This window comes from Alosa alosa, chromosome 17 (assembly GCF_017589495.1).
Source record: "Alosa alosa isolate M-15738 ecotype Scorff River chromosome 17, AALO_Geno_1.1, whole genome shotgun sequence".
Classification (NCBI taxonomy): Eukaryota; Metazoa; Chordata; class Actinopteri; order Clupeiformes; family Clupeidae; genus Alosa; species Alosa alosa.
Genome location: NC_063205.1, coordinates 24031117 through 24101895, shown reverse-complemented (window position 1 = coordinate 24101895; position 70779 = coordinate 24031117). Strand labels below are relative to the sequence as shown.

General features: G+C 42.2%; 5 protein-coding genes across 7 annotated transcripts in view; 3 read left to right on the top strand and 2 right to left on the bottom strand.

The window, feature by feature from the left end:
- The first annotated feature begins 11652 nt into the window (after nucleotides 1–11652).
- On the top strand, nucleotides 11653–27262 carry cd9b (CD9 molecule b). 2 transcript variants are annotated; one of them, XM_048268057.1, is made up of 8 exons: nucleotides 11653–11882; nucleotides 20845–20947; nucleotides 23935–24032; nucleotides 24872–24946; nucleotides 25402–25503; nucleotides 25726–25821; nucleotides 26090–26173; nucleotides 26597–27262. In XM_048268057.1, exons 1-8 carry the CDS (start codon nucleotides 11814–11816, stop codon nucleotides 26660–26662), a joined length of 693 nt encoding a protein of 230 aa, XP_048124014.1. In that variant the 5' UTR covers nucleotides 11653–11813; the 3' UTR covers nucleotides 26663–27262. The 2 variants fall into 2 exon arrangements, with proteins under 2 accessions (XP_048124014.1, XP_048124015.1); XM_048268058.1 differs by lacking the exon at nucleotides 11653–11882 and adding an exon at nucleotides 17163–17370.
- Nucleotides 27263–29149: 1887 nt separating this feature from the next.
- cwf19l1 (CWF19 like cell cycle control factor 1) lies at nucleotides 29150–38557 on the bottom strand. Of its 2 annotated transcripts, XM_048268246.1 has the most exons (17): nucleotides 38281–38557; nucleotides 37923–38007; nucleotides 37729–37813; nucleotides 37482–37583; nucleotides 37157–37371; nucleotides 36487–36602; nucleotides 36126–36210; nucleotides 35890–36024; nucleotides 35588–35631; nucleotides 35526–35535; nucleotides 35383–35482; nucleotides 35192–35271; nucleotides 33290–33499; nucleotides 31847–31966; nucleotides 31244–31341; nucleotides 31041–31140; nucleotides 29150–30747 (listed from the first exon to the last, which is right to left on the bottom strand). In XM_048268246.1, exons 1-17 carry the CDS (start codon nucleotides 38301–38303, stop codon nucleotides 30703–30705), a joined length of 1653 nt encoding a protein of 550 aa, XP_048124203.1. In that variant the 5' UTR covers nucleotides 38304–38557; the 3' UTR covers nucleotides 29150–30702. The 2 variants fall into 2 exon arrangements, with proteins under 2 accessions (XP_048124203.1, XP_048124202.1); XM_048268245.1 differs by lacking the exon at nucleotides 35526–35535 and having other exon boundaries at nucleotides 35383–35462; nucleotides 35591–35634.
- Nucleotides 38558–38859: 302 nt separating this feature from the next.
- washc3 (WASH complex subunit 3) lies at nucleotides 38860–45404 on the top strand. Its single transcript, XM_048268244.1, has 7 exons — nucleotides 38860–39067; nucleotides 39336–39434; nucleotides 39587–39652; nucleotides 39859–40008; nucleotides 41389–41505; nucleotides 43200–43264; nucleotides 44079–45404. The coding sequence occupies exons 1-7, from the start codon at nucleotides 39017–39019 to the stop codon at nucleotides 44173–44175; spliced, it is 645 nt and encodes a 214-aa protein (XP_048124201.1). The 5' UTR covers nucleotides 38860–39016; the 3' UTR covers nucleotides 44176–45404.
- A 3313-nt stretch (nucleotides 45405–48717) lies between these two features.
- Nucleotides 48718–58070, bottom strand: dram1 (DNA-damage regulated autophagy modulator 1). The gene is made up of 7 exons (XM_048267257.1): nucleotides 57733–58070; nucleotides 55360–55427; nucleotides 54421–54563; nucleotides 54142–54319; nucleotides 51986–52044; nucleotides 49980–50072; nucleotides 48718–49502 (listed from the first exon to the last, which is right to left on the bottom strand). The coding sequence occupies exons 1-7, from the start codon at nucleotides 57852–57854 to the stop codon at nucleotides 49458–49460; spliced, it is 708 nt and encodes a 235-aa protein (XP_048123214.1). The 5' UTR covers nucleotides 57855–58070; the 3' UTR covers nucleotides 48718–49457.
- Nucleotides 58071–59745: 1675 nt separating this feature from the next.
- Nucleotides 59746–70779, top strand: part of itfg2 (integrin alpha FG-GAP repeat containing 2) — a 23870-nt gene continuing 12836 nt past the window's right edge. The window contains exons 1-8 of the mRNA XM_048268686.1: nucleotides 59746–60136; nucleotides 60592–60687; nucleotides 64777–64818; nucleotides 65510–65687; nucleotides 66343–66482; nucleotides 67955–68106; nucleotides 68347–68441; nucleotides 70594–70647. Of these exons, the coding sequence (XP_048124643.1) occupies nucleotides 59921–60136; nucleotides 60592–60687; nucleotides 64777–64818; nucleotides 65510–65687; nucleotides 66343–66482; nucleotides 67955–68106; nucleotides 68347–68441; nucleotides 70594–70647 (973 nt within the window). The 5' untranslated portion in view covers nucleotides 59746–59920. The remainder of the gene's footprint in view (nucleotides 60137–60591; nucleotides 60688–64776; nucleotides 64819–65509; nucleotides 65688–66342; nucleotides 66483–67954; nucleotides 68107–68346; nucleotides 68442–70593; nucleotides 70648–70779) is intronic.

Below are 70779 nucleotides of genomic sequence, written 5' to 3'. Positions count from 1 at the left end.
AGTTTCGAATGAAAGTACACCTCTTCGGAGCTGCATCCTCACCTGGGTGTGCAAATTACGGGATGAAACATCTTGCAAGTCAGCATGAAAGAGATTACCCTGCAGCGGCCGAGTTCATCAAGAAGAACTTCTATGTCGACGATGGCCTAGCCAGCGTGGAATCAGAGGGTGCAGCCATCCAGTTAGTGAAAGAAGCACAAAGCCTGTGTGAAAAAGGAAAACTGCATCTCCATAAGTTCACTTCAAACAGCAGAGAAGTCTTGGAGTCAATCCCCGAAAGTGAACGGGCAGGTGGAGTTTGTGATGTAGATCTCAGTCATGGCGAGACCCCCATTCAGACTGTCTTAGGAGTAAGGTGGAGCATAAGCAATGACAATTTCTCTTTTAAAGTCAACCTGGATGAAAAACCAGCAACACGTCGGGGAATCCTTTCCACTGTAGCCTCCGTTTTTGACCCCCTGGGCTTTCTAGCTCCCTTTCTGTTGCTGGGGAAGAAAATACTGCAGGAGATGTGCCAGAAAGGAGTGGGATGGGATGAACCACTGCCGAGAGAATTAGTGCCACGATGGGATAACTGGCTGAAGGATCTGGAAAAACTGCCAAGTCTTCAGATACCAAGATGCTTCACTCCTATTGATGTTGGAAAGATCCAGAGAACCGAACTGCATCATTTTTCAGATGCGAGCTGCAATGGCTATGGTCAGGCTTCGTATATCAGAGTTGTAGGTGAGAGCAAAGTGCACTGCTCTTTAGTAATAGGTAAGGCTAGAGTCTCACCCATTAAAATTATAACCATACCTAGGCTAGAATTGACAGCTGCAGTGGTCTCCTCAGTAGTCAGCAGCATGTTAAAAGAAGAGCTAGAGCTTCATGTTGACAAAGAATATTTCTGGACTGATTCCCAAGTGGTCTTGGGCTACATTAACAACGAAGCCCGTAGGTTCCATGTTTTTGTCGCAAATAGGGTACAGAGAATCAGGGAAATAACTGATCATTCCCAGTGGTACTACGTCAGCACTGATCAAAATCCAGCTGACCACGCCTCCAGAGGCCTCAGTGTGACTGAGCTGATTAATTCAAACTGGCTTACTGGTCCAGAGTTCCTGTGGAAAAGGGAGATAGTTACACCAAAGTTAACCCCAGAGCTCATGGTGGGAGACCCTGAAGTAAGGACTACGCAAGTTTTACACACACAAGTAGAGAATGAGGAATGGTTTCTAGACCGGTTTAAGCGCTTTTCAAATTGGCATACTGCCTTAAACGCTGTAGCTCGGATCCAGCGGCTAGCAAAAGGAACAAAACAGATAGACCCCATTAGTGTTGAAGAGAGAAAAAGGGCCGGTCTAACACTTGTGAAACTGGCACAAAATCAGGCTTTCAAAGAGGAAATACAATTACTGAACAATGGCAAACTGCCATGCAGCCATCCGTTATATCAGCTCGACCCAGTGTTGCAAGATGGGGTTCTAAGGATAGGTGGGAGATTAAAAAATGCTTCACTACCCCTCGAACTGAAACATCCAGTAATTTTGCCTAGAGATGGAGTGATTACACGCCTTATTTTGGATTACTGTCATGGAAACACACAACACCAGGGCAGAGGAATAACTCTAAATGAAGTCAGGGCAAATGGATATTGGATTGTCAGTGGCAGCAAAGTTGTGGCAAGCCACATTAAACAGTGTGTGTCGTGTAGGAAAGCTCGCAGGCCAACAGAAACGCAAAAGATGGCAGATCTACCTGATCATCGCGTCGACCCGTCTCCGCCATTCTCTTACTGTGGAATGGACTGTTTTGGACCTTTTCATGTTAAGCAAGGTCGTAAAGAGCATAAGAGATATGGCCTCATTTTCACTTGTCTGTCATCAAGAGCAATACATTTAGAGATGCTAGAGGACCTAACCACAGATTCCTTCATAAATGCCCTGCGATGTTTTATTGGTATTCGTGGAGCAGTAAGACAAATTTTATCTGATCAGGGGACAAATTTTGCTGGCGCAAAAAATGAACTGACAAAGGCTCTGATGGAATTAGACAAAGACCGACTAGCCACTTACCTAGCTCAAAAGCAGTGTGAGTTCATAATGAATGTGCCCAATGCCAGTCACATGGGAGGAGTATGGGAACGGCAAATTAGGACCGTAAGAAGCGTCTTAAGCTGTGTTTTTTCACAGAGTAGTGGGCGTTTGAATGACTTTTCTTTGAGAACATTTCTTTACGAAGCGATGTCAATCATAAATAGCCGCCCACTCACCATTGATAGCATTAACGATCCCAATGCTTTACAACCACTTACTCCGAACAACTTACTTACCATGAAGGCCACTATTCCACTTCCTCCTCCAGGAAAATTTGTAGCAGAGGACCTGTACGCCAAGAAAAGATGGCGCACAGTCCAGTACCTGGCTGAGCAGTTTTGGGGAAGGTGGAGAAATGAATATTTGGCTAACATCGCACTCAGACAGCGCTGGCATTCTCCCAGGCGAAATGTAAAAACTGGAGATGTAGTCATAGTGAAAGAGGAAGGAATTCCTCGCAGCGAGTGGAGACTCGGAAGAGTAACAGATGTATGCAAAGACAAAGATGGCCTGGTAAGGAAGGCTTCAGTGCAAATAGGAAATAGGAGTCTAGACAAAAGGGGTCAAAGGTTTACTAATCCATCAATACTTGCGCGTCCCATTCATAAATTAGTTGTACTCATAGAAAGCAAATTAAATTATTATTTTCTATAGTTCATTTAAAACCCACATGTGCTGGTAAAATGGGGGGATTGGCTATGAGTTAAAGGTCTCACAGTTGTTCATAATGGATTGAGGAATTACTAGATTTATTTGTGATGTATCATAAATCTTAGTAACTGGTGGGAGTGTAACTGTCTCAGACAGTGTGATCATATAAATATATAAATAGATAAATATACAGTATCTTGTTATCAATGTTTGAATTCATGTTTTATTTTTTGTTTAAAAATGTTTTAAGTTTTTGCTTTAAAAATGAGATGTCATGTGTCATGTAACATTTAAAAAATATTCCTTTTTTCTGTATTAAGAGTTTGTTTGTATACGGGGTCTTAACCAGGGAATTATGGGAAAAGCGCCAAGAGAGATGCAAACCAGTCACAGACGTTTCAATGAAAGATGGACTCTGCATTCGGTTTATGGCTTAACGCTTGTCACGGTGTTTTATGACTTAACGTTTACAGTTTATAAGAAACAGAGAAAATAAAGCTACAAAAAGGCATCAGTATGAAGCGTGGACGTTTATTAAACCAATGCAGCTACAGCACACATGTAGCCTCTACTTCCTCTTTTAAACACAAATTATAAAACATAATTTATAAACACAAATCAACTGCTCATGTATTTCTGCACAGAACCACTCATATAAAGGGAAAAAAATAGGCGTTCATTTTATCCTCTAGCTGGGTCACGGTTGGTTGTGCTAAAAGGCAATAACCCCTTAAATTAGGACTTCTGGCAAGTTTTGTTCAAATAAATGACAGATTGAGACTTACAAATATAACCATCAACACATTTAAGGCATCTTGCTGTGAAAAAAGCGTAACCTATCACATAACATAACCTATGTTATTTGGCTGAGGGGCCCTATTCCGATATCAGGGCTGGAGAACATTAGCCTCGTGAGACCATCCTGATCTCGCAAGCTTCAGGTTTCCACTCGCAGATCAGTCTGGCATCTTTCCGATAGAGAAAATTTGGAGCAATTCACCAAACGAACGGCCAATCAGCATTGGTTTTGAGGCGGGTTTAGGTGTGACGCAACGAACAACATGACAGCATCCACAGATGAGATGATAGCTATCGCGCAAGTTTTATTCAAATTAAAAAAGTATTCCTGGGGAAGCTGTGAAGCTATGAGTGTCAGCCATGCAGCTGGGAGGAATGAACGACACAGACATCATTGACATCCTCCACGGCCGATTCCAGTTCATAATGGAGGAATATACTTTCTTCAGAAGTGTAGGGCCTACCTATGAAAACTTGGTGGGAATTGTCGTTGATTAGGTTCATGTCACATACAAATGGTAAGTTAAAAATGTTAACGTTTGTCAGGAGCGGAGTGGCAATCGGGACGATCGGGAGTTTTCCCGGTGGGCCAGCCGATAAGTCTGCGCGGTGCGGGCCGGCCCATAGCTTTTATCGCGGCTGTGAGTCGTACGCGGCCATCGACCTGATAGATGCATTAAGAATTTTCCGCGAAAATCTCCGAGATCTACACTTTAATGTTTGGGAAGTTCAACTATCTATCAAGTCTATTTACAGTAATGTAGGGGGATAAATGGCATGACCCTACAAACGATCAAGTTTGAGGAAAACTACAGGAGTTTTGACAGTCGACTGATTTGTGTGGTTGCTTGCTGTTTTACATATGGATGGAAGGCAGAGAGAAAGGTTAGCGGAGCTAAAGCATTGACGTTATTGAAACTAGCACAAGCTAGTCTTATGTTGATATGTAGCCTAGGCCTAGCCTAATGACTAATTAGTGGGCCACTCAGGCTGATAAATGGTTTGTGGAACTCGTTGAAACTGTCTATGTAAGCCTATATAGGCCTACTTTAATCGTTCTCGTACAAACCTATTCAAAGTGCCTGTTTTTTTACAATTATTTAATTACCTGTGTTATTAGGTTGACATTGCCGGTAGGCTAGGCCTTTTTTAAATTTATACAGGCAACTATTGGAGTGCTATGATCATCAGAATGCCGTCAGAGTGCCGTCAGAATTTTCACCAGAATCCGGTGGATTTTAGTGCCCCACTACCCCCCTAACGTTAGTTACGTTACCTAACTTAATTGTATGTTAAACAAAGGCATTAGAAGAACACTTCGTTCATCTAACTGTTGCTGATTTACAAAGTGATTTACAAAGTGATTCCATGCCCCCTTGTAAAAAGTATTTTGAGTATTTTCAAAATACAAAAATACAGTAGGCTATTTTGTAGTTCATAATGATAAACTAAAAAGAGGGTATTTGATATTTTATTTTAAAATAGGCTACTTCCTGATGTATTTTTGCCCATTACTGTATGTACTGAAACACATAAACAAAATGTAATCAAGTAATCTTCCACAATGTAATTATAATCTGATTACACATTTTTTATGTAATCTGGTCTGATTATAGTTACTTATTTTTTGTAATCTGTTACTACTACTGTAATCAGTTACTACCCTACCCTGAGTATAGTAAAGTGTAGTGTAGTATAGTATATTGTAGTGTAGTGTAGTGCAGTGTAGTATATGCACATATTGCACACTGCCCTCTCCCCACATACACAGCACACTATCCCATCTCCCTTGTCATCCCCCCAACACACACACCAAGACCCCTGGCAGCTGGGTTAGCCCCTTGAGCCGTGGATCTGCCCAAGGTTTCTTCCTTGGTAAGGGAGTTTTTCCTTGCCCCTGTTGCTCTTGGGTGCTCCTTGTTGGTGCCCCCCCCCCAATCCCAATCCTCCCCCACCTTTCTTATGCAGCCCTTGCCGCTTAATCTACTAAACGGCTCTAAAAGGCTCTTTCATGTGACACATGATGAGTAGCCTACTTCTCGAGGAGTTTAACAGAGAAGAATGGGTGAATTTGGACGCAATTCATATGCCTTGTAGTGCGCCATGCTGCGCAAGAGAATGCTCACTGGTAGTTATTAGGTAACTTCAAATCAGCGCGATTTACCCTTATAGGCTGCACATTACAAGATCTGTACGAGATGATCTGCAGCACTAAAGTGAGAAATGATTTAACTCTTTGTGTAGCGAATGTGAGCGCTTTTTTTCCACACTTCAACCTGAATATTGGTGGGGACATTTCAGTCGTAATTTGACATTGGTGTGGACACGTCCTTCGGTCCCCACGCAAATCTACGCCCCTGTTTGCACTAGCATCATATTTGATTAATGTGTAGTGTAGTATAGTATAGTATAATGTCCTTTGCACTAGCGTCATATTTGATTAATGTGTTGCTTCACGCCCAGTCTGGTATTTGCATAGTTTTCACTTCATGCTGATACCGGGGCGTCACGCAGCTGGAAGAAAGGAGAGGAACAATTGTATCTGCTAATGCATACAGTGTTGCTAACGACAGTTTGCAGTCAAAAAGGACTCGACAACAAGAGCACAGGCATGAGGAATATGATGCTTATTGTCTACAGACATGGGTAGTATTTTAATTATATGTATTTTAAAAATGTATTTAATTACTTTAGCGTATTTTGTCATTTGTATTTTGCAGGATTGGAACAAATCGAATGTAGTTTGTAACAAAATACTTTGAGGGATTGTATTTAGAGTATTTCAAACTTACTTAAATACTTAAGAAAAATCTGTAATTTTTTCTCTAATAAGCCAACATTTCATCACTCAGTTAAATATACTAACCATTACAATAGCATATCATAGTCTGGGAGCCAAAGGCCAGAATCTTGGTGAACCTGTTTTTGTTGATTTAAAGTTTTTTTTTTCTTTGCTGTTTCTTGTTGCCTAGGGGTTACTCTATAAGAATAGGGTGGGTGCCCGATGATATCCCTTGGGCAATTCCCTATATTCAGCTCTAAGGTAAGTAGTGATTTGTCCATAAAAATACGAATTTCATTACCCTTTTGGAAGGACAGCGTAAAATGTAAACCCATTTTTCCTTTTTCTTGCAGTAGTTTGCCACATTTTGACCAACGATCCCCTCTGGACATGTCTGAAGTTGGAAAAAATGAAAAGAAAAGTCAACTGAGGGAGCCTGAAGACAACTTAAAAGCATTATATCTGTCTTTTCTGTTTCATCATCCCCTTAGAACATTGAAAATTGAGAAATTTTCTAACTAACTTCCAGAGCTTGAATTGTCAGGTGTGTCAAGTCAAGACTAAAATGTGAAAACAGATAGGATACTGAGGGAGAACATTAGGACATGGGCCCCATATAATGACCTTTGACCCCATGGCCTTATTACCTAATAGCTGGTGTTCATTCTCACTACAGGACAGTAATAAATCCACTTAATGGATTTGACATGAGGATGTATGCCAGGGATAACATCCGCCGAGGTATGCAGAAATAATGGAGGAGATGGACGCAAAGACCTCCCCGATGCAGAAAGAGTTTTCTCCACCAAGTTCATTAGTTCTGTATATCGGGACACCTTACAGGATGTTATTCTGTTTGTCCCCATGTTGCCAGTCATGTATGTAGGCAATAGGCATGCATTTATAGCACAAAAAGGGAACTGCAGATCAGTTTAAAAAGAGGCGGACCTGTTAAATTTGTTCTAAATTCATTGGTTACGGAAATGATAGTGGGTAGTTGCTATGTTACAGTTGATTCCAGTGTTGAGAAGTCTGCTTCTTGGCAGTTCAATCATCGTTACATTGATATGGGACACTGATTTGTTTTACCAGATCTACTTCATAGGAGTTTCAATGTACAGAATGAATAGCCCTCTACCAGCCAATCAGAAAATAGTATTTCTTGTCTCATTTTCAATAATATGCCTTGTAGTTTCTTTTAAAAGTTGGTATACCATGATTATTGTGTGGGTATTTTTGTATTTCCAAATTACAAATTACTTGTATTTTAATTAAATCATTTTTTCACATCAGTATTTTGTATTTTATTTTATTACATTTTATGAGCCAGCATTTGTAGTTTAAAACAAAATAGTTTTTGCATTTGTGCCCACCTCTGTGTGTGTGTGTGTGTGTGTGTGTGTGTGTGTGTGCATGCGTGCATACGTGCAGGCAGGGGGGCCGCTGGGGTGATTCTACGGGCCCAGCACTGACAGGGGGCCCCCCCGAGAGCCCCCTCAATAATACTATATATTATATATATTATATATATCAAGGGCGGGGGGGGGCAGAATTATTGTCTGTCATAGGGCCCAACTTATCTAGCAGCACCCCTGCGTGTAGGTGTTATTCTTGCTCCCATACGAGTAAAAATAGCCTGAGTGCACTTCACAGATTTACAGTGAGTCAGCATGTTTTTAGTGTTAACCAACCTACACTCCAACACTAATTGTGAACCCTAAAGACCAGTGTGGTGAGGTGTATGACGTTATTTGGCATAACACAGACCATGCTTTTGTATGCATAATGAGTTAATGAGTACCTATAAGCACAATACCCAAACTCAACCCTAAATTTAGACCAGGGGTGCCGTGAACACTTATGTATTATATTATATTATTACACGGCTCTTCACAAGGCAAGTAGAACGCGCCATTGACTTGAATGGGATTTCCCAAAGTTCTAGCGGTCATTATTTCTTGGGAAAGGACCTCTGAAAAAAATAATGACCGCTGTCAATGGCAACGGAATTTGTGCTTCTAATTCAGGTATTTCATATCACTACGCAAGGGCTGGAACTTCATTCAAAAGTGAAAGCAGAGAGGGTTAAAGCGGAGCGAGAGGCGCAAACGTTCGACAATTTCCGCGTTCGATTATTGCAAGGGGGAGGGGGGTAAATCCCCCTTTATGCAGACCAGAGTAAAACCTCGCTGCACTAATGTCAATGGAGACTTGTGGAATTTTACCAATAAATTGGTCATTATGTCTTTCTGGATTTGTTGAGGGTTTTTTCGAACATTTTGTCATAATCTGTAAGTGTTTGGGATTATTTCAAGCCTAAAAGTGTAATTTTTTAGTGTTCGGATTTGTAATAAAATAACTTAATATCAGACCATGCTGCTGCCAGTTACTGTCCAGTTGTTAGCATGCTAGCTAGCCTCTTAGCTAAGGTAACATTTTAAACGGAGAAGTGTAATTTCTTTGAAATGACAACTAGCTGAATAACATTACTGACATTAGTTAAAGTGGATAGTTTATACTCAAAGCTTAATTTGGAACAGTATATTAAGTTTAAGCCAAGTCCTTCAACTACTAGTCACTTGTTAAGCGATATCTGTATTGCCATAGCTACTCCCATCCACTTGTATAGTGTTTTAAGCTAGCGTTAGCTAGCTAGCTAGCTCGGTACACATGACTAATTCAATTATTTATATCATGTCCTAAAGAATGATTCATTGGTATCATACATAATTATAGACAATGATACTGTGAACACAATTATGTTTATCTGTTCTTATTGCTTATTAAGAGTGAAAGTTTATTTAGTGACGTAAGGTGACACTCCCACTTATGCAGACCGGAACTGTCCCGTTTTGCTCCCATAGTAACGAATTACGTTGCTCTATCTTGCTAGTAATCAAGGATCTTTGGTGAAAGCAGACGGTTGATCAGCTGTGTTCTAAAGAATGATTCAAGTTCAGCGTGTGTTGTTGCGAACTATTTGTTTCAGCAAATGTCACGATGAACGGTAACAAATAGGCGTGGGGAGTTATTTCGTTTTGGCAAGTAGCCATGTAATAAGCGGGATAATGTATAGAAGGCCGGTCATTATTGGGAAAATAAGTTCCGACAAGGAGAAACCGGACCCCGACGCGCAGCGGATTATCCCTTACTTATAGCGGAGTATCCCTTAGTTATAGAAGTGAAGTGAATACAATAATCTGTGTAGGTTTTCGTCAGACCTAATAGGCTGTATATTAATATGCTATTATTTATTAGATATACTGTCTCTCAATTTATTGCAATTAGTTTCCACAAAAATCACCAGAAGTCTAACCTGACAAGCCAGACCCACATCAAGATGTAGGGTCTGGAGACTCACCATTTACAGTGCTCAGTCCGAGGGCCGGGATAATCGGTTGTCTTTCAAATTCCCTCTGCACACAATAGGATAGCGCTACAACTCATGAGTCCCGTGCGTTTTCCCACCAGCGGAGCTAGTTGGCTAGTTCAAAGTTTTGCCAACTTAAAAAAAAGCTTAACTCGTGTCATGCTGTTCGCCAAAAGCAATGTCCATCTTCTTTGTTTTCAAGTAGCAGGGAATTCACGCCGAACTGTTGCAACTATGCCATCAATCATTATGTTAAGCCCACCTACCGACTCTATACACAATGTGATTGGCCTTATCTAAGTTTCATTTTTCCAGCTCGCAAGCCAACAGAGAGTTGCTAGACTACCCTGGCATCAAATTACATTTGCTGCGCTAGGGTGCGTCTAGATTTCTAGGCTACCAGAAGTCATCATTTAAGGGGTTATTTTTCACATTTTCTTCCGGGGGAGCCCCCAGACCCACCTAGCATTTGGGAGGGGCCCAACATGATTTTCTTTCATAGGGCCCAAAATATCTAGCGACGCCCCTGATTTAGAATATAGCTACAGCTCAATGAATGTCATAGCTAGCTAGACAAAAACATTACAATCTGATTAGGACAGCAACAGTTAGCTACATACATCAGTGAGAACACCTTGACCTTTTGCTTTCAACCCTTCACAATAAAGTCTTAGGACTGAGTTTAATTTATGTAATGAGGCTGTTGCCACATGGCTCCCTAGTGTGAGAGTTTTCAAAGGGCCTATTGCCTGATTGGATTCATTATTCATATCCTGACTAAACTTGATTTGTTATTATAATTGAAACAAGCTTTTCATCAGATGTCATCATGAAGACTGTAATAAATCTTAAGGAATCTGATACTCAATGACAGGTATCAATGTTTTTCTTGAGACAACTCAGACATCGGAGGTCGAAATTCAATTCCGAGTCAGGGTAGATTGACTTGCCCCGAGTTTAGAAGTGGGAACTCTGACGTTGAGTGGCACTCCATTGTACTTGTTCCCAGTAGGAATTCTTCGACTCCAAATTTGTCTGCAATAACATTAGGAGATTCCAACTAGGACATATCCGACTTCTGAGGTTTCTCATATGGAATGCAACATGAGTCACTCACACCTCTTGAGAGGCCCTTGTGGATTGCCAGAGGTCACAGGGCATTGCCCACTTCTGACTTCATCACCAGCACTACGAAATCCACTGTTCCTGTGTGTTTGTTTCTAGCATGCCATTGCTGAGAACGCGAGTGGAGATTGCCACGGCTATTCCTCTGACTTGACTTGGCGATGGGGATGAGGTCGTTGTCTTACACTCATGCACTTCTGAACTGAAGGCTGTTTACAAAAAATGTGGAAATATGTATAATTTAGAAAACTGCTGCTTTCATAGTCCTCTTTGTGTTTTTAAAAATACATTGACCACCGTGTTGTCAGCCCCAGACGGTCAGGGACAGACGTTGCAGGGATGAGGTTACAGTTATGGTGGCCTGAGTCACAGTCTGCCCGAGTATACGGCAAGAAGTACCATGCTGAGAGAGGATTAGCGAGACGTCTCATCCCCGCACCAGTCAAAGGGGCTTCTGTGCGGGTACCCCTCCGCCGAGTGTACCCCTCCCCTCTCCGTTCCTGTTCTGGCACATGTCCAGGGGCCCATATGACTGGTCTTTCAAAGAACTGATGCCAGACATGAGTAGAGAAAACTCTAGAGGCATGACTGAGGCTTAATAACTACAGTGTGCACTTCTGAGATGCATGCATAGTGAAAGCAGACTTGAGTAGGCTACTGGATAATTTACAGAGAGGGCATTGCAAGTTTTTAAAAGTAAAAAAGGAGATAATTTACCGTTTTAGAGCATAGGCCTACAAAGGAGAACTACAAGAGCAGAAAACAACGAGAAGGGGAAAGTAATGACTCAGAGCTATTTGGTTCCTGGAAGTGGGAGTGCGCACCGCACGTATAAAAAGCTCTTCGCAAACAAGCAGCGTTATCCATCTCATCTCAATCACCAAGCCACTCTTCACTCTCTCCTACGCTGACCCGAGGCGAACGGAGTGTCAACAGCAGAGGCTATTTTTATAACTCCCTGGACTGCAACAGATTTGGTTGATTTATTTGGGCATCGTTGGAAGACATCATGGGTGCACTTTCAGGCGCAGAGCTCTGCATAAAGTATCTTCTATTCACCTTTAATTTCGTGTTCTGGGTGAGTTTTTAAAAACTTTAATCCCCCACACCTGGACTGAATATGTTGAATAGTTAATAGTTTGATGGCGTAAAACAAAACCAGCATTTTGTAACAGAATAATTCCAAACGTATATTTGGAGGCAATTGATTTATCACAGGCGTTCGCTTGCCTTGGTTTAGTTCCAGAGCAATTTAGTTTGGTCATAAAGTTCGGTTAACAGATCGCCTACAGTTGATTTGGTTGCCTATCTCATCTGGCTTCAGTATTAATGGTTGTAATTCCTGTATGAATGACATTTTGGGTGTCACAGCAAATTTTTGGTATGTTAGACTTCGCTTCTTTTACCAGCGATATCAGGCGGACTTCTGCGAGTGGGGAGGTTAATAAGAAGGCAGACGCTGGACACACTGCAAAATTCCTTCTAATCTCTAGAAACAGAGTTGGTTAATCTCCCCGGTAAATTAAGATTATCGACCGTTTTCCCGCTGGCTGTCTGGCATGATAGCATGGCATATGGCCAGACTATTACACCAGCTGGAGCATGGAGCCTGTTGCGTTGTTGAAATGTGCATCTTTACTGTAAAGTCTCAGTCTACTTGAATGTCAGAACGCTTTCCGTCTATTCTCAGCATCTCTCTCTCTTACACACACGCACCCACCCTCCCTTCTCTCCCCCTGAACATCTGATTTGATTCTGAGTAGCCTAGGATATCATGGGCAATGTTCAACGTTGTATTGATTTCACATGGAAGACTCGTGACCGAGGCTAAAAACCCAATACACAAAATCGGACTTCTTAATCCTTCGAAAAATTCCGTTCGAAGTTCAAAACAAATGTAACAGCCGTCGGCACACGAGCTCCAGTTAACTGTAGACTGACCTCGAAGCACATACATCATTATTCGTCAGTCTGAAATACATCATTATTGTACGTATTTCCCACAGCCACCTTACACTTTGTTTTTTGACTATGTCATAACAAAAACATGTTGTTAAACCCATTCTTTGCATGTCTTTCTGGACACAAAGCACATTAGACATGTCTTGATGGATTAAGGCTTTTGTGCACCCATGACTGAGTTCTGAAGACCTTTAATTTCCCCCTGGTGTCCCCTACAAGCCTGCCTACATCCGTCTGTTTGCTGTGCAGTAGCTAGTGGCTAATTGAATTAGCCTGCAGAGTCTGTTGGGTCGGACCAGAGTCTTATAGATAGGGCTCTAGGGCTCTGGGTGGGACAATAGGGTGTGACGCAGGGGCCTATACGTCTGCCTACAGATTTACAGAAAGATTTAAGAGGGAAAGAGCAGAACCATAGACCTAGCCTACATCCTGGATTGACTGTGGTCGTTGCCTGGAGCAATGCTTTTAAACTTCTTGTGTGTTATCAGAATGCCTGCTACCTTGTTTGTTTTTTGATAACAGATGTGTGTTGTTGATAGTGTGACATAATGGTTTGGTTTTTGGTTGGGTTTTGGTCAGATTTCTTCCAGGTCAGATCTGTTCCTCTTCTGGTCCAGATCTGGCCCATTCTGGCTTGAATTTGGCTGTGACCTGCAATATGTCAGTTGTATAGATTGATCTCTGGGAGCAGACAGGTTTAAAGTAACCCCCCCTTTACTGTAAAGTGTTAGTTAGGTGACTACCAGTCTACACCCCCCCCACCCCCCCCCACACACACACACACGCACATACACATACTGCACACATACACACACATTGAATTAGTGTGTAGAGTTGGTGGCATGCAGACTCTATGTTTACACCCCGTCATGTAAACACACTCTTTCAGATGTTAGTGTTTGGGCAGTAGGCCTACCATTTATGGAGTGTAGAAACAGACTGGCCTCAGTTACTCCCGGTCATCAATCCCACATCTCCCTGCTCGCTTCTGGGAGAGTCCTTCTGTGAATTAATAACAGATAGAGACAGTATCTGAGTAAGGAGAGGGAGAATAAGAGAACAAAAAAAAACAGAGAGAGAGAAAACAAAGGGAGAGAGAACAGAGAAAGACAGTGAGTGTGTGTGTGTGTGTGTGTGACAGAGAGAGAGAGACAGAGCGAGGGAGAGTGTGAGGTAGTTGACATCCAAGACCAGAGAAAGTCTAGAGATGGAGTGAGAGAAGGAAAACAAGAAAGGGGAAACGGTTAACAGAAAAGAGCCAAAAAGCTGAAAGAGAGAGGGGAGAGGTAGAGAGAAAGGCAAAGGGAGAGAGACAAAGAAAGCCAAAGAAAGAGAGCAGGAGAGAGAGAAAGAGAGCAAGAGAGAGAGAGAAAGAAAGCCAAAGAGGGAGAGCAGGAGAGAGAAAGTGGGAGAGGGAGAGAGAGAGAGCGGGAGAGAGAGAGAGAGCCACGGTTGGCCAGGACGGGAATGCCAGTGTTGTTGGTTTCCCAGCGTCCTTAGGGAGGTGGAGGTTTGAGTTACCTATTCACACAAACAACAGACCCTGAACTCCCGCTGGCCAATGGGGCAGTCCGATTTGGCAACTACTCTTAAGACCTGCGTCTCAGACGTCTCAGAGAGAGCCACACCAAGGAGATGGAGAGATTCAACTCCTCTGAATCCTCTCACCCTGCTCCTTCTCCTCCGCTGGGCCTGTTGACCTAGTTTGGACCTTAGGAAATCACCACATCTTCCTGTATATATCCGAAAGGGAAAGAGTTCATTAAAGGAGAATTCCTGTGTGACATTGACCTAAAGTGTATTGAAACATGATACCGAGTGTGAACGTATGTCTCATAGCCCATCTCGGCTTGTCCCCTGCACTCCAAAATCTGGCGCTAGTTAGCCGATGCTACCAACAGCTTTTTTGCTGCTACTGGAAGAAACTGGAATCCATGCATTTCCACTGAATTATTTTTGGAATCTGATCCCTTATCATACCTGTTCATTCTTACTCGTTGCTCGACTTATCGTGACTAAATTCAAGATGGCTGCAAACGCTAAACTTCGTGAAGGTACTGTCTGTATAAATCGTCTTGTAAGTAAACTACCAGTGCTTTTTCAAAGTTCTCAATGTCTCGTTTTAAATGTCAGGGCCCTCGGAAGTCTACCAATGAAGTGTGGAGATACATTGAGCCTTGTAAATGGGTGTAAAACAGTGATTTATTTGCATGGCTAGCCCGATGCCGAAGCACCACTATTGAAAAAGCTGTTGGTAGCATCGGGCTAACTAGCCAGATTTTGGAGTGCAGGGGACAAGCCGAGATGGGCTATGAGACATACGTTCACACTCGGTATCATGTTTCAATACACTTTAGGTCAATATCACACCGGAATTCTCCTTTAAACTATCAACAGTGAGTCAGTGTTAGCCTATACCAAAATATCATATCCTGGAACTAAGTCATTTATAGTCGAGAGATCATTATTCTATTCATTTATTTATGTATTTATTTATTCACCTTTATTTAACCAAAGAGCTGATCAACACATATCAGCCTGTTTGGTAATGTGTATTTATATGTGGTTTAGTTACTAGACAACATTATTACATTTAGTAGACCAAACTCCTATGTGAAAGGTAATTCAATTAGATTAATGCTATATCCACACTACTCCGAATCAGTTTTGACACAGCACTTAAACAATCCTCCATATAAATGCATGGGGTTAGTTCATAACACCAATATGGCAGTTGCTTACACATATTCCACCCCTTCCTGTATTGTCAGTTAACCAACTTGTCTTTTTTAGCCATATTAATGTGTATATCGTTCAATTCAGATTTAAACGCAGATTCGCCTGATGTACTACTTTTTATACTTTTAAAAAAAAAAAAGTTGTTGGGCCTGTGATGTCAGACTTAACAACCGGATTACAGTGAATTTTATTTCTGTAATTTTATTTCTGGCCACTGCGCGTTACCAAGATGGCCGCCAAGTGGGAAGACTTGCCCATAAGGGCTTTGGTGTTTCTCAGTGTGATCATGATCGGTTATGCCATGAGTAAGAGTTTGGTATCAATGAGTGGTTAAAACCCAGACAAAGTATAACTACGTGCTAAATATATTGCTCAAAAAATAAGGGAACACTTACAGTTTTCCACAATTGTTAAAACACATTTTTTTAAAACCTTCCACCCTTTTCTCCATTCTCAAACTACATTCACAGAATGTCTGACAGTTCTTGCAAAATAAATCACTCGCCTCAAAAGTTTTACTAGTGCTCAGAACCAAACAGTGTCAGAGTGCCGATCCAGTGTATGATTGAAGTGTTCCCTTAATTTTTTTGAGCAGTATGTATCAGGCGCGCCTGCAGGTGTACGTCCGTACGCACTGTGCGTACCATCAGGCTACTCAACAGCAAGAGAACATTTCCCTTGTATGTGTGTGTATTCACACCAAATTGGCCTACCATAGCTTCCCAACTATGCACAGTATCCCATTAGCTGCATGCCATCAGGCTATTTACCATTTTCTATATTACGTAAAGTTAGTGAACACGTTATCAAAATTAACGTGCAGACATTTTGTTTGAGCAGGAGAGAGAATACGCACGCAGGCACGGCTACGTGTTGTTTTCTTTTACTCGGCTATCTATATATGGTTATCAGCACACAATGTTGAGCTAATTCACTAACTCAATACTCATCATGGATATCACAAGTTTAAACAACGAAAACAGGAAGGATGGAGGCAGCAAAGCTAGGAGTTATTCCAGATGGACAAGAACAGTGCTTGTCAGAACGTTAGACTGCACTAAAGCCAGACGTCACGTTACGCTAGAACAAAACTAAAGGCAACTTTAGCCTGTATAGGGCTGTATCAAGTTGTCCAAATGAATAGGTCATTGTAGACGTTGTCGTTGTATTATTGCATGTGGATGTTGTTATGCTATGTTGGCTACTTTTTTGCTGACTGACCAATGCACGGACCTAAAACGGACAAATATTGTTCACGAGTGAAAATTTTTTGCGGGGGCTGGGGTAGGCTATATATTCCCGTGTGGAACATTGCATTATTTGTTTGTTTTTTTAATTCATATCCATGTGGTGTTCTCCAGTGTGATCATGCCCGGCTAAGCTGTGAGAACAAGAGTAAACAGTGAGAGTCAGTTTTCCATTCACTCGTCAGTCAGTTCACACCCTCCTTTTGAGTCCTCAGTCTGTGTGTGTGTGTCAGGTCAAAACGAGTCCCTCCCCCCTTTCCTCTCCTCTCCTCTCGTCACGTCTTGGCCGTCTGGCTTGCTGGTTGAGTGGAACACAGAACAGGTGAGGCAGAGCTCTCTCTCTCTCTCTCTCTCTCTCTCTCTCTCTCTCTCTCTCTCTCTCTCTCTCGCTACTACAGGATGTGGCCTCAAAGACCCGCCCCCTGTTCTCATAGAGGGCTACAAAGACAGGTTTGGTGGAGCCAGCCACCCACACTTGGAATTTCTGCCTGTAGAGGAAGCAGTGCTACCTGTGGAAAAATACACAACAAACTAAGTTAGATTTCAGCCAACATGGGTGTCTATGGGGGAATGAAATGCGTCAAGTATCTGATGTTTGCCTTCAACTTTCTGTTCTGGGTAAGTTTCCCCACTTCCCTCGTCAAGTCTGAGTTTTGGTGTCTGTTTGGTTTTTGATAAGAGACCATGCTATCGTGTGATTGAAATTGTGTAAGACCTAGATAAAATATTATGTTTTGGTGGTTTTTTTTTTCTGTTTTCTTGGCTTGAAAATGTCCATACCTTCAACGGATCTCCTGTTTGACAGAGGAAACAAACTTAAGTACTGCTTTTTCACCATGAGATATTTTATGTAACTGGTATATCCCAAGTCGCCATCTAACTCTAAATTGCTGTTTCCCTGTAATCAGTATAGAATTGAAGTTAGTTCTAGAGATAAAAGCTATACAAATATATTCAACACTTCTCTAAAGAGCACTCTCTCACTCTTCCCTCCTTAAGTCTTCCGGTTTCTGTGGACTAACTAGCATGTGGGTGTCTGCTGTTGCAACCTTATGCACTGGTATGAATGCTAAGTTGTAGATATAAATGTGGCGTAGCCTGACACACTCTTGCCCTTGCCCAACAGCCAGTGACGCTTATTTATCCAGCTCACTTTTAGTTACATTGCCAGGTGGCATACTGACTATCAGTGCTGATTAAACCCTTTGGACTTAGAGAGAGAGAGAGAGACACACACACACACACACAGAGGGGGGGAGCTAAAGAGGGAGGGGGAGGAGAAAAGAGAGGGAGAGGGGCGAGTTTCATTCAGTCAAAAGAAAGGTGGCTCAGGTGGCATATTGAAATGCCTCTGGTGAAACTGGAAAGTCCATGTGCCACCATTGTCTCTCGCGCTCTCTCTCTCTGCTCAAAACTGGTTCTTAAGTTCAGTCTGAGAGGATTGAGTGCCTGTCTCACACACACCACATGCCACCTTCCGAGGGCAGGACCATGGAAGTGTCAAACAGGGTTCCAGCTTTCATTCTCTGCTTGTGTTAACAGGCAGGGCAGGCATGCAGGCAGGATTGTCTGTTGTGCCTTATGTTGGTCAGGTTACTCCAAGTAATGACTTTTAAATTGTATTGTTGCCACACCAGATGTCTTCAAAGTGAATTAAAGTAAAAAATACTCACTATATTTTTAAAGTCACCCACAGTATGATGCATGGAAGGGTGGAACAGTATACGTCACTTGGCTTGGTTTACACATGACATGGAGGCCAGGAAATGGTGGGCAGTGACATCTATCACAGGAAGCCCCCCTGCCCAAGTCAGACTGTGGATAAGAGGAGGGCCAGTGTAAAAGGTTTCCAAACCATGATTCTTCAGTGTAATTTGATGTAGAATTGTAATCAGAAGGGAGAGAATGTGTCGTCGTGTGGTCATGTTTGTGTCATTGCTTGGTCATGTTTGTTTGTGTTTGGGGCCAAGGTCACCAAGGGAGATGGACATACAGGCTGCTTCGGGTTTCAACTTTTTAGTTTTACTGACTCTGGATTACTGTACTGAAATGAGATGATACCGATTTTAAATGTTCAGTCTCTCTCACACACATACCTAATGCACGTGTTGCACGCGCGTACACGCGCACACACACACACACACACACACTTGAATTTCTATTTCTGACATCAGTCAAGAACTATTGAGCTCTCCTCCATGCACCGAGATATCCATCCAGATTGGAGCCAAGTATGAGCCATATCTGAGCTAGTGTACATACGCACGCACACACTGCAAACTCCTACCCAATCATTAACGCCCAGTCAGGTGTGACCAGTGTTGTGTAGGCGTGTGTGTGTGTGTGTGTGGTATGCTATGCAGTTTCACCCCCTCCCCTCCCACTGCCGAGTAGCATGGAAGACGTGACTCAGACATGACTAAGGCTGAGTGGGCATGCAGGCATTGGGACATTTTAGGGGGGAGATGTGAAAGTCTGGAATGTTGCGAGCAGGCCAGTAATCTTGTAGCATTTTTTGGAATGCTAAACTGCATTCACACCCGTGTCCTTAAAATTGGACACGCCTTCAAAGTTCCTTCCTGTGTTTTTCTGTTCAGTTTTGGAGGCTATTTGAAGGATATTTTTATTTGTGGATATTTGGAGGATATTTTTATTTGTGAATAGTTTCGTCATGGTTGAATGTGACTGTGTGAAGACGGCACACCTTGTAGTCTGTGTCTGGGAGTGTTGTGTTATTCTTATTAAGCCTTGAAAACTCTTTGCCATGTCTTGCCAAGTCTTTCTAAGTCTTATGTTGCTTGAAACCAAGGACTCTCCTGTTAGTCACAGAGCGTCGGGCATAAGCAGGGGGAATTCCTTTCTGTTTGTGATCTCTTTAAGGACAGAATACGTTTGGTACACAGAAAAGGTAAAAGATGGACAAGGTTCACAAGTTGTGAAATTTGGCTGGCTACACTAGTAAACGGTTTTTGAGAAAGCTGTTGGGCCTGTGACGTCAGACCAGATTACAGTAAATTTTATTTCTGTAATTTTATTTAGCACCTCTTATCAGTGTGATGCAAAGGATGAGGAGGACCGGATACCTTTTTCGGGTCACTTCCTGTACTATTTTCATGGTGCAGTGTTTATCCAAAGCACATCCCTCACAAGAGGAGCTTGTTGTCTTGTTTACCTACACTAAAGCCAGGTTGGAGCGTGTGTGGTGTGTGTGCGCCCTCGCCCTCAATTATTTGTGCCGTTGCCGAACCATAGAGAACAATAGGAAACCTGCCGCTTGCTGCTGGCCTATGCGATCCCCGCCTAAAGCTTTTAACCCGGAGTTGCTCCGAGGAGACTGACCCCAGCTATTGGTATCTGTAAGTCACTTTGACTTTTCATCATTTATTGATTTATGCATTGAGCTGATGCCTTTATTCAAATTCACATTGGCAGGATGTGACCCTTCATAAAATGTGTTTCCCACAAGTGGATTTCGTTGTCAGGACTTTTTTTCGAGGCCTGGATTGATTGCGAAGAAGTTTAGGCATGTTCCTTAACCAAGTCTGTCTGATGATGATGATGACCTAAGTTCCTGTTGCAAAACTTGCACTGAGGTCAGCAGTCTCACATGCTGCTATGATCTCATGGAAATCTGAGAGATGAATGTCTGGGTTAGTTTGTTTGTGTTTATCAGCTTGTATCTATGAAAGTGAAATGCTTGACCACAACCATTTGTTAGCTTCTTTAGGTGCCTTATCCTGGTGGTAACTTTTAAATAAGCAAAGGTGACTAAAGGCTTCAGGAGTACAGGTCAGGCAGGTTGGTCTAGTGTCCCTATTAGGTTGCAATGCAGTTGGTTCTCTGAAGAGGGGCTGGTTGAGCTTCATTCTCTGCCGTGTGATGTCACCTTGACTACGTGTACCTAACCCTGGGCTTCGGCTGGGGAATGTAGGGCGAGTGTTGTGTGTCAACGCTAAATGTTTCTGTTATCTCACTCTAAAGCCTTTTGTCTGCTCTTTTTTTAACGTCTGGTGAAGTGATACTCAAACAAATTTTATTTGCATTTTTGGTGCCCTTTTAATATTCTCATTCTCTCCCTCTCCCTCTCTCTAGCTTGCAGGAACAGCCGTGCTGGCCGTGGGCCTGTGGCTGCGGTTTGACAAGAGAACAGAGGGGCTGTTTGCTGATACAGAGTCTCCCTCTGTCTTTTTCACAGGTACGTAGTCATAAGATCTCCCATTTACAAAGTAAGTCGATCAGACAGATACACATGCATACACAGACTCCATAAAATGTAGTGTACTCCACTACAACGTGTATATAAAGTGTGTGTGTGTGTGTGTACACACACACACACACACACACACACACACACACCATTTAGTACCACCCACTCATGTAAATACACCCCCCATGCCCAAAGACAAACATCCTCGCTGTGCGGCACAGTGTTGATTATTGTTTTGAGGTGAACCAGGTAGCCATGGAAACGGGCCACACCCAACATTTGCCTCCATCTCAGTTTCATGAAGAGTGTGTCACTGTGTGTGTGTGTGTGTGTGTGTGTGTGTGTGTGTGTGGGGGGTTACGAGATCAGAAGATGACAGAGATGTAGTCATGGAGACTGTGTGTATACACACAGAGGTATAGTTGTAGTAAGGAATGATGAAAAATGATCCTCAAGGAGATGCAGGACACAGAGTTAGACAATGGTCAAATGACTCAATTAGTTCAGAAGATTCTCCAATGGTCAGGTGTGTGTGTGTGTGTGTGTGTGTGTATCCGTGTGTCCATCCGTCCATTGTGTGTGTGTGTGTGTCATGATGACATGCTGCCACATTCAGTGCCCAGTTCTCTATTGCCCCACCCTGGCCAAATATCAAAACACACACGCGCGCACACACACTCAAAATACACACCATTCTCCTTTGCCTTGAACGGACAGAGGGGAGTATTGTAGTCCTCTGAGTTTTGTGATTTAGTGCTGTTTATTTCTATTATTTGAGGGTAAGATACGCCTAAGGGTCCGATTCCTGTGTGTGTGTGCTGAACTGGATACGCACTGTTGCTTTTCAAACGTGAAGTTCCTAACAGAAAAATAAGGTTCTTTTGAATTTGAACTTGTACTTTGATGAGGATCTTCACTGAAAAAGAGCTAGGTTGATCTAGGACTAATCTTAACCCTTGACTGGGAAAGAACCCAGCCCTGTGGGTCGGTCGGCCGCTCTGGACTAAACTGCATTCTAAAAGCATGAATGCTGGACGGCGGTATCAGTAGGCTGCTCTCGCCGGCTTGTTGATTTGGCACAGCTCCAGTATCTGTCGCCATTGTTGGCTCCCAGGGTGCATCAGGAGAGGGCAAACGTGTTAATGACCGCCTTCGCACTAAGCACTCAGTGTAGGGGTGAGGACTGCATTCGTGCGCCGCAGCGACGCTTGCGTTGGCTACAGCTGTTGTTCAGCTCAGCCGAGGCACAGAGATGGCCATTTCGAGAGATGGTCTGATTGCTTCAGCCCAGATCCACTCGGAGACGCCTCCTGATGGGTGTGTTCAAAATGGCAAACAGAGGCAAACATTCCCCTTACAAAAGATAAAAAAACTGCAGTTGTCAAAACATGTTTTTCTTTTTTTTGGGTTTCAAAACTGCACTTTTTTTGAGGAATTACTTGCAGTTCTTATGCAGGAATGCAGCATTTTGAACATGACTAAATTGCATTGTACTGCACTTTACTGTAGTGTAGCGTTTTGAATATGAAGCTGCATCGTACTTTACAACCTTTACAAATACTTGTTTTATTTGCCTGAAGTTTACTGAACGTTTGTGTGAACACACAAACCTGCAGATCTCTCAGCGGTCTGCGGAGGTAGCCTAGCTGGACACTGGGTTAGGGATGAGGAGGTAGCCTAGGTAACCTAGCTAGACACTGTGAGGGATTGCCATTTCAACTGGAACAGTTGATGTCAATGTTTACACAAACGTTAAGAGAAAAGGCATCTTTTTTGAATGCTGGCTTTATCGAATATTGTCTGCTGTGTTTGAGGGGCAGCCGTGGCCTACTGGTTAGTGATTCGGACTTGTAACAGGAGGGTTGCCGTTAGGAACGGCTGAAGTGCCCTTGAGCAAGGTACCTAACCCCTCACTGCTCTCCGAGCGCCGCTATTGTTGAAGGCAGCTCACTGCGTCGGCATTAATGTGTGCTTCACCTCACTGTGTGCTGAGTGTGTTTCACTAATTGACGGATTGGGATAAATGCAGAGACCAAATTTCCCTGGAATAAAAAAGAGTATAATATAATTTCCCAGGATAAAAAGAGTATTATTTTTATATATATAGATAGATAGATAGATAGATAGATAGATAGATAGATAGATAGATAGATAGATAGATAGATAGATAGATAGATATACACACTAATACTATGCCTCTGGGTATTGCTCAGAATTGCTCACCGTCTGTGTGTGTGTGTATGTCTGTGTCACAGGCAATTCCTTTACGCACCTCAAACATTTTAAATTTGAATTGATTGCCTGATGGCAGACTCACGAGTTGAGTTAAGAGGCCCTTTGCTGGTGTGTTGCAATTTTATCTCCCAGGTCACTTTGAATAAAGGCATCAGCTCAATGTAAATGTCTTATGGCCCCACCACTTTTGCATAGATAGGCCTATAGTCACCAGTGGAGTTGTAATGTGTTCAGTGCCAAAAGTTAAGCAAGGGTGAAGGAGGGAATTTGTGAATGGGTGTTATATGCAACATGTTAACTAGAGAGAGAGATCGAGATCAAAAAGTGACCACTTGTTGGAATCGACTGGGATCTCTGTGGGCTCTTGACCTCGTCTGTGATCAAGAAGCTGATGTGGCTTGCACTACAGCTTTCCCAAACAGCGGTTTAAAGTCTTTAAAACTTCTAGACACCTGAGGTACATTCAAATTCCAGCAAGCGTTAATGCTGAACATGTTTGTCTGAACGGCTACATTTGAATGATTTTGTGTAAACATTTCATAGAAACTGTAACTCTCCGTCCAACTCCCCACCATGTTCATGGATAACTAATCGCAAACATTTGTGGAAAACTCAAGGCAAACAGAAACCTGCTTGCAAACATTTGCAAACGTTCACCTATATTTGCGAATTTGAACGCACCTCTAATATTGATACCCTTGCCTTGTGACCTTACTGTTGTGATCCTCTGTCGTTAACAGGAGTGTATCTCCTCATCGTCGCCGGAGCGCTCATGATGGTTGTGGGCTTCCTGGGATGCTGTGGTGCCATCCGGGAGTCGCCTTGCATGCTGGGATTGGTAAGTTCTCCTACTGTTTGACATGACAACAGTCACACTCAAAGAGGAAGAACACATAAAATAAGCACACCAAGCTCATATTAATGGAAGTCTTGAACAGTGGCCATGGAAATGCACTAATAGGAGTTGAGCCTGGTGTAGGACGGCTGTACAAAGGTCTGTTATCTAAGGAAAACCTCCCTTTCCTTTAGCCGTATCTAACGGATTCATTTTTGCAAGGAATGTTTACAAAACCACTTAAGTAATGTTGCTGACCTACAGGAAGCCATCCAGTGATCACCATGTTTGGACCTGAATGAGCTTAGCCAGAAAGACAAGCAAACTATGACACTTGAACTGGAGCCATCCTAATGCATCCTTCTTAATGTCAGTCACAAAACAGACGGGGTGACTGATTTAAACCAATCCATTAATCCAATCTCCAAGCTGCAATGTAAACAAATCAGTTAGATTGGTTCAGTCAGTGCACAAAGAGAAAGAAGAGATTGTCTTTGGCACTAGTGTCATTCTGCATGCCCATCATGTGAGGTCAACACTGTTCCATTGTTGCGTGGAGATTTCTCATCCTTGTTGCCTATCTAGAGTGTCAGACAGAAAGTTTTGCTTTTGAGGTTCACAAGGTCACATTTTGCCTTTGAAGTGCACAAGATGACTTGTCTTCTGTTGGTCTGACTAAATGACATTACCAACGGCAGTGAAGGAAACCCTACCTATTTGAGCACCTGCATCAAACACTCTGACCTAGCCGTAGGCCATCTTCTGTGTGGGGCAAACATTAACTTGCTGGTTAAATGTTTTGTTTGCGTAATTTAACCTATTTGACTTTTTTGTCCCACCAGTTCTTCTTCTTCCTGCTGCTGATCTTCGCTGCGGAGGTGGCTGCAGGTATCTGGGGCCTGTCCAACAAAGGCAAGGTGAGTACCATGAAAATGACCCCCTTGATTTACAGAACGATGACCGTTCAAAAGAACAATTAACTAGGCTCCGATATGAGCTACACCAGGCGCGTAACTGAAGCGTTCCGTTCGCGTAGCGTCTGCTGCAACAATTAGCTGCCACTGTAATCAATGGTAGTAGCTACAGTACACCAGATGTGATAGTGGCGCGTACGTTCGGAAAAAATAGACCAGTCTTTTAAAATGGATTTTACGTGTCGCGAACGGAGCACTTCAGTTACGTGCCTGGTGTAGCTCATACCGGAGTCTCTAACTGGTTCATTTCTATTGGTTGGAATTTGGAAGGGACCGCCAGCATATCACCAATTCTAGAACTTTTTAAAACCAAACGTGAGGGAGCATTCCAGGTAGAAGCAGTAATTGCCCCATGAACCCTGTTCATGACAGCTTTGCATATTTTTCTTTAAACGCAGGTGGTGGAAGAAATTCAGACGTTTTACAGAGAGACTTATCAAAACTACTTAACGACCAAACAGGATGCCCTGAAGGCCACTCTGAAAGCCATCCAGTTTGGGGTAAGTCAAACGGGCTGTTTGTCTGTGTATGGGCGAGACTGAGGAACCATGACGCCTTAGACACTGAGTGTTCCAAATGCTCAATTCTGTGGTCATATTGCAATAGTAGTTATTGAATAACACTTTTGGAAAATATAGCACTGGTGTTATGTGCAGTGATGTCATGACAACCTCCCTCTCCCTCTCCTGAACCTGATTTGGATAATTTTCTTCTCTTGTCAGCTTGACTGCTGTGGACTCACCGGGACGATTGCAGATGCCACACTGGCCTCAGACACCTGTCCCAAGAAGGAAGGGTTGGAAATGCTCATCACCACGGTAACGTGCTGTCAATCATTAAAATCTGTGTTAAAGCAGCTGTAGAATGGAAAACCATTTTTACCTTGCCTTTTTGATTAAGGGGAGAGCAGTGCGTAGACACAAAGATATCATGAAACGAAAACACAGTTGTTTCCTTCTTCTCATCTCTCAACTTTGAAATGATCACAAAAAAACATGCTTCCTCTGATACAATTTACTCATTTTTAAAGTTTCATTTTGCTCTTGATCTTGAAATATTTTCTTTGTTTGTTTTGTTTTTCATTAGAGTTGCCCAGCTGCAATTGATGAGATGTTCGGCTCCAAGCTTCATGTGATAGGAGGAGTTGGCATTGGGATTGGCGTCATCATGGTGGGTTGCCACTCTCTTACCACACACACACACACACTTCATACTTTGGCATTTAATGGGAATATAAATATATATTTAATCTAAATCCATCTTTGAAAAACTGTCCCTGAAACTAAGATGGAGATCCATGAAAAAATGAAAAATTGAACCATCTCCGATTGTATTGTAGACCTATCGGTTATGCTGCAACATTAGCAGCATAATTGAAGTTGTGAACACGCTTGGCTCTGATAACATAAATGTCAAGTGTTCAAACAACAGGAATGTGGTATGGGTCATAAGCATCATCTCTCTCCCTGTCTTAGATCTTTGGCATGATCTTCAGTATGCTAAAGAGCAAGAGTAGTAATTGTGTGTGTGTGTGTGTGTGTGTGTGTGTGTGTGTGTGTGTGTGTGTGTGTGCACTCTCTCTCCCTGTCTTAGATCTTCGGCATGATCTTCAGTATGCTGTTGTGTTGCGCCATCAAGAGAACCCGGGATATTGTGTAAGGCCGTCATCACCATGGAAACTCCTGATCCATGCTGTTAATTTATCCAGTGTGTGTGCGTTTGCACAAATGCACGCACACGTGTGTGTTTGTTTGTATGCTCATAACTACAGTTTGAGGATCACTGCTTCAACAACACGTATCCCTGTTGTCTTGTTTTGGTCATCAAATGCCATGTACCCCAAGCTATTAGAACATTAATGAACTCTGTATTCTAGCACACCACAACGCTCCTTGAGGGGTTGGGGGTAAGCCTCAGATGGGGAAAGCCTAGTCTCCCAGTCTGGCCTAATCTACTGTATATGTTACTATAAACAGTCCAAACCACTGATTTATTTTACTCTTATGTTCCGAAGGCCTGCCTCATGTACATGCTTTATATTTTGGTGTGAAAGAGTCGCTTTTGAGTACTTTTTGTTTTGCTATATATGGTGCATTTACCCAGAGATGTCTTTATTTCTTAAGCCATGAATTAACTTTTTTTTTCTAATGTTTTAATTTTTGGAGATCTGATTTTATAAACACAATTTTATGTATCTATTTTGATGAACAAAAATGATGTGTAATAGTCCTGAATTACAAATTGAAATGTTCTAATGGATCTAAAGGCTTCTCTCTCTCATTCATTTATTTTTCTGTTTTTGTCAAGTAAAATAATGCTTTCAAAACAACCTCAAATTAGACAGTCATAATTACTCCCAGACTTTAAATTGGGTTAAATTGTGTCTCAATATAAAAATAAGTTGACATTTAACTTTCAAAAGTCATCTCGAGTTTATACCCTCATTCACCATCTCAAATGGTGCAGTGTTCCGGGTCGTAATGGTGGCAGTGCATCACCCAGGTGGGTGCTACACATTGGTGGTGCAGCTTCTCCTTTCACTGTAAAGTACTTTGGGTGCCTTGATAAAGCACTACAACAATGCAACTTGTTAGACTTGTAGAACTAGGCCTACTCCTCAGGAAACAGATCTTATGGCAGAGGTGCCATTTTACTGCTGTGAAAGTCTTGAGACGCTCTTTGGTTTAAGGTCACGGTTCAGAGAACTCACTATGATTTAATCCCCAGTCCTGACAGTGTAACTGTCCCATGCGAGTGAGGGAGAGGTAGTTTGAATTTGTTGAAGACCACCTCATCTATAAGTATAGTGTATAAGTATATATACTCTTTTGATCCTGTGAGGGAAATTTGGTCTCTGCATTTATCCCAATCCGTGAATTAGTGAAACACATTCAGCACACAGGTGAGGTAAAGCACACACTAATCCCCGCGCAGTGAGCTGCCTGCAACAACAGCGGCACTCGGGGAGCAGGGAGGGGTTAGGTGCCTTGCTCAAGGGCACTTCAGCCGTGCCTACTGGTCGGGGTTCGAACCGGCAACCCTCCGGTTACAAGTCCGAAGCGCTAACCAGTAGGCCAAAGCTGCCCCCCAAATATAGCGCAAAGGCTACATTTGAACTTCAGCTCGGCACACCATATGCCATCCTCCCAATCAAGGTCGTAATGCTTTGCCTCCCCACCCATATTCAAAATGTCCCTCCAATATCAAGACATAAATTGTTAGGCTACAGTATTATCACTCACTGTTGTGCAAAATAATCACTTGTTACAAACTGGAAAATTGTATGCTAAATGGTTAAATATATGACAGAGGAAGGGAGTAGTTTGTTTGTTTAATTTAAGGCCATTTCCGCAACTAAGGCTATTTAATGGCCAGAGCATTGTGTGTTATAGAAACGTAAATATGTTTTTTAAAATATATGCTAGTAAGATATTCTAAAACCTTCAAAGGTGGGAGCTTAATAAAAACATCAGCAATTGAACTTTGATGACAAAACTGTTGTCTTTTAGTTTTCAAGGCAGGGCAACAGATCAAAATGTCTCACTGACGGGTGTTTTGCAAAATTGGCAAGATGGAGGATCTTCGCCACTCAATAGAAAGCCATGAGTAAGTCTTGAATGTCCTATACGGCATCTGGTATAGACTATTTGATCGTGTCTGGATTGAAAAGAAAAAAAAGTATCTTCCTTACAGTAGGATGGATTTCTAATAGCTTGTGGCTAGTACATTGGTCGAAAGAGAGTACAGAAGTGAGACCTCATCCAAGTGAAGAAACATGACAGAAAATTGCCAGGAAAACAGACTTGACTTGCATAATGATCCTCTTTTGAGTCATCGCTTACTGTACCGTAAGTGCCTAACTATTAGCCGAGGTTTATACATTAATTTTGCAAAGTTTCTTCAGCTATGAGGTCAATACACGGGGACTGTTAATATGGTTTTGTTTTTTTAACTTGGATAAAACACTGTCCTGCGGTTTGTGCACAATGCGGCTAATACACAGGACATTACTGTATGTGAAAGTTGTAGAATACCATGGAATTCTAAAATACCAAGTGAAAGTGCAGATGTACAGACTGGTTATTAATACACACTACCACTTATCTCCATCCTTCCAATCTAGTTAAAGCAGAACAATATGACAAGTACATTCAAAGGGGTATTTTAATGATGAAGAAAATGTACAAAACCCTTACAGTCTTACCAAACAACAACAAAAAAAATGATGTGAATGTCCACACCTCAAAAATAAGTTTAAAACCAAGAAAAGACCAATAAAAACAATTGTGTCTAGAATAGAAAATGACAAAAAATATTTAAATTTAATAAAAAATAAACAGCCAATCAATCAGTGGCTAAATTTGTAATGACATCAGTGACTACAATTATTTTTAGGCAAACCGCTTTCTTCAGACAAACTGCTGTGTTGAAAGACAGGGCAACTCCACTCCATTTTAATGCCCCCACCTACCCACCCAGCTGTGTTGAAGGACAGGGCAACTCTACTCCATCTTAATGCCCCCGATCCACCCACCCAAACAGTGCTTTATTTGACCTTTTGACCTTGTAGCCTACACACTGTAAAACAGGAAACTCTGAAGTTGAAAGTACCAGATTCCAATCATCCTCATTTAACCTCCCTTATTTTCTCCCATTCAACAGACGAACAAACAAACAAAGAAAAATTAAAAAAACAATAAGAGTGAGAAAGAGAAACAGAAAGATAAGACTTTCATTTCAGGGACAGGAACCACAAACAGATCCTGTGCAGTTCAGGTGTCAGCCATTCCAGTCGATTATCTAAAGCCTAAAACAGCCTTAAGGACCTGCCTGAAATTCACCTACAAAAATGACCCAAAGCTGCCATCTCCGCCCAAATAATGAGATCTGGATCTCCTTATATGGGCAAAGATGGCACCAGGATTTCCTTATATGGGCAGTTTTGGGGTCCTTTTTGTAAGCAAACTTCAGAAGTTTATCCAAAGTGCTTCCCTGTCCTGACACACGCACACGTACACGCACACGCACAGCAGGTGGAACCACAAATGTGTAACCATTTAACTGAAGCACAGAACAGAGCCTTTTTCTAATTGAGTGTCCTAAAAATCAGAAGTGCTTAAATCATCAAGAGTGGTGTTGTCAATTTTCATGTAGTACTAAAACTACTTTTTCTTTCCTCAAAGAAAGGGTCAATTTAAGATGCATGAGAATGGCAGGACATGGGGAACAGAGGTGTCATAAGGGGGGGGGATTATGGAGAGGAAGGTCCGTCTTGTGTGTGTCGGTCAATCCTCTACGCTAATAGTCTTTTAATCGAGGACAGTGAAGAATCAATTTAGATAGATGGCGATGGGAGAAAGACAGGAAACACAGAGCATGAATACCACCCCCACAGAAAAAAAAAAATGAGAAAAAAAAATAAGGAAGTCACCCCAAGCTGATGAAGAGTAAAGTAAAACTCCAGAGGGCAGGGAGGACCTGAGGGTGGGGCCAGGCAATAGTCTCTTTCAGAGATCAACACTGAGGGAAGAGACTTGTCAGAGGTCAGTGTGTGTGCTGGACTGGTCAATCCTCTATAGTAAAAAATAGAAAAGAGTCTTTTTCAGAGGAGACCTCCAGGTTCCTGTTTGGAGAGGAAGTGAGGGCGGTGAGCGAAGTGGGTGGAGTCCGTGTCGTAAGATGGTGGGCAGTAAGTGCGGTCAGTCCTCCATGGTAAAGTCAAACGGCTGGAACTGACCGCGGACCTGCTTGGTCAAGACAGACACACACGCATACACACAGACAGACAGACAGAGACACAGACACAAGGAAATGTTATGATTAACGTTAGAGTTAATTGGTCACCGATTGGTCAGTTCGACGGTCAGTGAGTCAGTCCCCCCCTCATAGGGAAGTCAAAGGCCTCAAACTGACAGCAGATCTGCTTGGTCAGATATCTCACTCTCACACATAGGACCAGTTTCATCAGATCACACACACACGACCTGTTTGATCAGAACACACACCCATGACCGGTTTGATCAGAACACACACAGACCTGTTTGGTCAGCTCCTCCTCTTCTTCGCGTGTGTATTTACAGTCCTTCCAGTCGGCCCGCGTTGGGATGTTCAACACCGCCTCACTGGCCAACACCTCTCTGAAACACACACACACACACACACACACACACACGTTAGCTCTAGAGTGAACTGGTTACAGAGTACATATATGTGGGGATATAAGAGCCTCTTGCTGCCTACCGTCCGAACTGCAGGGGGAAGTTCTTCTTTATCCTGTAGAAGAGCTTCTCTCCTGAGTCCAGCTCCACATAGAAGTACGGAGTCCCAGGAGGAGCAATCTTAGCAAGGCCAAAAAAAAGTTAGAAAACTGAATGACTGTCAACAGAAAAAAAAGTTCTAAAACACCAACAACAAAAAAAACAAAACCCCACCACGCTAGACAAGAGGCTAGCTTGGTGGCGTTGGTTATTTTTGTCCTCATATTCCAATAAAATTGCTTAATAGCTTTATAAACACAAGACACATTTGTATGAATTTCCACTCCTCATGTTTTGACCAACTCTGGAAATATTTTTTTTCCCACAGAGAAACATTTCAACATCTCATCGGCCCACTGATCACGTCTTCTTAGATGGATCTCACAGGCACGTCATACTCATGTTATATTGGGAAATAATTAGTAGTAAAGGTCACAGGAAGGACCACCAACCACCAACACCATCCATGTGAGTCATTCTCTCACCAGAAGCAGAAGTGGGAACAAGCCTGAGAGAAAGCTTGTGATTGGCTGACGGAGCTCTGGTGCTCTCAGCACTGTGACCTGTGATTGGCTGTGTGGCGTACCTGCTTCAGATCTGTGTGTTCTGGAATTTCCATGAGCTCAATTTGCTGCTCTTGTGCCTGCACCATGAAGGCTTCTTTCAGGTCCTCCGTAGCACATTTATCCAGCGGCACTGGGACTGCCTGTGTTTGTTTGTGTGTGTGTGTGTGTGTGTGTGTGTGTGTGTGTGTGTGTGTGTGTGTGAGAAGAGTAAAGAGGGTGGGGGTCAGTCATTACAGCCGTGAACTTACAATACAATAAAACTTTGTTATGGGTGAAAGGGGTTTTGTGCTACAGCAAGAGCAGAGATTCCATGCATCTTCAGCGCCATCTGCTGTTCATGTACTGTAAGCACAAGCAGGACCACTGGGGGAAATGGGTTTCTGTACCAGGACTTTATACATGCCCAAACCCTCCAATTAAATTTCAGTTTTCAAAATGATCTCAGACAACCCCCCTTGCCAATCAATATGTTTGACCAGATATTTCTGATCACTTGTGAAGAATGTGTGAAGGTCACAACTCTCTTTCTTTGAAGACTGTATCTAATGACCACTGCAGGCAGTCAAAATAAGAACCCAGATTACAAACACACACACAAACAAAAAAACAAAAACACCTGACATGAGGACACAATCTGTATAGCGTGGTTTTCACCATCATCGGGACACGAAGGCCCTCAGACCACACTTCTCGTCACGACAGGACAAAGCATCGACACACACACACACACACACACACACACACACACACACACACACACACACACACACGGCCTGTCCTGCTCAGACTTAAACTGATGACTGATGGTGTGGGAGAGAGCAGGCGTGCGGACACAGCTGGGGTCTCAAGACTGTGCCGGACTCTCCCTCCGCTGCTGTGTGTGGAGTGGCGGGGCTGACCTGGGGTCTGGGCAGGCCAGTCCTGTGGGCCAGCTTCCACAGAGGCTACTACTCACTCACACACACAGTTTCCATAGAGACCACTACTACTACACACACACACAGCTTCCACAAAGACTACTACCACACACAAGCAGACACGGAGAATACTGCTACACAAACACACACACCACGGAGAATACTCCTACACAAACACACACACACACACACACCACAGAGACTACTACTCCCACACACACCTGCCACAGAAACTACTGCCATGTCCACACACACACACACGTGGTGGCCCCACTCTTTACTGATACATGTAATTGTGCCTTTTCACACCTTGCTATAATTGTATCATCAGTTTTTACAGAACTGAATGTGTCTGCAATAGATGTAAATAGTAACAACTAAATGTTTTGATTAAGAAATTAAAAATGATACGAAAAAATGACCTCTACCAAACCCACCCCATCTTGCCATCCTACACACACACACCACATAGCCTACTACTCCCATACACACACACACACACACACACACCACAGAGCCTACTACTCCCACACACACACACAGAACCTGTAGCTGGAGGTGCTGGCTGCGGTAGTTCCTCTCGAAGAGCACACAGCGTTTGCCGAGGCTCTTGTAGAACTTGCGCACGGCGCTCTTGTACTTGTCCAGCTCCTCCACCACCTCGGACGCCAGCTCCACCACCGACTGGTAGTGGCCAATGGGCAGCACGAGCAGGTGGTCCGGGGTCAGACAGCCTTTGGCCAGGGCCAGATAACACTGGGGGAGGGAGGACGGACACACACACAGACACACACGATTCAAGTTGGACAGTGACGAGGAGATTTGAAATAGTTTAAGTCAATAGTGAAAATATAGCATGGATCTGTACTACAAACTAAAATGATGCATAATAAAACATTCATGTACACATAAGCACATGCACATTAAAAGACCTACACGAGCACACGCGCACACACACACACACACACACACACACACTCCCCTTAGGAGATCTACGTACACTCACACACACACACACGTCAGGAGACCAACATGCGCAGGCTAGAGTGTGGCTACCCGACCCGAGCCCGACGGGACCCGACAGGTCAGGTCGGGTTCGGATAAATATTTAGAAATTATACTCAGTTTCGGTTCGGGTTCAGACACATGGGGGCGATACGCATTGGCCACTTTACATGTGAAATAGCTTATTATGTTGGGTAACCAACAGAGGCCTATTGCACAAAACTAGGATAAGGGATTAAGCCGGGATATCTTGGTTATCCTGGCTCAATTTATCCGTGATCCAGTTGCACAAAAGCAGGATAGGGGGCAGCAGGATATGTTATGGTATAAGTTACCATGGTAATTTATTCTGTGGAGCTTCCAGGATCTATTTAATCTCATCCCTTATCTCAGGCAGCAGTCACCACAAACGGAAACCAATAGTTATTCCACTGCCCACTACACATTGTTATCACATATAACTAGACCCACTGTCATTATTTAAATGTTTATGATCATTAATTCACTTTTACATACTCGCCATTCCCGACCTGTCATGCGACAATGTGACGTCACAGGAGTGCCTAACCATTTTGCGCGTGGTGGTCGCGGAACTAGTTGTAATATTATCCTAAACAGAGGTGTTGCTGTTTGTTGCTGTTGTGAAAAGGCTATCGCTACCTACTTCACACCGTAGAAGAAGCAATGAAGCCGCTCTAGTTGCCATGGTGAATCAGTGAATCTGTGATCGGTGGCGGGGTCTATTTGAGGGAGCCATGAGTGCGCACTTATCCAGGATAGGTTTCACCTGGCTTGATGAATCCGAGTCTGCTCATCCTGGCTTGCTCGTTGTGCAACCAATTAAGCCTGTACGCTCTTGTTTTGGATTCATTGAGCGCAGCTCAATAACTTATCCCGGATGTCTTAATTCTGCTTTTGTGCAATAGGCCCCTGGTCTGCGAGTGTCTCCTGTGTGCAAGATTTCTTTATGTATTCCGTGACAATGCATGCGCATTTCAGACTTGGGTGTTGTTAAAAGTTGTTAGCCTATCGGGAGATTAAGATCAAAGAAAACAAAGAGAATTAAGTGTAGGCCTAGTATGTGGAGGCAGGCCTATTTGCGGTGCATACTGTGGTAAAGACTACCGTTATAAGGCAGTCTCGTTCAATTGAAGGAGAGGATTTCCTTCAATTGAACGAGAGATTTGAGTTGCCCCAATTAACGTTGATGTTGCATAGGCTATGGATCAGTGACAGAAGGACTGTAGTTTCAAAGACTGTTGCAGTTCATTTTAAGCCTTTTCGTCAATGGTAAGACTAGAATTCTATTTCAACAGGCTAGGCTTGCTGGGGCATCTTATGTTAATGTGCGCTGTGTGACCTGTGTGACCCGCGTGCGTGCGTGCGTGCGTGCGTGCACCCCTCCCCCCCCCCCCCACCCCCCACACACACACTTTAACTCACGTGTGTTCCGATGCTGACAACCAGGTGCTTCTCCACCTCTGGACTGGCCAGACAGAACCAGCAGGGCCCGGTAGGCTGAGCTGCGGACACAGAGGGACGAGAAACCAGCAGGATGCTCAATGGATGGAATGACAGACAGACAGACAGACAGACAGACAGACAGACAGACAGACAGACAGACAGACACTTACGGGGCTTGCGTGGCTGTTTGGGCTGCTGGTGGTGCTGTCTATCTGGAAAGCTGTCTCCATCCGACTGCCTCTTCCTGCCCAGCTCCTGCCCCTGCCCCCCCTGGTGCCCCTGACCCGGATACCCCTGCCCCTGTCCTTGATACCCCTGCCCCCCTGGTTGCCATGGTTCCCCCGATGCCCCTGGTGCTGACGGTGGTGCTGATACTGTGGCTTCTTTTTCAGGTCAAAGAAATACTGAGACGCTGGCTCCTCCTTTAGAGCGGCACACACACAGTAGAAACCAATGAGCTCAACATCACATTTAGTATATATACTAAACTGAACAAAATATTAGCAGATTTCAACAACATTAATTTCAAAATATCTCAGAAGAGAATAGACTTATTAGAGATAGAGAATTAAAAAAAGAATAGAGAATAGACTAGAGATCTAGAGAATAGAACTTCAATAGAGAATAGACGAGAGACACAGACAGACACACAGACAGACACACACACACACACACACCTCAGCTGCATGGATAGGTTTCTGTCCATCCTTGACAGGTCTTCTGTAGGGATTCTCTGTGACGTCCTGGGGTTGTTTAACTAGTTCTGCAGGGTCCATGTTCTTCATGGGAACGATGTTGAAAGCATATAGATACTGGAAAGGGAAAACACACGCACACACACAGGTATAAATAAGAAAGCCATTACTTGGACCGCACGATCAGTGGGCAAGAAGACAGGGTTAAGAAAACTCACCTTCTTCTTGGCAGGATTGTTGACTGTAGCGAGTGCAATGAACCGACTAACGTGCTGAGCATTCTCCTGAAGGACTAGGTGGTTCCTAAACAGAATCCAAAAGGTACAAGCAATACTTATGGGTCAATAATTATAGACAAAAATGCATTACCACATCAAGCACCGTCTATATAAAACACATAGACGTTACAAGGAGGATAGCATGGGAGTTGTGAGGTTGAGATTTTTACATCGTAATATGCAATTTGTCAAATCACAGTATGAAATGTAACTAAAATACATCACATTACATAATAATAATTATTTAGCAACACTGCCATGATCTCATCTTTGTCATCTAACAGGATCAGGTGTGACTCACCTGTAAGGCAGCCTCTCGTAGTTGACTCCCTCCACACCTGCGAAGTGATAGCGTGGCTTCAGCTGGTACGCAAGGCTGGCGATAGAGGACACTCCACAATACCTTGGATCCACTTCCTGAAAAGGAGCCAGACGCATGGAGTGAGAGCTGGATAAGCATGTCTATCAGTGCAAGTAATGTAGACAGACAAACAAACTGTAGGATCCTTTCAGTTTGGAAGATGCATCATGATTGTGTTTGCTTTGTGGTCATTTGTATAGGCTTTAATTGCTACATTTCTGAACATGAAGTTATGTGGCAATCAAAACATCCAGAAGTACTTTAATTGTTCACAATCTTTAAGCCTTATACTTTCCAGACTCTGAGGTATGATTTATGAAAGTGAATGAATAACAAATTAAAACCTCAAACTAATTTTACATTCTTTGGGAACTATATAAACTTAGATAAAATGAAATAACCTCAAACTAACTATGCCATTCTATAGGAACATGGCTTCTCCTTCTCCCACATAGCCATTTAATAAATAAAGCCTAGGAATACATGTGGGATTCAAACATTTCTTACAGGGCCCTGTTGTCCTAAACTGAAATCCTATGTTGAAAAGGGAAGGAGTTCTGCTATGATAAATAAAGCCTAGGAATCCAAGCAGGCCTCAAACTTTTCTTACAGGGTTGTTGCCATACTGCCAGACACCATGAGGCCACTGGGACGTGAGCAGGATGTCCACCCCTTTAAACTTGGAGCTGCACACCAGGGGCTCGACCAGGGCGGACAGATCTTTGGGGGAGAAGCAGTGTGACGGCGCAGGCTCCTGCCGGGCTTCCCGCCCGCTCACGTAGGCGATCTGGAGCCCAGACGCGCCGGTGAAGATCCCCCTGCGGCCTGGGAGAACGAACAAGAGGAGGGCCATGATGCAAAGACTTCCTGTGCTATAGGAAAAGCACCAATGTTCAGGTTCTGAGTGGAATGTTTTAAAGTTGCTCAAAGCTCACCCAGATAGATGATGTTCTCAGCCAACTCACATCCATCTGCACTGGGGAAATACTTGACCGTGTCATAGCTTGCAGCCCCAAGCACATAAGTGTGAATGGGGGCTAACACAAAGATATAAAGATAAATGAGATTAGATTAATAACTGCAGTAAATTAGCTGAAATTCAGGAGTGTCAAGACACCAACATAATTGAAGAAAGTGAAGAGAGGAGCAAGATTCTGGCCAGGTCTAACTCCAGTAATTTACCTTTCTTCGCTCCCGATTTATACTCCTCCCACTCTGCTTGAGCCTCTGCAGACGAACCAAAGAAATCTCCAACGCAGAGCAGCAACTAAGGGGAAGGACATTGTGCTGTTAACATAACGACATATATGTAGCATATCGGCAGAATCGACTGAAAAAGGAGATCTCAAACTGCCAACGACAGCAACTTAAGTTACATCAAACTGCCCGCTCTTCTTCTGAATGGTCCTCACGCGGTTGAATAAAGCATTAATTCTTCCTTCCACGTCCCCACAGGCCAATCTAAAAAACAACACACACACACACACACACACACACACACACAAGCTATACATTAACGTTGTGTCTTTCAGGAGGACTACATTAACGCATACCATTACTCTAAACAAACGTATCAGCATTATTAAGTTCAACGCCACCTAACCCTACAGCATGGTGACAGCAAGCCTGCTAACTTGTTAGCCGCATTAGTTTCAGCTGACCGTTAGCTACACCTTTTCCAGGATAAACCTTCCATAGAACCCAAATGAGAAAATACATTACAAATACACTTACACACGCAAGGCCTGCTCTCCCATAACGCTAAATATGGAAAGCCAATCCCACAGGTGGCGACCGCTAAATTTTGGGTTTGAATCTTATGTACACACTGCGAGAGTGAGTACGTCAACTATTTCATACCGTGTGTAGAGAAAAAACTCAAACTTATTGTGTTCCGATGCTGTCAAATAGCAATATGATCGCTAAGCACCATGTTAATGAATTCTTTTAAATATTTTAAACTATGAAATGCTATTATTAAATTCATTATATACTCGCTCGATCCACTCTATGCTACGTCTTTCATGAACAAACACATAACTTTTTCTACTCGGATGGTAAATATGAGAGTACTTCCTGTATTTTCAAAATAAAAGGATGTGCATGCATTACAGATTTAACAAATGGACTAAACCACTAAATGATAGTAAATGTTTTAAAGTAGATACCATAATATATTTGAAATAGCATTAAAATAAAATTAATTTACATATTTTCCCCATGAAACATACTCTATCTAAATGGAAATAATATTATACAATCCTTTATTTTGAAGTCCCAAAAGGGATTTTTTTTTAGATGTGTCACACCGTGGTCACATGAAACTAAACTTGAAAAAAAAGGAAAGCTGCTGTAAGAAGAAATGAAATTGTACCTAAATGATAGCTGATATTAACCCGTTGATAACGTAGTATTACATTGTGGATAAGAATAGCAACGTGGAAAAAGAACTGGAAGAGCAAAGCGAAACATGGACGAGGATGGACTGCCCATAGTTGGCTCTGGAGTAGATTTGACAAAGGTTAGCTTAGTGGCTAACGTCAGTTATCAGCTGCTGCATAGTAATCTGTATTGCAATCAGTTTACTGTACCAGAAGTACCAATGGTTTAATCATGTATGGTTACCTGGTATATATAAGTAAATGCACATATTTAAAAAAAAAAAAAAGCTTTTTGAAGGTGTGGTGTTTCTGAAATTGACTCTGTCGCTGCCCTGGATAGCTTTTGGGTATTGCTTCTATCGTGTTTGCACTGTTTTCACAGTTTTTGTTGCATTGGTTGGTCAACAGGTTCCTGCTATACAGCAAAGGAGAATTGTTGCCTATTTGAACCAGTTCGTCGTTCACACCGTTCGGTTCCTAAACCGATTTTCAACGGTTTGCGAGGAGGTGAGATTATGAAAAACTCCTAATAGAATGAAGTGTTAGCCTGGATGACATCAGACCGCTTCAATTTGCTAACAGTTTCATTTTGGTTCTCCCAGGCGAATGAAGTGTGCAAGTCTTGTTTAGAATTAACAAGTTTTTTTTGTACCCAATAGAAACTAGCCACCATATCTCTACGAATACAGCAAATCGAAACCACTCTCAGCATTTTGGAAGCAAAGGTAAACAACTACCAGACATCTTTTCTTTGACTTTTGCTTTGCATTACATATATCAATGTGAACACAGTGACGTGTGTGTGCCTCTCTCTCTCTCTCTCTCTCTCTCTCTCTCTCTCTCTCTCTCTCTCTCTCTCTCTCTCTCTCTCTCTCTGTGTGTCTCTCTGTGTCTGTGTGTGTGTGTGTGTGTGTGTGTGTGTGTGTTTTAGCTGTCCTCTATTCCTGGACTGGAAGATGTAAGGGTGGAGGGAGGGGCTGAGAGACCGGCAGCTACTGAAGCCAACGGACCAGTGGCCCCCTCTGCCTCCGCCACTGGTCACACAGGCACACCTGCCGCTCCACCACCAGCACCTGCAGAGGTAAACGCGCAACGCACGCTCAAGTATCACTTCTGCCTTATGTCATTCTCCCCCCATTCTTCCCCATTTCATGAAACTACAGTATGAGTGACAGATAGTTTCATACCGCAAACCAGTGGCCTTAACTGTCTCCCAAGGCCTGTATTGTGCCTTACAGAGGAGTCTAAGGGTGTTTTCACACCAACAGACTTTAGTTCGTTTTAATCGAACTCGAGTGCGTTTGAGCCCTTGTTTCGGCTTGTTTTGTGTTGGTTGGAATGCAACAATCACACTCAGGTGCACACCAAATTGATCGGTCCGAGACCTCCAAAAACAGGTGGTCTCGGTCAGCACCATCTAATGAACTCTGGTGCGGTCCTGCTGGTGAGAAAGCCATCAGGTCCAACGGTCTAGTTGTAGTGAATTATGGGAGTTAAGATCATTAAAATTAGGTACATTTCATTTCCTATTCACTTTCGAAATAAATGCCATGCACGATTGGTCCTAATAACGTGAAATGTGGATGTGTGAGGAGATACAAACAATGTTTCATACATGTATGGTCGGCTGAGTAAATCAGATTATTTTCTAGCTGCAGTCACGACTAGTTTCCAAACTCCACAATTGGCAAATGCAAACAATGAGCCAAGATCGCCCCGCAAAACTGTCACTCCAGTGTGTAGCCTACATCGGAATTGCCGGAAGAAACACCTGAGGGAGCTGTCTGCTCAATTTCCACGCAGTTTGGTCCGCCTAGAAACATTATGTGTGTGAAACCGAACCGGACCAAAGTTTGTTTGCAACATTGTACCAATTTATTACCTGCTGCGGATCAAATAACCAAACTATAGGTCTGAAAACGTCCTTATTCAACTCCAGTCTAATTTCTTAATTGTTGGAATCACTGACTGGTTCATCATCACCTATAAAAGATTCCATTATTATGGGCGGTGGTGGTCTAGTGGAGTTGGAGCTCCAAGTGTAATGCTAGAAATTCTCAGCATGGCACTTAACCCTGAGTTGCTCCAGGTAAATAGCCAGTAAATAGCCTCCATTATTAGTTGCTGGAAAAGAGCTTCAGCTAAATAATGCCTAAACACACCGGAATGAAAACTGCTCAATGCAACCTCTCCAACATAAAATTCAAAATATATGATGCTGCCCCCCCCCCTCTCTCTTTCTCACACACACACACACACACACACTCTCTCTCTCTCACACACACACACACACACATACATACACATATATCCATGCACACTGCACAGTATGAAACTCCAAACTATATCATCTCAGTAAGTAGTGCAGATGAACAGATGTTTTATGAGTTATTGTTTTATGAGTTATTGTATTCACATGCTTTGCAACTCAAGAGAAGTTGTTGCTGTTTGTCTGCTACAGCCTCTTCATCAAACGCCAGAGCCGGCCGCTGAGCCGAAGGTGGAGAGTGTGGAGTCGAACGCCATGACCGTGGCCAAGGACCCACGCTACGCACGCTACCTGAAAATGGTTCAAGTGGTATGTGCGCTGTATTAAGCCTAGTTTATACTCCCTTTGCATGCATGAATGAAGACGTCAGTTTCATTTGTCCATCCGTGTTGTTTGAATTCAGAAGTCGAAGTATGATAATGTTTATCATAAATGAGGCATCAGGAGTATAGAAAGCAAAACGCCTTTAGTTGACCACATCCTGTTGCTGTGGTTAACCAGCACACAAGTTGTTTCAGCGGACATTATTTTTAGACAAGAGTTTTGTGTATAGGCCGCAGGACAGTGTTTTATGCAAGTTAAAAACACAAAACCATATTAATACCATAATTAACTGCCCCCGTGTCTTAACCTAATTGCTGAAGAAATTTAGCAAAATCAATGTATAAGCCACGGCTAAAAGTTGGAAAATTACGGTATTGCTGCATTATTTGATTTGTCATTTTGTGAAGTATGTGCCATGATGCATGGTAATTTTGCACTCTAAAAATTGATTGATTGATTGATTGACAAGTGTTGATTGTTAGGTTACGGGGACGCTGGCGACGCACGCCGCTCCGTCTGGCATCATAATTTTATGTAATGTCATGTTTATTTTTTGTATTGGTTTGTTTAGTTAAATGTTTTCCCTATTTATTTACGCTATTTTTGATAGTTTTCGTGTTATTCTTAGTCCTTTTTACTGCTTCTAAGTCAGCTGATGTCGTTGACCTTTGTCCATTGGGAGCTTGCTATGGCTAGCTTTTGCCCTAGCTGGGCATCGGACATCCTTCCATCCATCCGTGAGCGGTGCAGCACTTCACTGTCTGGTCGAGGGGATCTCGGGACAGCTGGACCCTAGGCTACTCTAAAAGATCTGCCGTTAGGCCACCGAGCTGTTGCTGACCTGCAAGCTGCCATGCCAACTGCAGACTAACTGGGCCTCTGACATCCTTCCATCCATCCGTGAACAGTGCACTTCAATGTCTGGCCGTGGGATCTCTCGGGACAGCTGGACCTAGGCTGGACACTGCGAAAGATCTGCCGTGGCCGCCGAGCTGTTGCTGACCTGTGAGCTGCCTTCCAACTGCAGACTAATGTTAACGGTGAAGAGCTGCAATCTCACGGAGCAACAAACAGTCGCTGTTAAGTCCACCGAATTGCGGATCTACACGACCAGTACTTTGGACTGTGCTTCCAGTCATCTCCAGACTGCAGTCTACAAGGCCTAGCTTTTAACATTAACGTTATCTCCAGACTGCCAGTGAATTCAGTCAGTTACTAAAGAACTTTGTTGGCATTGCATCGGTTGTGAAGACACAGGTTTTTTTCACGGCGCAGTTTTCACGGATCATCATTGACCTTGGACATTTTCAGCTGGTTTGGAAATTGGACTAATTTTAACATCACTTTTCCCCCTTATATATTTTCTTTTTTTATTTGTTTTGTTGTCTGTCTTGTATGTCTTGGTGTCACGGGTGCGCTGGCGACTCACCATCCGTCCGGCATTTTTGTATTTGTTATTTTTAAATGTATTTGTCATGTCTTGATGTCATGGGTACGCTGGCGAATTACCCCTCCATCCGCATCTTTTGTCTTGTTGTTATGTGTCTTGTTTGTGGACCGCTTTGGGTTGCACTATGTGCATGTTAAATGCGCTTTAAAAATAAATCTGACTTGACTTGACTTGACTTGTTTATGTATCGCATGTGTTTTTGTATTTGATTGTCTTTTATCTTCCGCAGGGTGTTCCTGTAATGGCCATAAAGAATAAGATGGTTTTGGAAGGACTGGACCCCAATCTGCTTGAGTGAGTTTTTTGTTGTTGTTAACACTGACATCACACACACATATACACACACACTGTTGCCTTCTTTTTCTCTTCCTTGTAGTCTTTGTCTCCCTCTGTTTCTCATTTCTCTCTTTTCTTTTTCTCTTCCTTGTAGTCTTTGTCTCCCTCTGTTTCTCATTTCTCTCTCTTTTCTTTTTCTCTTCCTTGTAGTCTTTGTCTCCCTCTGTTTCTCATTTCTCTCTCTTTTCTTTTTCTCTTCCTTGTAGTCTTTGTCTCCCTCTGTTTCTCATTTCTCTCTTTTCTTTTTCTCTTCCTTGTAGTCTTTGTCTCCCTCTGTTTCTCATTTCTCTCTCTTTTCTTTTTCTCTTCCCCTTTCTTGTTCCTCCATGTCACTGAATATGAGTTTTTTTTTTGGATGAACAGAGTGATAGATATCTCTTACTAATTTTGGAGTAACGACACTAACTAGACTAAATATCTCCCCCTTCTTTATGTCATCTTATTTCAATGACCTTTTGACCTTTCTCCTTACGCAACACTCCCAATGACCTTTTGACCTTTCTCCTTAATCAGCACTCCCAATGACCTTTTGACCTTTCTCCCTACTCAGCACACCCAATGACCTTTTGACCTTTCTCCCTACTCAGCACACCCAATGACCTTTTGACCTTTCTCCCTACTCAGCACACCCAATGACCTTTTGACCTTTCTCCCTACTCAGAACACCCAATGACCTTTTGGCCTTTCTCCCTACTCAGAACACCCAATGACCTTTTGACCTTTCTCCCTACTCAGCACACCCAATGACCTTTTGACCTTTCTCCTTACTCAGCACACCCAATGCCCCAGTACCCGATGGGGACAACAAAAAAACAGTGGAAGAGCAAGATGATGACAGCTCAGGCAGCGAATCATCTTTCAGCGACTGACCTCTTCAGCCTATCACCATCAAGCTGTCTCAGTGAGACCACCTCCCCTCAGCCTTCCGTTGAAGCTAACTCCCTTTCAGTATATTATCTACACTAAGGGACACAACTTGGGTCTATGTAAATGAGTCTTAAAAATATGATAGGTTATGCTGGCAATCTACACTCTCCCCTACAAATCATCAGCCCCACTTTATATTATGTAGCTTTGTTTATTGTGTACGTTATACTTGATACCTTGAGAAGTGCATTGGCCTTTTCATATCGGTTTTCTAAAACAATAAGGGCATTTGCTAGAAAGTCATGCTGAATTGTAATACACATACACACGTATGTATGGCTTTTAAAAACAAAACAAAACAAAAAAACACATTATAATCTGCCTCAAAAAAAGACATTAGTCTTGAAGGATTCTCCCTTTTAAGATGACTAACAGCTAGTCTGCACATCTCTAGAATCACATTTTAAACCTGCTGCTTTCATTTTGCCATTATGTTTTAATCTTTATGTTTTTCTCAGTCTGTCTTAAAAGATGTGTATCGTGTGTGCTTCAGAAGGAGCCTCTTTGATACAGCTAATTCTGTGAGTGAGTGAAGGGGGGGGGGCACTAGCACAATCCTTGGTATCTCTCTGACCCCCACACCCCCCCCTTTAAATATTATGGAGGCGGGGCTATATTTTTGCGATTACAATTCGCTGCCTGTAAAACAGACTGCTTGGAAGTGTTACTGCCTCAGTTTACTCAGACATAATGCACACAATTTGTGTGTGTGTATATGTGTGTGAATAAATGAGTGTGTGTGAGTGTGTGTCTGCATGCATGCATGCGTATGTATGTGTATTTAGTTTGTGTGTTTACTTGTGTGTGAGGGAGAGAATGAATGTGTGTGTGTGTGTGCATGTTTGTGTGAGAGAGGGAGAGACCTGTACAGACCGCTAACGCCTGTGGTATGGAGTAGATTGTGTCCTAGCGAATGTTGTCATGAGAAACCATTCCTCTGTCATCGACGTAGTCCAGTGCTTGTTTCTTCATGGACACTTTGAGATTGTCTATTCAGTGGATGCCACTGATCTGTGGAGAGTAACGGTTCATTCAGATTTGCACTTAAGATTGTATCATCTCGCGAGGCAAACAGTCACATGGTGGATGAACAGTCCATAACTTTGCCTGTAAAAGTTTTTTTTTTTTTGACTAACTGATTTGTGATTGATTAAAAGTATACAGACATGAATTCTGAGATCATTTGTGACATTGTGTCTGTTTTTTTTGTTTTTTTTTGTTTTTTTGGAAGGGCCAAAAAGGGTGACTTTTTTTGTAGCCTGCTCTGCCACATTTGCATAAATTAGTGCAATCCTAATGTTATTGATAAGGTTCAGGTTTCATGCTTCTGGGGCACTGTGGCGATTGGCATTGATTATTATTACACAGTCCAAGCCACTATATTTCTCATCAATGGAGCCAGCTAGGACTACGGCCACTGAGGTTGTTTTCATGGCACACACAGAGTGGACCACTAGAGGACTGTAAAAAGCAATTAGTTGGATATGGCAGGATGTTGATCCTCAGTTCTGCACTGTCAGCATTGCAGTGTCAGCGTGACTATCTTTCAGAGGAACGGCTGCCCATACCGGTAAGCCTGGTGCAGTCTAGAAGGAGAACTAGCATTCAGTACTTTTAATATTTTCCTTTCAAATTCATTCTTTTAAAATACATGTATTCTTTTCTTCAAAATACATACTTTGTATTTACCGAGTCATGTTTTTTTTTCTTATCTGTTAAAGTTATTGCTAATTTTAAGACTTGCTATCTTTGCCATTATTATTGTTATTTTTTTGACATTTATTTGACGTTACTTTAAACTATTAATTTTACTGTTAATTTTTATGTAGTTTTGGACAAGAAGACAGTTGCTAAGAAACATAAAAACACTTATTTAAAAATATTCTTTGTTTACACTACACTGCTATGTTTACAATGAGCAACAATGCAAACAATACAATACAAACATTGGTCTACATGTCTACAAATGTAAATGCAAAGCATAATTTCCTTTCCATGTTTGTAACAATGGAGCCCTGTAAAGGTTTCACATGTCAACGCCTACGTTTACAGTAAGGCAGAGTTTACCTAAACTACACTTCCCCTTCACATAGGGTAATGCAGTGTTTTTCAACCACTGTGCCGGGGCACACTAGTGTGCCGTGAGAGATCATCAGGTGTGCCGCAGAAAATTACCCAAATGTCACTCACTGGTCCAGAAAAGCAACTGTTGCATCAAAGAATTTATAACCACATGCTCTCATTGATTGTATGATTGCACTATTTGTGGTATGCAGGCATTGTACAACAGGGGCCCCATATCCAGTATTCACAGATTCATCGCATATCCAGTTCATAACAACAATTACAGTAAATTAGATATAGTCACCTACAAATGAAACAGAGGGCGCTTATTTTATTGAGCAGGTCTTGCATAGAAGCCATAATAAGGCCATATCTGTGTATTATTTGAAATTTTAGGCTTTGATATGTTTATTTTTTCTTCACACAGAATGTTAGTGTGCCGTGGGACATTTTAAGTGTCAAAAGTGTGCTGTGGCACAAAAAAGGTTAAAAAACACTGGGGTAATGGGTCAAGAGGACATTCCAAAGTTGTGCAATTGGACACACCAGCCTACATGTGGCATAATCATGTGTTTTTATTTCCCAATGTCCACCTCCTCTGTGCAGGAAGTGGGATGTTGTCAGCTTGTGACTTAGTGATGAATTCACTTTATGATTATAGTGGACACTTTTCATGTGACAAGAAGATACATAGTCAGTTTCAGTGGTTCGAGTACAACGAAATGCAGTTTGCGTTTCAGGTACTAATTTTAGTTGGTTGGTTGTCACTGGGATAACAAACAGTTCAGTATAACAAACAATACAAAACACACATGTATTCAGTGCACAGATAAATGTCATGTGCACTGTGCCAACACAGACTGTGACTCTCTCTCTTTCTCTCTCTCTCTCTCTCTCTCTCTCTTCAGAAATAAGCACTCTATGACAGACAGGAATATTCAGCATTTTGCACAAAAGATGGATAACTTCAATAACTGTCTCCTAGAACAGAATGAGAACAGTAACGACTGCTCTATGACAAAGCAAGAACAGAAACTAAACAGAGACTAAACAGATTTTATTTTCATTATTATTTAAAAAGGTTTGCTAGGATTAATATGATAGTGACTAAATACAGTGTGTGTGGGAAGAAATATCAGTTCGTTTTTGGGTCTGTAAAAAAAATAGCAAAGATGAACTTGTGAAGCATATGACATAGGCTGTTGTGTTCTCCAGACAAGAATTTTAGTTTCACTTCAGATTTTCTCCACTGGCTTTACATGTCAAAGTAGCAATCTTGCGGTCAGTTTACAAGAACATGGTACATGTGTCTTCCGTGTGGTTTATATGTAAAAACAGAAGGCTTTTGTTGCAGTAGGGAACTGGGAATGTAATAAAGTGTCTCCAGATCTGACGCCTCACCTCCACTGTGCCTCAGTGTGACAACAACAACCACAACAACAACTTCCATTTATAAAGCTTTATCATCAAGGCACCCAAAGTTTTCTACAGTGAAAGGGGAACCTCACTAACCACCATCAATGTGTAGCACCCACCTGGGTGGTGCACGGCAGCCATTATGCGCCAGAGCACTCACCACACACCAGCTTGAGGTGAGAGAGAGTGTTAGAGAATGAATGAATGAGCCGATAACACAATCATTTTCAATCACATCTTTCATGCGTATGACACGTGCATTCTGTGCACGTATGCATATGACACATGCAGTCTTTCTCATTGCTGCTGTTTGGTGACTTAATTCCATTTATGGCGCTAAAATTCAAGCAGCATGGTCAGTGTTTGAAGTGGACTGCAGTAAGTGGTAAATGGACTGCAGTTAAATGGCACAATTTTCTACTCCTCTGAGCACTCAAAGTGTTTTACAATTTCATGTCTCACCCATTCACACACACCACACACACACATATCGCAAGATAGCAGTCTGCTGTCACCCAACTGCTCTTTTCTTTCTTTGTTTTTATCAAGGAACAGTTGCCCTAGCCATGGGCTAGGGTTAAAGGCTACTGTATGGCTATAAGGCTATATGGACTTGGGTTCACTAGTGCACTAAATTACTCTACAAAGAAGCCCAAAACGCAGCGTTTGTTTGCATTTCCACAGTCTGCAGGTAGACTCACACAGCTCCTGTACCACATGACAGCATTGCTCCCTCCCCCTCATCAGCTCCACCTGTCTAGAGCTGCTTGGGATAAGGGGGTCTTGCATTCTTTCATTTTAATGTCTGTTCATTTTGTTGTATTCTTCATACAGCAATAACGCAGTGGCACCACTTGGTTGGTGCAGCAGCAACATCTTAAACAGATCTACAGTAGTACTTACATCAATATAAATCTTAAACTTATTTTGAGAGTTTCCTGTCTAAACTATACATTTCCTCAGGAAATGGGTTGGGGTAATTGTAAAATTGTACACACAGCATGTAGGATGATCATGTACTTTTATTTCTCCATGGCCATGTCCACATTGCATAAAGGCTTGCGGTCATCTTGTGCTTTAACGGTCAGTTTCATTGTCATGTGACATAATGAGGTTACATAATCAGTTTCAGTGGTTTGAACACAAACACAGTAACTTTAAACCATAAAAAACAGAGAATATATATAAAAATATAATGCATCGATCCATTCTCATATACCTGTCTCCGTATCTCGGCTCACAGGTACAGAGTTACAGTAGAGTAGATATAATACAATGATATGACAAATATCCTGTCAGTTCCCATTGTCTGTGCCTCCATTTAGGACAGCTGCCCTGTGCTGCTACCGGAGCTCTACGGACGGCCTAGTCTGTTCAAGAGCACCATGTCATGTGCCTGGTTCCTTACACCAGGAGAATCATCACTGGCCAAAGCCCATGGACTTCATGTGGAGTGTTTATGTTGTTATGTTTATGTTTATGTTTATGTTTCGCTATGCCTGTGTGGAATGCTTTGAGTGGCCATTGTGCTATACACTATACAAATAAATACTTGTCGAACAATATTGAGAATATAATACAAAACTAGAAAAAATCCCAAAGATATTCATGAATTTGTAAACACTTTGGAGAGTTTTGAGAGTTCTGCATACAAAGTACAAAAGTTTACAAAGGTACCTAAAATATGCAGATTTAAAAAAAAAAAACATCAGTATAAAAATACTATCTACAGAGGATGATTGATTTAATTCTGCTCCACCAATTCAGCTTTCACAGTCATGGTAAAGCGCTGTAGAAAACACAAGAAGTGCAAATAATAAACATTAGTGGTGTTTACACAACAACAACAACAACATATCCTATATCACTTAAATATTAGTGACTGTATTGCACATCTAAGGACTATTACAGTGGTGAAAGTATAGCTTTCTTTCGCCAGTAGCTTTTCAATGGATGATGGATGTAAAACAGTCTGGTAGGTCATTGTGCAATCCTTTGGCCACTACAACTGGTTCCGGTTGCCCAACTTGTGCTGACTTGATCTCTAACTGTCGGTGTGTAATTTCCCAGTTCTCCATATACCTTCATGAACAGTGTGCCATATTGCAGATGGAATGTTTGATACGGCAGCACTTAATCTCCCACTTAAACAATCTTTTCTTTCTTTCATTCTGTCTTCCCTTTCGTTTGTCTCTCTTTCCTATCTTCTTTCCTTCCCTATTTTCTTTATTTCTGACATTTGCTGTGACATTGACCCTGAACTGACCGTGAACTCTCTGATGTAGGTGAAAAAGAAGAAGACGAAGCTGAAGGCCACCATCCATTCACACACTGCACTGGCAAGATGGAGGCCATAATTCTGTCATAGAAACACAAAAACAAACACAATGAGAAATAACAAGAACAACAACAAGAGGCCATAATTCTGTTATAAGAATCAAAACAAACAGACAAACAAACAAACAATATGAGAAACAACAATAATAACAACAGCCATAATCCATTATTCTGTTATAAGAAACAAAACAAAACAAAAAAAAACCAACAAGAGGAACGCCAATATTAGCTTGAAGGCAACATATTTCCCCTTTAGATCAGTCAGACGCTAGCATTTCTCTGCACACCACGTGAGGGAAAATCCTTTCACAGAAACTACAGCTGTAAGCTACGGGAAAATGAAGTAGCTGCTGCTGTTATGTCACACCCAGCCTCCGCCATTGGTGTATGTGTGTGTGTGTGTGAATGGGTGTATGTAAGAGAGTGTGAGTGTGTGTGTGTGTGTGTGTGTGTGTGTGTGTGTGTGTGTGTGTGTGTGTGTGTGTGTGTGTGTGTGTGTGTGAATGGGTGAATGTGAGAGTGTGTGTGTGTGATTGTGAGGCATGAAGTTGTGAAGCGCAAACAAACAAACAAAATGATAAAAATAACAACAACAACAACAACAAAGATGGAGGCCATAATTCTCAAGGATACAAGGAAGTTTATTGTCACATGCATATAGTTACTGGAAGTAAGAAATGCAGTGAAATTATGTCTGGTGTCAGCCTATTTGTGCATTAATGGGGTAAAAGTGCAGTAGAAGATGGGTTTAGTAGATTAAGTGGCAAGGGCTGCATAAAAAGGTGGGGGAGGATTGGGATTGGGTGGGGGGCACCAACAAGGAGCACCCAAGAGCAACAGGGGCAAGGGAAAAACTCCCTTACCAAGGAAGAAACCTTGGGCAGATCCACGGCTCAAGGGGCTAACCCAACTGCCAGGGTCTTGGTGTGTGTGTTTGGGGGATGACAGGGAGATGGGATAGTGTGCTGTGTATGTGGGGAGAGGGCAGTGTGCAATATGTGTGTTGGAGAAGCTTCCCTCATGAGACAATGTGCTGTGTATTGGGGGCAGTGTGCTGTAAGTATGTTGGGGATGTGTGTTGGAGAAGCTTCCTGATGAAATAATGTGCTGTGTGTATGTAGGGGGCAGGGACTTACTATTGCAAGCAGAGTACTGTATGTAATGTATGTGAGTGATGACAGTGAAGATGTGTGTGTGGGCGGGAGGGGAGTGGAGCAGTGACTGTGTGTGTGTGTGTGTGTGTAGTGTGTAGGTGGGTAGGTGGGGGCAGTGTGCTGTATGTATGTGTAGAGGATGTGTGTTGGAGAAGATCCTGAAGACAATGTGCTGTGTATGTGGGGGCAGTGTGCAGCAAGTATGTAGAGGAGGCTTACTATAGCAAGCAGTGTGCTGTATGTATGTGAAGTGATGACAGTGATGATGTAAGTGTGTGTGTCGGGGGGGGGGCAGGGACTTACTATTGCAAGCAGAGTACTGTATGTAATGTATGTGAGTGATGACAGTGAAGATGTGTGTGTGGGCGGGGAGTGGAGCAGTGACTGTGTGTGTGTGTGTGTGTAGTGTGTGTGTGTGGGTAGGTGGGGGCAGTGTGCTGTAAGTATGTAGAGGATGTGTGTTGGAGAAGATCCTGAAGACAATGTGCTGTGTATGTGGGGGCAGTGTGCAGCAAGTATGTAGAGGAGTGCTGTATGTATGTGAAGTGATGACAGTGATGATGTAAGTGTGTGTGTTGGGGATGAGGGTGGGGTGGGGGGTGGGGGGGCAGAAAGGCTAGGCAATCAAGGACATGGGTAGATGGAGGAGAAATCAAAAATAATAAATAAAAAGTGTGCAAAAGTTGGAGAAAGTCAGATATGTGTGTGTGTGTGTGTGTGTGTGTGTGTGTGTGTGTGTGTGTGTGCTACAGCAAAATGAAGTAGCTGTTTTATACCATACCGGTTCATCTCCTTTCCAGCGGAGTTCGGAGCTTCCCACGAAAATAGCACAGATGACCGCTTTAGGGAATATTTCAGGAAAACGACAAACAACAACTAAATAAAGTAGTACACTAGACAGCAATTTCACCTCAGGTAAGGGTTAGGGTTTTTCTTAGTCATTTTGGTGTACTTCTCAGATCAGAAGTGAAATTCTCAAAACTACTAGCTGAATGCCCATTTCACTTAGTCACTTGTGCACTTCATAAGATAAATGTATCATTAGCTTACTTAAAAAACAGCAAATGCGTTCGCACATCCAGGCCAGTGCTCGTATACAATTATCGGCTGTTTTCAGATGAATGGCTTATCAGTCAGGATGCATTATGCAGGTTTCTGTTGAATAGTCCAGCCCCCAAAACATTTAGGCACTGGTTCACTGCTTGGGTCCTTACATGCAAAAGTGTTTAACTAATCTGAGTTTATATATTTTTACATTTCTATTGCACTGTCCCTGTAAAACCATGAATAACATGGTCTGGCAACAAACTGCAGTGCAAACAATATACTGTAAAAGTATAGTAAATATGATATATATTATGATATGGCTATTTGGCATGTCTGCTTTTGAAACATTGACTAAGCATTTTCGGCAAGTTATGTGCTTTTGCAGGTAATCCTGCATGGTACAGTTTTCACAAATTGTTTTGAAAATTGCACTTACTGTTGTGCAAATGTTATTGATAATGTGAGAAATGCACCAAAAGCAAGTCAGAAAAACTGTAATTGGCACATGCATTTAGTTATAGTATGCATTTAGTTAAAGTTCTGTGTAATCATCATTATGATTAACTTGCCTGGCATTTTATGAGGACTGTGGAAACACAGAGACTAGCGCTTTAGAGCCCAAATGAAAGTCTTAGGCGGGGATCACATTAGCCACCGTTTGTGTTGCTTAGGAACGAGACAAAACTTATTATGGTCTGGGTGTTGCATTACGTTTGCCGCTGGCTGATGTGATCCTCGTCTTACTCTCTGGCCCTCTGAGTACGGCAGCGATATAGGTAGCGGGAAGCTACGTCAAGTCGGGGACTCTGAAATGGACAAGACCTCTCCGCTGAAGTGAAACTGAATAAACAAATCATGCGACCAGTGCTAAATTCTGATCTATCTATCTATCTTTTATTAATTAACTTCAGCCTGAACTGTGGGCAAAATACGCTGAGACTCCTTAGTCTCAATCAGAGGTGCCTAAATTTGAGTGGAGGGTCGCGGGCCAAGTTATGACAGGAGCTCCACAGCACCCATTGCCCAGTGTAAAACTGTGTTCAGATAATGAATGGGAGCTAACCCTTTAAAAGCTGTTGGGGCGGAAATGGACCTCTGAAGTTCACCTACAAAAAGGCCCCAAAGCTGCTATCTTTGCCCATATAAGGAGTTCCACATATCCTTATATGGGCAACAATGGTACCCCAAATCTTCTTATATGTAGCCTGGTGAGCCAGACCCACATTAAAATGTAGGGTCTGGGCACTCACCGTTCGCAGTGCTCAGTCCGAGGGGCGGGATAATCAGTTGTCTTTCAAATTCCCTCTGCACGCAATAGGATATTTGTTTTCAAGTAGCAGGGAATTCAAGCCAAACCGTTGCAACTCTGCCATCATTATGTTAAGCCCACCAAACGACTCTATACACGATTTCAATGCCTGATTAAGTTTCGATTTCTGGAGCTCACAAGCCAACGGAGAGTTGCTAGACTAGCCCTGGCAGCAAATGTAATTTGCTGCCACTAGGGGCGCGTCTAGATTTCTAGGCTATCTTATATGGGCAAAGATGGCAGAATTTGTGTTTTTTTTTGCAGGGAAACAACTTATATGATTGTTAGGAGGCAGGACAAAAAGAAAAAGAGAAAAAAAAACGGAGCAGCCATTGGACAGATCTGTTAATACTGTAGTTAAAAAGATAGGTAGAGAGAGTGAGAAAGGAAGAGAGAGAGAGAGAAGGAAGAGAGAGAGGGAGAGAGGGAGGGAGAGAGAGAAGGAGGGAGAGAGGGAGGGAGAGAGAGAAGGAGAGAGAGAGGGAGAGGGAGAGAGAAAGAAAGAGAGAGAGACAGCGAGGATGTCATTTTGGGATGACATCATCAGAATCCAGTGGCCATCTAAAGCCTAAAAAGGATACTTGGAAAGAGAGCCACTACAGCGATGGAGGAGATGAGGGCACGAGTCCTGCACATGGCCTTGGACGACCCATAGGGATAGGCCTGGTACGATATCCACGTCTGGAGGACGATGTAAACTACTCCGCTCAGGAAGAACAGCAAAGCCCCGAAGTCATGGACAGGCGTCACAACTGTCTCCTAAGACAGAGAAAGAGCAGAGACCGTGTCAGACAAGGAGCGAGATGCATGTTTTTTTATTGACATGAAGAGAAACGGAAGAGGAGTTACTGTCACTGTACCTGAAAAGTGGCGACTATATTCATTCCTAAACACGAGAGCAGTCCGATCCCAAGAGCAATCTTATTAAGCACTGGACGCACCCCTCCTGTCCTCTCAATCAACAGTTCAATGAATTTATACCTGGTGTACATAGTAGCCACACCTGGAACACAGTACATCCAATGTCATTTGTTTTTGTTACTTCACATATCTGAGAATGAAATCATACCACAAATCTGAAAATGAAAGAAAAGGGTGAACTTTGGCACTACATGATTTAACAATGAAAGATGGGAAGTTTGGTTTCAATTCTGTTGCAGTTTTTTTTTTCACAGCTAAAACCACCAACAGGCTCGCAGATAGTTTCCGCGCATCCACGTTCTCTGTGGGGATTATTCACAAGAGGGTTTTGTTCCTAAGAAAAGGAAGTGAAATTAGGATAGACTGAGTGAACAACTCAGCCAAATGTCCGTTGCATGACAGTGCCAAAATGACATGCTAGGATTGCAACTAACTGTTATTTTTGTTGATTAATCTGTTGATTATTTTCCTGATTAATTGATTAGCTGTTGGATCTACAAAATGGTGAACACATTTTGATTAATGTTTCCCTACACTCAATATTACGTCCTCAAATGACCTGTTTTGTCCACACGGTAAATGTATGGCCCCTAGGATTTGAGTAGCTCAACTATAGCATGGCCTGGGGAAAACACATTAAAGTTAAAGTTAAATTTGAATGGTATGTAGCAAACATTTTTATACAAAACAACACAGACTTGCAGTGGCAGGTTCATGATTCGATCCCGGGTCAAACCCGGGTGACCTTCCAGCACACCCGCATTGATAAAATGTAATACACTGTATGTTGCTGGGGAGAGAAGCAGCTGTTATGTGAACGAAAGCAAGTGCAAAATATAAAGAAAATAACTGCAGACATTTGAAATGATTGTTCCTACCTGCCATGGCTGTTATGGACGTCATGAGTCCAAATATACAGCTTTCTGGAGGAGTTGTCCCAGTGTCACTGAAAATAAATCAATAATCAATCGAACAAGTAATCAGCAGTTAAAGAAAGTTAGGAGGCAAAATAGATAGCCGATTGAATAATATAAATGAGCAAATGAGACAGTGGTGTTTTGGTTATATGGCCAGTGTTCACTATCAACATATGACTTTGATCACTTCATCAGCTTACTATCCATTTTGGAAGTGACATCCATCTAGTCTTTTTACATGCAGACTAACCATACTGTTCATTGCCACTTTGCTTTTGTTTACATTTTGAGAAAACAATTAGGGGGAAATTAAGCAAAGAACCAAGAACTTACCTATATCATATAATTATTAGTATTTAACATTAATTTAATTGAGCTGATATTAATTCAATACTATTTAATATCATATATAATTCATCATTCTATTATAACTTTCAATCTTGGATAAGTTCACTTTTTAGCAAAATCAATGCGACATTACACACTGTGCCTCTTAGCAGAGCTGAGACTGAGGACCCTGCCAAGAACAACAATGTAGATCAAAAGACTTTGACTGATAAACAAAACTGATCAACATCAAAATCCAGTGATTTCCCTTTGTGATTGTTTACATACAGCACATCATTACACTTCATTGTCAAAACATACTGCATGTGCAAATCATTGCTATATGGGAGGCTTACCTTATGTAGGGCCAGATGGCCACAACATCTCCCCGTAATACAGCAATAATGTAGTTAATTGTACAAGCGCTACTTGAACACACTACCAAAAGAAATGGCAAAAAGGAAGCTCCTGGCATACACCCAAACATTGCCATGTGTGGGTCTATGTCATTGTTACCAATTAACAAGAGTGCAGAGTTAAACAGTGCCTAATGGCCAATAGCCATGTGGGTACAGCAGGGGAATAAAATGATATACCACCCACAGTGAGCTCAGAGTTTACTAGAGCAGTGTTAACGAGCCACGGGATCACGAGTGGCTTGACAGCATTATAAGTTGTAAAAGGGGTAACCATGATCTTGTTTCATTTCCTTGTTCTGTCTCACCTGCTTAGAGAAGCTAACAGTGTCATTAGCCATTAAGAACTAAGTTCTGCTCTGTCTTAGTTCCTTATTAGTTCCCTCCTTCCTTCCTTTGCTTTTGTTTTCGTCTTGAGGCCTATAATTCCTCTTTCCATTTCATCTCCTGACATATTTTCAAAATACATTAACGTGCATGTTTCTTGGTAGTTTTTTAAATCTTCCATTTACACTTGGTGACTGTAGCCTACCAGAAAGAAACAGTTGGGTCTATTACAATTAACAGACATGCAGGAAGATGCCATAATTTGGGGTCTGACCTTCGAAGGGGAACCAAGTGATCATTTGCATTTCATTTGCAACCATGTTTTTTTTTGTTCTCTTTTTGTTTTTGATCCTGTCTTAAAAAGCTTCTAAGAGACGTTTTGGCCCATGCCAGCCCACTCCACAGCTGGGCTGTCAGTGGAGAGATGAATGAAAGAGAGTAAAAATATGACTCAAGTTCAGCTATATCGAGAGCGTTCTCTGATGACCTTTGCTTTGCCAATTGTTTACAAAACAGGATTAACTACAGGTACAGGTGCAATATAAGCTTTACAAATTGCAATGAGAAAATAAATTCTCATATTATGGTGGCCCTTGCTCAAAATGGAAAGAAGATCTTGTCCTATCTCTAATAGCCTACTGTTGAGCATGCAACAGCCTTGTGGTTAACACATTTACAACCCAAGAGCTGCTGAGATGGCCTAGGTTTCTCATGCTCTTCATGCCTCATCTTCTTAATAACGTTTAACAGTTTAAGTGTTTCAGTCAAGTTAAATTACTAATGGCTGTCCAACGTACTAACCCAAAGTCCAACTTTGGCTTGACTGTGGCTCCCTATAACAAGTTGTGGGGCTAAAACAATTTTCCTCACTGCATTTTCTAAAAGTGAAAACTCATTGAAATACAGACTACTATACGATGTCTACCCCATGGTGAACTGTGCCAGTGTGCCGTGTCAATCACAGCTGGAATTGCGCAATGCCAATGGGAAAGCATAGCTTGAGGAGAAAACGAAACTGATTTGAACTTGGTGGTATTTGGATTTCGATAGTTCAACCATGAAATAAAAGCAAGTAGGCTATCGGTCAGTGGATGGCATATTCTTTGTTTCACTGCTTAAGTAATAAAAAATGTAAAAAATCAACAAATGGTTGTCATAGCGCACAACTTAGGCGCACACATAAACTCGAAACAGTAACTGCTTAGCGCATTCACACACTTCTTCCTGTAACAGCAGTGCAGATAACTCTACGATATAGACTTACCTGATATAGGGGAAGATGACATCGATGTGTCCGCTTATGATTGCTATAACGTAATTAATTAGGAAAGTGCCTGAGGAGGAAATTACCAAAAATGCTGGTAGGAAGCCCGTTCCTTCCATCATAGACTACAGGCATAGGCTATCAGTGAAGGTGTTTAAACACAGTTATGAATACACTTGTTCTCTAAAGTCTAAAGTCTACAGCAGGTATCCCATGTCTGCCTTAAAGTGGGCTATCGTGCAATGTCCACAGCAAAAGTGAGTAGCCTATGGGTTCATTCCGGAGGTCTTAATGAGCCCTCGTGTACTGTACTATTGCTTCTTGCAGCCTATGACGTGTTGCGTGGGACTGGAACAGATCTCACCTCTCTCTCTTCCTTATTTTTCTCCCCTTACAGTCACTTCCCGTCATCTGTCATTAAGGTTTTCTTTCTTTCTTTCTTTCTTTTTTGATATCATCCAATTTAGCCTATTTAAGCTGTGGCAAGACTTCTGAGAAAATATCAGAGAAATGAATTGTGTGTTCACTGCATTATGATCATTTGCCATATTCATTATAGCCTGATCAATGGCCGGTTGTAAAAAAAAGTAAATAAATAAAGGAGTGTAGTCTACCATGTCTCTTCGTGATTTGGGATATTTCATTAATAAATCCAGAAAAAAATAGAAAAAACCTACAAACAGGAGTGTTTTTGAAGACTACAGACTTTTCTGAGGACGTACTCTCCCTCAATGGTGTAATACGTTGCTGTCTGTAAAATAAAGACCTATAGCCACATTCCGTTTTCTTTCATACAAATACGTCCGTTTCATCTAATTTGCCACACATAGGATATCCTTAATCGGACTATGGCTTTAGTAATGCATCCTGTATAGACTCCAAAGTCGTAATGTAACAGTGTGTTTTTTGTGGGTCCCATCTCATGTTGACATAGAAGGAAATTAAGTAGTTGACCGCTTGGCTAAAAGGGCTCTTAAGTCAGAGTTGCAATGGACAGTCCCATTGAGGAAAACAGAAATTAAAAGTGTCATTAAAACAGAGGTCAACAAACTATGGCAAGCACAGTGGGAAAAGGAGACCAAAGGTCGTTTTTTATATAAAGTACAGAAACAAGTAATTACAAGGAGGCAGGGTGGTTGGAAGCGAAGGGGAGAAGCGGTGGTCACAAGACTAAGAATTGGGCATACATATCTCAATCACAATCTCAGCCGTTTAGGGAAACACACAACAGGACTCTGCACTCACTGTGACAAGAACGAGACTGTAGAACATGTATTGCTAGAGTGTGAAGCATACAACACAGAGAGAACCACACTACTAGAAGACATCAAAGGATTAGGGTACACACATTTAACAGTAGAGGGTTTGCTTTCTTTTCTTCAGTTAAACCATCAGCATGGCCAGCTCTCATGCGGTATTTAAAGGAAACAGGTCTTTTCAATAGAATTTAAGATTACACCCCCATTCTTTTTTGTTTGTTTGTTTGTTTTTTGTTGTTGTTTTGTTTACACGAATAAATACAGGCGTCTAACTCCGCATTGAAGCTCCACGCCCTAAACAGTTGGTGGCGGTAATGCACCAAAATGGTATGCCAACCGCCATTAAATTTAAGGAAGAAGAAGAAGTAAAGGATCCATCATCTGAAGAACGTAGTACCCTCCAAGTTCACAGAGGGCGACATAGGGCTACGGCCCGTCTCAACCACCACAAAGGAAGTACAATGGTGCGTGACTACATCGACGCCAAGCCCACACAAACGGAAATGAGGGTGGAAATCGTCAAAAAAAAAAAAAAAAAAAAAATATATATATATATAATAAGTGTAAAAACAGGGCTGTTTTTCTGTATTGATGAGATAGTTAACTGGTTATTTCAGAAAAACAGGATGTGCTAAGTCATTAATTCAGACAAACAGGGTGCATTTTTTTTTATTAGTCATGAATGCAATACGCTTCCGTAGTTATGCGCTGCTTTGTTTGGTAACCAATGTTGGGCATTTACTTTGAAACACTGACGAATGGTAGACATTTAAATGTCACGTACTGTAACTCCTGTGGGCACACGCAGCGTATTTACATTTTGACTAGATTAGTATGTGTGTCATGTGAATAGACATTGTTTATTTAAGGTAACGTGCGAAGTTGTCCATGATGCACACGAACGCAAATATCGCTGTAACGTTAGATCTATGTTGAAGAAAACTGGCTATAGTTTTGACTATCATCAGCTGATCAGTCAGTGCCTAACAAACCCCCACCACCAGCAGAGCAGACCAGCAGCACCAGCAACAACAGCTCTTCGCATAATAATGCGATCCTTGAGTTATGTTCAGCGGGTTAGTTTGGACTTCACAGGATCTCTGTTTCCTCATGCAATATGCCTCGGAGACGCCGACAACGACTCGGTAAACGATATTTTTGTCACTGAGGGGCCATTGAGTTCCTTAAATTGTTGTCTGGAATAAAACAGTCTTATGTTAAGCCTATTTGTTGAACCACATTGATCACTTCTGTAGCCTATGTCAACATTTGAACTCACCCCAAATAGGTTAAAATGTCATCCTTATATTTTATTCACATATGTATTGGTGATTTTAGTGCAACATAGGCTACTCTTCATGAACACAAGATTGGGCTCTAGCCTACACCCTGCACTACTTTTCTGAAGGACACTTCACGCTGTATGATTCAGCATCGACACTTAAGTGATAATGCAGAGGGCTATTTCAGGAGTAACATGACTGTTCCCTCACCTAGGCTACTGACGGTCTACTCGGCTTTGCCAAGGATAAACAACAATTCTTCGGTAGACTCAAATGCTTACCCCTCTCTCTTGTGCCTTTTTTTTTTTATCCTGTAGCTGAATGAACTCGTGGTGGGCGACACCAGTGGGAAGCTATTTGTGTACAAAAATGATGACTCCAAACCCTGGGTAACGCGGTCGTGCGTGGGCATGGTCAGTTGAAGATAGCCTGTTTATCTATCTATCTATCTATCTATCTATATATCTATATATCTATATATAGATATATTGACATTTACTGACTTAGTAACTTGTCATTTATCAACTCCGTCTGACACGTGAAAATATGTTTTTGTGTGTGTTTGATCAATTCAACAACACTGTAAAGTCTTTAAGTGTGTAGAAATGGTGTGCCTTAGCAAGGTTTAGTGATAAATTGCATTGTATACACTTTTAATATCATTTTACATTGTTTTGGAATAAGCCATTTTAAATTACCTTAATTTAGTTTACTATTTTTTTATTTTTAATATATACAATCAGTGGTTTTGTGCACACAAGACACTGATGCATGTAGATAAGTTGGTGTTTTAATGTATGAACACACTCAATTGAACAAAAGAAACATACATTATTTTATAAAAATGAAAAACCTCCATCTTACGGGGTTGACACACAACTGACGGTGTTGACACACAATTGACGGTGTTGACAAACTAATCGAGAATCAAACTGATTAAAGATATTTACCTAGTTTTGACATGGCAGTATTGTTTCTACAGGACCTCAGGCAAGTAAGTTCTATGATTTGCTCCAATTTCTCTCAGCAAGTAAGTAAATCATTACTGCCTGCTGTGTAGAGCCAAGTATTAGTTATATATAATAGTTTGTCTAACCTGCAGGACTTGGGCATTGGACAAGAGGTGTTGAACATGCCTACGCTCTATGAAGTTCATAACATCAGGGGCTATGGCATAGAGCTCCCTGGTCTGGCTTGTTTGGAGGGGACAAGCTGTCCCTGTCAGTTTCAAAATCTTTCACTGGACAGAAACAGACATCCCTCCTCCTAGCCTAGTCGCCTGCTGTAGTTTTACTGGTCACCTTGCTATTTTATAGTTATATCAGGTAGCTTAGTTGACTTTACATTCTCCTATGTGGACCTAACACTTCAGCCATTTGGAACAGAAGAACACACCAGAATAGGCCTGTTTAGGTAAGCAGGATTTGATGGCTGCATTGCAATTCAATGCGGAAGTAATCCAAGTATTCAGAATACGTTAGTCAGATTGAATACATTACAAAATACATATTTGGGCATGTATTCTGTAACAGAATACTTTTTGAAAGTATCCGTCCCAACACTGCCTACATCTCATGAGTCCCATGCGCTTTCCCACCAGTGGAGCTAGTTGGCTAGTTGATCAAACTTTTGCCAACTTAAAAAAAAAGCTTAACTCCAGTCGCGTTTCAAAGACCGCTGTTTTCCAGCAACAGCTCCCATCTTCTTTGTTTTCAAGTAGCAAGGAATTCACGTGGAACCATCGCAACTCTGTCATCATTATGTTAAGCCCACCCATCGACTCTACACACGATATGATTGGCCCGATCGAAGTTTGATTTTTCCAGCTCACAAGCCAACAGAGAGTTGCTAGACTACCCTGGCTGCAAATTACATTTGCTGCTGCTAGGGTACGTCTAGATTTCTAGGCTACCCTCCTCCCATATTTAGGGTGAAAATATGCAGTAGGACCACAAGGATGCAAAAACTCAACTTTCACATCTTGGTGTTCTATATCTACATCAATGGACTTTCCTAACCACCAGTGATCATCATACACCACTGCCAGCCAATCCCCTGTCTCAATACTGTTGATAATTATATCAACAGTAGCACCCCCAGGATCTTTCAATGGCTCCTCTTCCATTTCATTCACCAAATCTTACATTTCATTGACCGAATCCCCTGCTTCTCCCAACTCGTATTCCATCTCCTGCATCAACATGGCCAATGGACGGCTCTTCCTGGCCCTTGCATCATTCTGCTGCTCCTCTGAGCAGTCTCTCATACAAAGAGTAGCTGGGGGAAAGCATTGGCAATCCAATGGCTCACTGCAAGTCTTGCAGTGCAAGAGCATGATAGTTGTCTGTACCTAACACCAAACTGGCGAAGCCTATGAAGAAGCCGATACTTCTTTAGAACCTTGCCTGATACACTGCAAAAAATGAAATCTAACCAAGTGCTATTAATCGTATAATAAGATCAAAAAATCTATTTGGTATTGTTTCTAGTATGAAAAGACTTACCAAGCGCTCTCTTGAAAGATCATTTTGACTTAATTTTAGAAGACTTTGACTTATTTTAAAGGAGTCTTATCAAGACAAATTTACTTAACGCACTGGCAGACAAATTGGCTTGCTTTTAGGACAAATTTGCTTAACCCACTGGAAGAAAAATTTGCTTATTTTCTGGATGAGATGTCTTAAAATAAATCAAAACATTTAAAAACATTTCTTAAATTAAGTCATGATTTCATGAGAAATCGCTAGGTAAGTCTCTTTATACTGAAAACTATACAAACTAGTTTTTATCTTGATATAAGATTAATAATCTTGGTTAGATTTTATTAGATACACAGTTTTTGCAGTGTAATGCCAGTTGTCTGTGACCTGATTTTCAACGGCTCGTTTCTGTGCCACATGAGTTGTATAATTCCTTCTCAGCTCTTGTGGAAAAGAAGATATCTCCTAATGTTGGAGTTCCGATGTTGGCTTCCCGTTATCATCCTCTCTGTTTCTGTTCATGGAGAATCTACAATCATTTTATCTTTTGGTTTGACATTTGACTTTTCTATTTGAGCCTTCTTTTCAGCCATTCCTGCTTTCTTAATTTGTGTTGCTCTTTTGTTAATTTCTTAACCTTTTTTTCAATGCTTTTATCTCCCTTGCATGTCTTTTCCTGGTTTTCTCCTCTCTCTCTTGAAATAGGCTCCTCAACAGCCTGGTCCAGAGGACATTCTGGTGGGGTGTCTTTTTTATTTAGCCATCTATTCTGCATAGCTCTGGACCTTTTCTTTGCTTTCCTCCAATACTTTTTGCGGTGCCTTTTTGCTCTGGGTCCTAATTCTCCTACTTGTTTTACTTTGTTGTTTTGGACCCTGTCCTTCCATCTCTGTCTCTCCTTTTCTAACTGCTGTTGACTGTCTAACTGTCCCTTCTGCTTTCTGGGTCACTGTTAATGCTTTCTCTCCCTTTTCTCTGGTACTGTTTCTTTGGTTTTGCTCTTACACTGACAATTTTTGTCTAGCCATGTCTGCCTAGAATACAGATAAAACAATACTTTTTATGAGTTATTATTATAAGTTATTTGGCATTAGTTATTTGGGTATATTAAGATGTTTTAAGTCAATCAACATGCATACTTAGATCATATTATCATGTTATGTAGTTGTTATACATTACTTAATAAGTATTTGGGAGCACTTTTCCACTCTGTCAGACAAAATATCTGACCGAGTGGACGTCTGACGGAGTTGACGAAACTACATGTTTTTTTTTACTTAATCATGTGTAGTAGATGGTAGCCATTTAGATTTTCCTCAGTTGCCAGCTGCCACTAAACTAAACCAAAATACCAACTTTTATTTCAAACTTCTTGATTGATTTCAGCTCTACTTTGAAGACAGTGTTGACACATAAAAGCTGTGACCACAAGGATTTCAACTTGTTTGCTGAATATTTATTTTAAAAAAAAACACTTACGAGACCATGTGTTGGACTGCTGCATCCCATCAACAGAAATAAGTCAAAGGGGGTCCTCAGGGTTAAAGCTGACCAAAATATGCCTGATTTATTTCGAATTTGAAAAATATCTGACGGAGTTGACATGAATTGAGGACTGATTTTGAAAGGCTGTTATTAATGTATACTTTAAGTATTTTGTGATATTTTATGAAGCCATCCAATTAACCTCATAATCATATTTGTGCATTTTGGGCATTTTAAAACACTTTATTTTTGCAGTTTGATACTGTAACCTCGAGTTCATTTGCATGGGCTTTCATAGAACAGTGCCGGTATTTTGTGAAATTACTATGAAATAATATAAATATAGCCAAAACTAAGAGTCTAAACATACACAAGTCTTTCATATTCAACTTTTAAAGCCTTTTTAAATGAAATAAGTTATTGTTTTTTAAGGGAAATTGCAACATTTTGATGGGGGACATGTTTTGTCCCTTATCTCAAGAATCAGTGATATATGAATATATATATATATGATGAACAACATTTCTTCCTCCACAGTTAACGTGTGTGGGAGTAGGAGACATCTGCAATAAAGGCAAAGTGAGTATCTAGAATTGGTGTACTGCCAGATAGATAAATTAATGAATTGGAGACGGAAATATAATTCTTTTCAAATCTCAGTTTTGGTGTTAGGTGTAAATGTCATGTTTGACTTACATTCCTGCAAGTTGGGGAAGCATACATATTCACACAGCACAATCTCCCTCTCTTCAACACCAACTGGAACTGAATTCACTAAACTATTCACTTTATTTGATTTTATTTATTAATATCAAGTCATGTATCTTGCCATCTCTTACCCATGTCACATTCTTTTTTTTTGTTTTGTTTTTTTTTTGGCTTTTTATGCCTTTAATTTGATAGGACAGTGGAGAATGACAGGAAGTGAGTGGGAGAGAGAGAGTCAAGGAAAGGACCACGGGTGGGAAATCGAACCCGGTCGCCATGCACGGTGCAGGTGTCCCAACCAGTTGCACCACAGCTGGGGCCCCACGTCACATTCTCTTCCTATTTTTTCACCCCTCTTCTCCTCTCCCTCACTTCCTCTCTCTCCCCCACTCACTCTCTCTCCCTCACTCTCTCTCCCTCTCTCCCTCACTCTCTCTCTCCCTCTCTCTCCCCTCACTCCTCCCGTCCTCCTCCCCCCCCCTCTCTACTCCCCCTTTCTCGTTCCCTCCCTCTCTCCCTCACTTCCTCTCTCTCTCTCTTTCTACTCACCCACCCCCCTTAGAACTTTGTGGTTGCTGTGGGGGCGGAGGGCTGGTTCCATGCCTTTGACCTGACGGCGGTGGGGGGGAAGGGGAGTGACTCCGCCAGCCAGCACGAAGCACTCTTCTGGGATGAGCACAAGCCCTGCTTCACCCAGCACATCCCCGCCAACACCAAAGTCATCCTCATCAGCGACATCGGTGTGTGTCTGTGTGTGTATGTGACTTGATGGTGTTTTGGGCCCCCAGCGTTGACTTCAAGGCAGCGTTGCCTTCCCTAACCCTAGCGCCTTCCAGGCAGCGCTGCCTTGAAGTCGACGGTGGGGGCCCAAACGTGTGTGTGTATCTGTGTGTCTGTCTGTCTGTCTGTCTGTCAGTCTGTCAAGTTTGAGTTGGTATTGTATTTACATAGCAGATGTAGCCTACCTACAGTGCTTTATAGACGGTGGAGAGTACATATAGCCTCCCACTATTTGCGTCTATGTGTGTGTGGTTTAGCAAAAGTGAGGGAACCAATAGCAAGGGTGTGTGTGTGTCAAATTTCACTTGGCATCATTCTTTATATGTCAGATATATAGGTATTAAAGTGCCTTAGGGTGGGTGGAGAATTCATACAGATTATAGCCTTATAGCAATTGATTGTGTGTGTATGCATTCAACTTCATAAAGTTTCAGTGTTCCAATCTGTTAGTGCTTAGCCCACTCAGTAGACACAGCTGCTGTGTGTGTGTGTGTGTGTCTGTGTGTGTGTGTGTGTGTGTGTGTGTGTGTGTGTGTCTGTGTGTGTGTGTGTGTGTGTGTGTGTGTGTGTGTGTCTGTGTGTGTGTGTGTGTGTGTGTGTGTGTGTGTGTATCAGATGGAGATGGTCGCTGTGAGCTGGTGGTGGGCTACACTGACCGCGTGGTCCGAGCGTTCCGCTGGGAAGAGCCGTCCGATTCCTCAGACCTGAGCTCTGGCCAGCTGGTACTCCTCAAGAAGTGGCTTCTGGAGGGACAGGTAGCAGCACCACGCGAGCACCCCTTGGGGACATTTCAGATATGCACATAGCTCTAGAAATAATTGAGACCACTGCTCAGACATCCTCTGATGTCATCCTACGGTGCTGAGTGGTATTCGAACGAGTTGACAGTCATATTCAAAATGAAGAGACAACTGTAAATTTGTATAATTACGATCAACTCATTCGAATGTCACTCAGCAACTGTAGGATGACATCAGAAAAATGTTTCCAGAGCTGTGTATTAACCTCAGAGCTGAAGAAATTTAGCAAAATTATATGTTGTTTAAACTTTGGTTTATAGTCGGGAAATTGCAGTAATTTCCTAGTTCTATAGGCAGGGGATTTCCCCCAGAGGCCAATCAATAAGCAAAAACAAAATCACCAACAAAACAAAACCTTTTGTGTACTAAAAAACATCACCAACATTGCAGCCTTCGAGAGCATTTCACTGGGGTTATCAAGCAGGCTCCTCCAGAAGGCTCAGCAGTGGTTTCTGGGCAGCCGTGCCCTACTGGTTAGCGCTTCGGACTTGTAACCGGAGGGTTGCCGGTTCGAACCCCGACCAGTAGGACCAGCTGAAGTGCCTTGAGCAAGGCACCTAACCCCTCACTGCTCCCCGAGCACCGCTGTAGCAGGCAGCTCACTGCGTCGGGATTAGTGTGTGCTTCACCTCACTGTGTGTACACTGTGTGCTGGGTGTGTTTCACTAATTCACGGATTGGGATAAATGCAGAGACCAAATTTCCCTCACGGGATCAAAAGAGTATATATACTTACTTATACTTATACCCCTGTCCATATTTCATTAGGGCCTCCCCATAAATGTCTCCCATCACAGCCTGAACTCTTGACTTGTTGACAGGTTGACACTGTTTGTTCAGCCCTTGTATGTTTCTTCACTGTTGTCTTGCTGACATATTTTGTTTGGTTGATATGAGAATAGCTTCTCAGTGAACCAAAGCCCAGAAAGTCTGCCCTAATATATAGCAGTATGGTGGTAGTGTAGTCGTAGTGGCTAAGGAACTTGGCTAGCATGCACTAGTCAACAAAGGTTATGGGTTCGAATCCTGACTCCGTCCATTGATTCCTTGAGAAAGGCACTTAGGGGAGACTGTCCCTTAGGCAGGAATCACATTAGCCAGCGGCAAGCGGCAGGTTTCCTATTGTTCTCTCAACGCTGGCGTAACGCTAGTGTTGAACAAGCTGAGCGCAACGCGCAAAATGCAACGTGATAGTATTCAATTGACAAACCGTTTGTGTTTCTTAGGAACGAGATAAAACTTATTATGGTCTGAGCGTTGCGTTACATTTGCTGCTGCCACTTGCCGCTGGCTGATGTGATCCTTGCCTTACAGTTAGTAACTTTGGATAAAAGTGTCAGCTATTTAAATGGTACCTAAGTAAACGTCTGGCCTCTCAGGTGAAATTCTTAGTTTTCTGTCCATTTTCGGTCTATTCTCCCTGACAGGTGGACAGTCTGTCGGTGACTCCTGGTCCAGAGGGCTTGCCTGAGCTGATGGTCTCCCAGCCAGGCTGTGGCTACGCCATACTGCTGTGCTCCTGGACCCAGGAGGGGGCGCCAGGGACCGGGGAGGAGGAGACTACAGCGCCCCCTACAGGGTGAGGAGAGGAACACACACACGCACACACACACACACACACACACTGTATACCCCCACACACACACACTGTATACCCCCAAACACACACACACACACACACACACACACACTGTATACCTACACACACACACTCTATAACCTCGTCCATATGTCCATGTCAATCTCTTTTTTAATTTAACCATGTGTGTGTTGATTCTACCATGTGTGTGTTGATTGTGCTACCTGTGTGTCTTGGCAGAGAGAACCCCTCCAGGGATGTTATTCTTCACCTGACTACGGGCCGCATCCACAACAAGAACGTCTCCACACACTTGATAGGGAGCATACGCAGAGGTGAGAACATGTACACACACACACACACACAGACAGATGCAAACTTTCACTCGCTCACTCACTGATATACACACACACTCACTCACACTTACACACACACACACACACAGATGCAAACTTTCACTCGCTCACTCACTGATACACAAACACACACACACACACACACACACACACACACACACACACTTCATCAATACCAGCTCAACAGAGATCAATACTATCAGTGACATGCAGCACATGTCAGTACGTTTGGACAGAGGCTGTCATGTTAGCTATTCTATTCTTTTGTTTCTGTTACCTTGGTAACTGCTGCGTTGCTGTGTTCCATCTCATTTCCTATGTGAAAACACTACACACAGAGTGAGAATGGGCAACTGGGTGGGTTTGCTGCAGTTACGTTGTCTGTAAAAATAATGTGCAGCACGGGCATGACATGACAACTGGAGAAACTAATGAGTGACAGACAGGTTTGGGTTGTAACTGATTACAAGTAATCTGGATTACATGATCAGATTACAAAAAAATAAGTAACTATAATCAGACCAGATTACATGAAAAAAATATATGTAATCAGGTTATTACATTGTCGAAGATTACTTGATTGCATTTTGTTTAGGTGTTTCAGTACATAAAGGAATGGGCACAAATACATCAGGATGTAGCCTATTTTAAAATAAAATACAAATACCGTATTTTTAAATGTATCAACATAAACTACAAAACACTGTAGTCATAATGTATAAAAACAACTACTGTATTTTGGTATTTTGAAAATACTCAAAATACTTTTTTCAAGGAGGCATGGAATCACTTTGTACATCATTTTTATCATCCCAAACATTTACCAATAAAACTCGAATAAAAATACATGGTTCAGTAGTTCTAAACAGGCAAACTAATGAGCAGGGATGGATTACTGAACAGGCCTGACTGGCCCAGGGGCCCAAGTGTTCAGGGATCCCTGAAGCCCAAGCCTCTGTGTGAAGTCACTACTATGTTCTCCAGCCCTGATATCGGAATAGGGCCCCTCAGTCAAATAACATAGGTTATATTGTCTTAATAGGGCCCCACAATCATATAACATAGGTTATATTATTCACCCTGATATCTAAAAGGGGGCCCCTCAGTCAAATAACACAGGTCACACTATGTGTGATAATCATGCTTTGTAATTGTCATCTTTTTTCACAGCAAGATGCCTTAAATGTGTTGATGGTTATATTTATAAGTCTCAATCTGTAATTTATTTGCACAAAACTTGCCAGGAGTCATAATTTAAGGGGTTATTGCCTTTTAGCACAACCAACCGCGACCAAGCTAGAGAATAAAATGGACTCCTATTTTTTTCCACTTCATGTGTGTGGTTATGATGGCAGATGACCAGTTGATAGTCATAATTTGTGTTTAAAAGGGGAAGTGGGGGCTACATGTTCACCACAGGGCTGCCAACTCACACATTGGCCGTAAGACTCACTCATTTTATTGTCTTCACACACACTCACGCCAAACCCCCGATTTCTCACAGTGAAGTGTCAACCCGGTCGGTCAAATTATGTCCGTGCACTGGAAATGTCAGACGTCCTATTCTCCGTAAATATCAGTGTAGCATCAAATTCATTTTGATTCAGTGTCTTTTTTATTTAATGTGTGTATGAGAGTACATTATTCAATGTGTGTGAGAGTTTGGGACCACTGACCTACAGGAATACAGACAGTGATGTGTGTGTGTGTGTGTGTGTGGTGTGTGTGTGAGAGAGTTTGAGACCACTGACGTGTGTGTGTGTGTGTGTGTGTGTGTGTGTGTGTGTGTGTGTGTGTGTGTGTGTGTGTGTGTGTGTGTGTGTGTGTGTGTGTGTGTGTGTGTGTGTGTGTGTGTCGGGAGTTTGAGACCACTGATCTACAGGAATAGGAATACAGACAGTGCAGACAGGATTGCAATGTTCTCATGTACTTAGCGTGTTTGAGTGACTAATTATTATGATTGTTAATATCAATATTGTTATTGTTATTAGCATAATGGATATCCTGATGTGTTCATTAAAGTTGTTTCATGGGTTAGACTCTTGAGGGCGTGAACACATTTTATGACTTATGAAAAGTGTTGTTGAGATCTCATGATGATTTCTGTGGTGTTTGTTTTTTGTTGTTGCAGGCTCCAAGGATGACTCCTCCAAGTGTGGCCTCTTCGCCCTCTGCACTTTAGATGGTGAGTGGAGGGCAACCAGCAGCCTACGGTAGCTTTCATAGTAATCTGGTGGTCATGATGTCAAAATGCTGTGTCCGTCCCGTGGTGTGTGTGCATACGACGATGTGTTTCAGCGCGCGCGTGCGTATGTGT

Coding starts and splice junctions, on each gene's coding strand:
- dram1 (XM_048267257.1), bottom strand. CDS start 57,854: ATGATGGAAGGAACGGGCTTCCTACCAGCATTTTTGGTAATTTCCTCC. Junction 55,428..57,732: donor GTCATCTTCCCCTATATCAG/GTAAGTCTATAT, acceptor ATTTATTTTCAG/TGACACTGGGACAACTCCTC. Junction 54,564..55,359: donor GTCCATAACAGCCATGGCAG/GTAGGAACAATC, acceptor ACTGTGTTCCAG/GTGTGGCTACTATGTACACC.
- cd9b (XM_048268057.1), top strand. CDS start 11,814: ATGGGTGCACTTTCAGGCGCAGAGCTCTGCATAAAGTATCTTCTATTC. Junction 11,883..20,844: donor CCTTTAATTTCGTGTTCTGG/GTGAGTTTTTAA, acceptor CCCTCTCTCTAG/CTTGCAGGAACAGCCGTGCT. Junction 24,947..25,401: donor GCCTGTCCAACAAAGGCAAG/GTGAGTACCATG, acceptor CTTTAAACGCAG/GTGGTGGAAGAAATTCAGAC.
- washc3 (XM_048268244.1), top strand. CDS start 39,017: ATGGACGAGGATGGACTGCCCATAGTTGGCTCTGGAGTAGATTTGACA. Junction 39,435..39,586: donor TTTCAACGGTTTGCGAGGAG/GTGAGATTATGA, acceptor TGTACCCAATAG/AAACTAGCCACCATATCTCT. Junction 41,506..43,199: donor ACCTGAAAATGGTTCAAGTG/GTATGTGCGCTG, acceptor TATCTTCCGCAG/GGTGTTCCTGTAATGGCCAT.
- cwf19l1 (XM_048268246.1), bottom strand. CDS start 38,303: ATGGGAGAGCAGGCCTTGCGTGT. Junction 37,584..37,728: donor TAAATCGGGAGCGAAGAAAG/GTAAATTACTGG, acceptor TCTTTGTGTTAG/CCCCCATTCACACTTATGTG. Junction 36,603..37,156: donor GGCAGTATGGCAACAACCCT/GTAAGAAAAGTT, acceptor GCTCCTTTTCAG/GAAGTGGATCCAAGGTATTG.